Here is a 60,948-nt window from a genome sequence, read left to right on the forward strand (position 1 = left end):
CATTGGCTATCAGTCCATTATGCAACAGCGGTACTCAAATGTTTGTTCAATTGAATTATTGACCTGAGGCCCCACCTGTTTATTTGCTCCCAGTCTAGAAACATGGAGGTAATTATACCGAGTCTTTTATGTTTGTCATAGATTCACTGGACATTTTCAGGAAAGATTTTATTTGATTTTATTTGAGAGAGAGCACGAGAGGGGGTGAAGGGCAGAGCGAGAGGAGGAGGGAGAAGGAGACTCTATGCTGAGCAGAGAGCCCAGTGTGGGGCTAGATCCCAGAACCTTGAGATTATGACCTGAGCCAAAGTATGACACAACCCACCTCACCACCCAGGTGCCCCCATTCACTGGAAATTTTTATCAGCAAAGAGGACACTGTTGCTCTGCACCCTTGAAAATTCAATTCCTCTTCAAGGGAGATCTTTATGAACAGAGCAAAAAGGAGATGTCCTTTGCCCTGGGAACACGTTTATTTTAAAATAACTGGAAGACAAAGATGCTTCAAAAACAAAACCAGGGGCGCTGGTGGTTCAGTGGGTTAAAGCCTCTACCTTGGGCTCAGGTTATGATCCCAGGGTGCTGGAATCGAGCCCCACATCCAGCTCTCTGCTCAGCAGAGAGCCTGCTTCCCCTCCCGCCCCTCCCCGCCACCCCCTTCCCTCTGCCTACTTGTGATCTCTGTCAAATAAATAAAATCTTTAAAAAAAACAGAAACAAAACAAAACGGGAAAAAAAAAAACAAACAACCAAACCTGTGTAGAGAACGTCTGATTTCAGAACACTGTTAATATACTGAGCAGTGGAGCAAATTCCAGGAAAAGAACCCTTACAGGATGAAAATGTCATTGGAAATCAACTCCCCTGGCAGGTCTACTCTAGGAGCTGATGGGCATGTGAATCAGTTATTACCTTGGAGGAGGGCAATGCCGCAACAGGTACCAAAGCTTTACAAGTGCTCACCCCTGCTACCTCCATACTCCATTTTGGGGCGTGTAGTCTAAAGAAATCAAGCTGTAAAGATTCTGGGACAAAGATGTTCAGCCCAACATTGCTTCTCAAATAGGGACAACTCAACTGTCCAATAACACAAATATTGGTTAAGGGCCACAGGCATAATGGGAGTGAATAGTAAATGACCATTAAAAACGTTCTATGCGGGGTGCCTGGGTGGCTCAGTGGGTTAAGCCTCTGCCTTCCGCTGGGGTCACCATCTCAGGGTCCTGGGATCGAGCCCCACTTCAGGTTCTCTGCTCAGCGGGGAGCCTGCATCCCCCTCTCTGGGACTCTGCCTGCCTCTCTGCCTACTTGTGATCTCTCTCTCTCTGTTAAATAAAATCTTAAGGGGGGGGGAACGTTCTATGCATGTATTTCTTTTTTTTTTCTTAAATATGTCGTTACATACATATATAACCAAGAGGGGCATCTGGCTGGCTCCCACCCCAGAGCCTGTGACTCTTGATCTCAGGGTTGTGAGTTCAAGCCCCAGAGTGGGCATGGAGCCAACTTAAAAAAAAAAAAAAAAAACAGACAGGAAATATACCAAAATATTGGCACCTTAAAGATCTCCTAACAGAACATCATCTCCAGAACTTGGTACAAAGCGTAGAACTAGTAAATGTTCAACGCACTGGAAACAAAATGCATACATAGAAGAAATCTCAACACATTCTTGGCCTAACGAACAGACGTTATCTCTGAAACACGGTACAATGTGTGGTATTTCCTTCTTTCGAGTTTCAGGTTTCGAATATTCTGGAAGAATCTCATCTTCCTATCACAGAAGCAGGCTAATCTTCGGCCCTTCGCCAGGTGGCACAAAGATGGCGGCCGGCCCGCCCCCGCGCCCCGCCCCACGAGCCGAGCCCTCCCGAGCGCTCCCGAGCGCTCCCGAGCGACCCCGGAGCCAGCAGGGAGCCCGGGAGCCGCGCGGGCAGGAGCGGCCCCGCCCCGAAGCCTGGGAGCGGCGCGCCGGCGCGGGGGAGGGGAGACCGGATGTGAGTGGAGCGGCCATTTCCTGTTTCTCCGCAGTTTTCCCCCAGCTTTGGGTGGTGGCCGCTGCTGGGCTCCGGCTTCCCGTCGGCGGAGGGCGAGGCGGCGTGGACAGCGGCCCCGGCACCCCGCGCCCTGCCGCCCGCAGTCGCGCGTCTGCCCGTCCGCCGCGCCCCGAGTCCGCCGCTTCTCGCGTCAGCGTTCGGCCGCCGCGGCGGCCCAGCGAGCGGCCCAGATGCAGGCCATCAAGTGTGTGGTGGTGGGAGACGGGTGAGTGCGCGGCCCGGGGCTGGGGCCGGGGCTGGGGCCGGGGCTGGGGCCGGGGCTGGGGCCGGGGCTGGGACCGGGAATCCCGGGCGGGGGCCGGGCGGGCTCGCGCGGGCCGGGAGCTGGCCTCTCAGCGGCGCGGGGCGTGGGGCGCGGGCCGCCACTCACTCCCTGCGGGACCAGACGGCACGGGCCTGGTTCCGGCTTTCTTTTTTCTTTCTTTCCTTTTCAAATTTTTGCTGGGGGAGGGAGTTGCCGACCGGCGGCCGAAGGGAAAAGTGAACTCCACCCTCCCGCCTTCTCTCGGGCCCGCTGCACGCCGGGCGGGGACCCCACCAACCGCGCCGCCACCCTCGGTCGTCTGCCCCTACATCGGTGGGCTTGCAGTTGCCTTTCGTAAAAAAAAAAAAAAAAAAAAAAAAAAAAAAGGACCCTTTCTGGGCTTTTTACATCACCCTCTCGAGCCCGGTTAAGCATTTCCGTGTGTCCCGGCGGTCAGGTCGGTAGGACTTGACGATTATATGCCTGGGCTACTTTGGTGACCCTAAACCGATTGACCACGGGGTATCTTCCGCTGTATTTCGCCGCTTTAAAAATTTTTTTGGGGGGGGAGGTGATAATTTTTGCTCTTTCTGTGGAGAAACTTTTGAGATTCTAACTGCGAGGAGCTGGGTGTGATTAAGACTGTTCTTTTCTCTGAAAGTGGTGTGGTCATTAAAAAAAAAAAAAATTGGCTTTCGCTTCTTGCATTAGGTATGGGATGTAGCAGAACAGGCTCCCTGAGCGGAGCTGCCCTGTGACTCAAGGCATTTCTTTTCATTACTGTCTGTGGTGGTTACAGGCCCTAGAGGAAGACAAGACTTGGCTTATACAGTTTTTTTTTTCCCCTCTCACAGAAACAAAAATCTCAGTGTAATCCGAGCAAAATCGTGTGTCTCAGCAGGGCTCGAGTAGCGTTGAGTGGTAACAAGGAAGCTCCAAGAATTACTATCAGTTTCATCAAACTCAGGATGCAACTGGTACATTTCTCAGGTCTTGTAAAGTCGAAGGAAAAGTTTTGGCATGGCTCTTCCTTTTCATTAATATTCCCCAAACTTGTCATTAGGACTGATGTGGCTTTTTTGCCTCCCAAGTTGTGAATTAGCTTATTTAGATGGTCGTAAATTAGACGTTTGAAATTGTCTCTGCCGCTAATTCAGATTCAAGGACAGTTGGGCTGATTTTTAAAAGATGCCCATCTGTGTGATTTGTCAGAATCATCGTGTGAAACGTTAACACTTAATGATTCTGTGTATATAGCTAAAGATGACAACTTTTGCCTATTTAAGAATAGGTATGGTCCCTTTTTTTTGTCTTTTAAACTCTTCAAAAGAAAGCTTTACTTCCATTTGGGGCAAAAAATATTCAGCTGATTAGTTTAATAGGGAAATCAGTAAATTGGTTTAAATGAAGCTTGATTCTTTTGTGTAATGAATTAACGTCTATCACATTGTCTTAGGAACGCTGTCACTGAATTTCCTTTAAAAATTAAAAATGCAGAAGCAGTATGCTTAGAGTGTGAAATAATACTGTTTTTTTTTTAAAGTCAGCTTGCTGCCAATTTAGTACCAAACCATAGTATGTAATATTGTTAATTGAAAATTTCTGAAACTAAAACATAAGCGTAGCAGATATATTTAATGCTTATAGATTAGGGACTTCTACTATTCGTATTAGCTTCTTTATCTTAGTCACATACTTGTTGAATGCCTACTGTGGGATCTGGATCCCTCCTTCAAATCAGGAAACCCTGGGCATATCACTCATCCGCCAGGACAGGGGCCTCAAGTTGAAGTTGGGAGGATTAAACAAGATGCTGGATACTGCCTGCCTCTGAGGTGCTTGGCCCCAGCTATGTGAGTGCCCACAGCCAGCCTCATACTGTTGCTGTTTCTTTTCCTCTGAGGCACTGCTGGGCTCTCTGGGGAGTGCAAGGCATAAAACACAATTCTCTAAGTTTTCAGCTTTTTTTGTACTCTGTTTGACATCGATGTAGACTGGGGCTAAGCCCTGTTAGAAGTGGAATAAACAATTTAAGTTCTATTTATTTTTTTAAAGATTTACTCATTTGCTTAAGTATAATCTCTACATCCAGTGTGGGGGTCAAACTTGTGACCCTGAGATCACGAGTCTCATGCTCCACCACTGAGCTAGCCAGGTACCCCCTCTATGACTTTCTTTTTTTAATTTTAATTTTATTTTCTTAAATGGGCTTCATGCCTAGCGTGGGGCTTGAATTCATGACCCTGAGAAATCCAAGAGTCGGATGCTTAACGGACTGAGGCACCCGGCGCCCCCTCTATTTAAATAAGGGACTGCATATAGCAAACATGACTTCAGTCAGAAATTTAAATACCTAATATTCCGTACCAAAAATATTTTTCTGCTTTTACCCAAACAAAGCATGCTTGATGATATAGCTGGAATGTTCTTTTAATCAAAAATTGTGATAGCTGTAAATGTGGGTCTAAATTTTGTGGGGCACAGAACTCAGTGCTATGGAATTTGAGGCAATTAAGGGCAGTTTAAACAATAAAGGCAAATTGATTGAAGTTGCATAAATTGCAAGCTTCCTTATCTGAAATACATTCTTGGAAAGTACAGGTAAAAGCTATGTAATAACCGTGTTATAAATAGGATCAATTAGCTTATATTCTCTATAGACTTTTTCCTATGTAGCAGTTCAGTTGGCATTGAGTATAAAATATGAAATGAAATTTTGATACTTTTTAATTCTGCAGATCCTTCTGTTGGTCCTAATTCTGCTAGTCCTTCCTGAACACAGGGTCTGTCACTTTTATTTGGGGATCTCTACCCCCAAGATTTTCTCCCAGCTTTACTTAGTTAAGACAGCATCTCACATTCAGATATTTCTAAACCATTTTTAGTAGTGTTGTTTGACTTTCATTGACCAGAAGGCTGGGAGTGAGTGACTTGAAGCCCCCCTATGTTCACCCGAGATTGGGCTAGTGGTCTCTTCAGCCCAGTGTCTAATTTAGACATTGCTGTCCAGGAATTTTTTTAGTTGAGTGTGAAAAATACCTTCCACGATGATGTCATCTTTTTAGGAATGTACACCACTTACTCCCCACTCACTTCCATTGAATAATCAGTGAAGGTATGAACCATGAATTTAAGTGCTTCATGAATTGTCTTTGTATTTTTGTCTCAAGGGATAGGGTTCCATATTTTTGACCTGTTGTAAAGGTGTTTGAATTCTACACAGGCTTCTAAATTTGGTTTGTTATTTGACTCTGATCTTGGTGGTTAAAATTATACTTAATATCTCTTTTTTTTTTAAAGATTTTATTTACTTATTTGACAGAGATCACAAGTAAGCAGAGAGGCAGGCAGAGAGAGAGAGGGAAGCAGGCTCCCCACAGAGCAGAGAGCCCGATGTGGGGCTGGATCCCAGGATCCTGGGATCATGACCTGAGCCGAAGGCAGAGGCTCAACCCACTGAGCCACCCAGGCGCCGCCCCACCCCCGTTTTTTGTTTTTTGTTTTTTTTTTTTAACCTTAAAATGATAATCCCAGTAAAAGTTTGAGGTTGGGTTCAGTAGAGGAGTAACAGTAATTTTTAGAAATCTTAAAGCCACTTTTTATAATCTTTTGCATTAATCATGGAATGTATTAGTACTTAACTACTTTTTTACCTCAGCATCACCCACCAGGTAGTTCTTGTGATTTTAGTCTTACTAAAAAGGAGATGTTTTATCAGGAATCCTGCTACCAAGGCAGTTACCACATGTCATCAGAGGAAATATTTTTCTCCCACATCTTAATATGAGAAGTTTCACACATACAGAACAGTTGAAAGAATTGTGCACCACTTAGATTTTGTAATCAATATTTTGCTCTATTTCCTTATCCCATATCTTCCCCATTATCAGGGCTTTTTTTTTTTTTTTTTAAGATTTTATTCATTTAACAGAGAGAGGGAGAGAGCACATACAGGGGGGAGTGGCAGGGAGAGGGAGAAGCAGGCTCCCTGCCGAGGCAGAAGCCCAGTATGGAACTGGTTCCCAGGACCTGGGGATCATGACCTGAGCCAAAGGCAGACCCGTAACTGACTGAGCCACCTAGGTGGCTTATTTTAAGAGGATTTGATTTTGAAGGAGAAGGGGGGTGATACGTAGTTAGATAAAAATTTTTGTTTTTGAACTCTATCTTATGCAGATCCAAATAGCAAGTACTCCAGGATTAGGCTTGGTGCTTCTGGAAGGCAGGGGTCTGAAGACTAAAGGCTACTTCAGAATTGAACTTTTAGAGATAGCATCTTCAGTCTTGGGGGTTTTTGAAACTACATAGGTTTTTAATTTTTATTGAAGCCTGCGATGGTGATAATTGTTTTCTATAAGTTGGTTGTGGTGTCCCCTGTTAGTGACAGTATCAGAATTTCAGATTAGAGTTTGTGGTTTTGTAGCACAAAACTACTCTGTTCATGCATTTTCTGAATTTATTCTCTACATGATTATGCATTTATTGAAGGCCTACTGTTGGAGGGTTCCCAAACCCCATTTCACAGGGTAAATTGAGGACTTTGATTTAGGGTCTTTCATTTATGCAGTAAATATGAATATGTATTTAATACATAGAATTCACATTTCACTACATTCTGTTAATAGATCTTTAAGATCTAGGTACTTTTTGAAAAAGTTTTATTTATTTTAGGGTGAGAGGCAGAGAGTGAGAGCAAGGGCAGGAGTAGGAGGAGGGGAAGAGGGAGACAGAATCTCCAGCAGACCGCCCCTGAGCCCAGAGCCTGAGATCATGACCTGAGCTGAAACTGAGAGTTGGATGCTGAACCCATCTGAGCCACCCAGATGACCCAAGATCTAGGTACTTTAGATAGTAATATGGGCTTCTTATTTCCTGATTGGAGAAATCTGGTCTTTCAGTCTTGTTAATAAGATCAGTGTATCTTTTTAAATTTTATTTTATTTTTTAAAAAGATTTTACTTGGGGCGCCTGGGTAGCTCAGTTGGTTAAGCACTGCCTTCAGCTCAGGTCATGATTCCAGAGTCCTGGGATCGAGCCCCACATCTGGCTCTCTGCTCAGCAGAGAGCCTGCTTCTCTCTCTCCCTCTGCCTGCTGCTCTCCTTACTTGTGCTCTCTATCTCTGTCAAATAAATAAATCCTTATTTTTTATTTTATTTTATAAATAAATAAAATTTATAATAAATAAGTTATATTATAAATTTATTATAATAAATAAATAAGTTTTATTTATAAATAAATCCTTTTTTTTGTTTTATTTTATTTTATTTTATTTTAGGGAGAGAGCAAGCGTGAGGGAGAGGGTCTCAAGCAGATTCCTGCACTTAGTGCAGAGCCTGACGTGGGCTTCGATTTTATGACCCTGAGATGGACCTGAGCTGAAACCAGGAGTTAGGCCCTTAACTGATTGAGACACCCAGGCACCCCCCCCCCCGTGTATCTTTTTTAAATGAGGCAATGCAGAAAGTTCTTATTTTTGAACTTCCTATACTCTATTCCTTCCCTTTTTTGGGGGGTGGGTAAAGATTTTATTTTTAAGTAATCTACCTAGCTTAGGCTCAAACTGACACCCCTGAGATCAAGAGTCAGATTACCCAGGTGCCCCTCCCTTTTCTAATATGAGAAGATTAACCTTGTTTCCAGATTTATTGATTGTATGTGCTTCTTAAGATTTGGTTTATAGATTTTGGTAATACTGAGGTCTAACCCCAACTTTTAAAGTCTCCTTAGAGTTCTCCTGATGGAAAAACAAAGAACATAATAGGAACATAAGTTACTTGGTTTAATCTTGGTTATTTTTACAAGATAGAACAGGAGAGACATAGGCTAAAAAAATGTACTCATGTGAACTTTGTTCCAGTAGACTCATGTTCATTCCTTAACTTCGTGGCAGCTTTCAAAGATTAAAAAGAGGTTGAACTGAGCAGTTAAGTATATGTAAAATTGGAAACTCCAAAGCAGATCGTAACTTCCAGCGATCCTGTGGCAACATCAAGTTAGGGCTGTGACCAGATGTGGCTTCCATTCTCCGTGTGGGGAGCTCTCACTGCCGGAGCCTGTGTTGACTTTGGCCTCTAGAGTTTGTTTGTGGAGTGTGTTTAAAAGGAGCGAATAAGTAACACTAAGGGGAGGTAAATAAGTCTTCTTTTTCCTTTTATCTGTTTTTAAAAACTAAGTAAATAAATCAAAGGTTGGACATGTACTTAATTAAAAAGACAGAATTTGGGTGACTCAGTGAAGAGTCAGACTCTTGCTTGATCTCAGGTCTTGATCTTTGGGTCGTGAGTTCAAGCCCCATGTTGGGCTTCATATTGGGTGTGAAGCCTACTTTAAAAAAAAAGTCAATTTTATTATTTAATAAGTTTTTATAGAACTTAGATTTATAGCAAATACTGTAATGATTGGTAAAAAAAAAAATTTCAGTCAATGTCAGATTATGCCAGTACCTTGAATTCCTTTACAGTTAAATTTTTCAAAAGACGATGCCTCAGCTCAAGGTGAAGTTGCAGGAAAAAAAAATTTTAGAGTATTTAAAACAGAGTTGGTCATGTTTATAGTAATAAGGCTTTGTTCTTCATACATATGGGAAAGATTTAGGACAGGCTCTTAAAGGAAGTGCTACTGTGGCATATTAACCATTAAAACCTTTATAGCTGCTTATTTTTGACATTAAGAGGCAATATGTATTAACATTTTTATACAACACTTGTAATTTTGAGAAGAGGTTCACTGGTGACAGCCTTAGACTCGACTCTTCTCCCTCAGCTACCAAGTGCAGGCCGCGGCTGAGCCCTCTTCTTCTGCTTCATGGCTGGGAAGCTCTTGAAATGGCCCAGTTCTCTTCCCCCTGAAGCCCCCTTGTTGGTTCTCACCACTCCTGTTTTCCTGCCTCCAGTCCCAGCTTCCTTCCTCTGTCCTCTTTCCACACTGCAGTCAGAGGCTGCTTCTAAAAATGCAAATTTAATGGTTTCTTGGCAACTAAAAAATCTTCTGGGACTTCCCAAGTAGGATCAAGTCCCATGCCCTTAACAAGAAGAGATGACAATTTCCTCATATTTTCCTTTGCTGCTTCCCCCTTTGTTCTTTAGGTATACTGGGCTGCTTCTGGGCCTTGCCATAAATGCTGTTGCTTCTGCCTAGAATGTTCCTCCTGTAATGGCTCCACTCCTTCTCTAAGTTTCAGTGTACATTGCAGTTTCCTCTTCGGCCCTCCAAGACTAGGTTAGATCCCTTTACTGTACATTTCCAGAGCATCTTTTTTTTTTTTTTTTTTTAAGATTCTATTTATTTATTTATTTGAGAGAGAGGGAGAGAGCGAGCATGCGAGTACATGGGCACCAGGAGAAACAGCCTTTCAGTGGAGCAGAGAGCCCGAAACGGGGCTCCATCCCGGGGCTCCAGGATCATGACCTGAGCCAAATGCAGCCGCTTAACCAACCTGCGCCACACAGGCGCCCCTCCAGAGCATCTTTAGTAACACTTACCACATCTGTAATTTTATGCAATGACTGCTTTCTTCCTTTTTTACTTAACCTCACAGATTCCCTGAAGTCTTGGTCATTGCAGGATCTTCAGCTCCTACTGCTCTTCCTTGCATAGCGTACACTTCGTCGGTATAGATTGAAATAAAATTAATGCTTTCAGGAGTTTTGTGACGGAGTTGGTAGTCTTGCGTTCCTTTTATAGTTGAGAAAACTGAGGTGTGAGGAAGTTGAAACTTACTAACAATTCCAGCCAGTAACCGATAAAGAGCTGGCTCTGGGTTTCAAATCCAGAGTGAGCAGGTTTGACATTCTAAGCTTTTAACAAAATGTGTGGCCTGTGAGTCATTTTTGTTTAGAAAGCCTTTAAGAGTTGGAAGCTACTTCCTCATGAGGTAATGTTTGACTCCGTGAGGTCTTTGGGGGTGGGGGAGTTCCAACTTTTAAGCCCTATTTTAATAATAATATGAATAAAACAAGTATTGGCAAGACTGGATGGGCCTGTCATCTGTCCTAGCTGAGAGGTTTTTGCCTTCAGCTAAGAGTGGTACGAAACTAGAAAAGCACTTAACTTCTTTATGGTGAACCCTAATTCGTAGTAGTTGAGATTGAGCAACAAACTCTTACAGCCCAGAACTTCATTGTGTGACGGGCATGACCGTGGTAAGCCAACAGAAGACAGCAGGGAGGTGGGCTCCTTTAGGGAGAGCATTTAGTGAATCCTTAAGCCAGGGACACAGGCTCCCAGAAGCCCTTGAAGTCACCATAAGAGTGTCAGATTTGGAAACCATTTTTGGCTAAGGGTGCAATGATATTAATTTTTAGGGGATATTGTCATGAAAAAACATTTCGGGCAGTTGGGAAACTTTGAACCACCACTCTGACCTCTGCCTGATGATACGCTGTACCCACTACCAGTTGTGCAGGAGGCCCTTCTGTCTCTGGAGGATTCTACATGCTTCTTCTCTACTTTCTCCTCTTTGCAGCTGTTTGGAAGTTTATGCCAGCATCCTTGAGCCGTTAATTAATATGTCTGGAATATATTGTGTTAGTTGCTTTAAAAGCTTATGGTGAGGGGCGCCTGGGTGGCTCAGTGGGTTGGAGCCTCTGCCTTCGGCTCAGGTCATGATCCCAGGGTCCTGGGATCGAGCCCCGCATCGGGCTCTCTGCTCAGCAGGGAGCCTGCTTTCCCCCTCTCTCTCTGCCTGCCTCTCTGCCTACTTGTGATCTCTGTCAAATAAATAGACAAAATATTAAAAAAAAAAAAAAAGCTTATGGTGATATGTGAGGATGGGGGTTGGGGAGGTGGTAAATGAATACGGATGAATTAAAGTGAATTCTGTGTGGCTCTTTGTGGTTCACAGTTGTGTGTGTGGTGGTCAGTGACTAAGCACTCTGTTAAGAGAACAGTCATTACTGATGCCAGAGGGGAGGCTTTCAAAGGTGGTGGGTTTGAGCTACCACTCTGAGGCTGCAAGATATATTACTTAGCAACCAAGTGGAAGTTGTAGAGGAAGGCTGTGTTTGCCTATTAGTATTCATCACAATGATTTGAGGATAGAATTGAAGAATCTTGGATGGAAGACTGGTACAGATGTTCACAGGAGAGACTTTCAGTTTAAAAATCTTGTTCCTGTTCAACCTGGGCTTATTGAACAGCTGTTTCTGACCATGAATGTTCATGCCATACTCCTAAACAGAACACGAAGGCTCCTTTTTGAGAAATTCGAGTTTATTATAAATTTCAGGATAAAAATATGTAGTGTTAAGTAAAAGATTATGGAAACCATTTAATGCTAAGTACTTGGTGTATACTCCTTGATTTTTTTCTATAAGTTTAACAGTAATGAAAGGATTACATTCATGTTGACTAAGCAACTTACACCATTTTTTTCTCTCTCTAGAGCTGTTGGTAAAACTTGCCTACTGATCAGTTACACAACCAATGCATTTCCTGGAGAATACATCCCCACTGTGTAAGTATGGAGTTAAACTGGGAATTAACTTGTCTGTGATGGTTTTTTTTTTTTCCTTTGACCATTGTTTGGCTATAAAGGCATTCTTAATTTGCACATGAACAGATCTGATTAATTTTCTGTCCAAACATTCACCTAAGTCTAATTATAAGGTATGTATTTGGGCTTTTTAAAAATACGTAATGGGGGCGCCTGAGTGGCTCAGTGGGTTAAAGCCTCTGCTTTCAGCTCAGGTTGTGATCCCAGGGTCCTGGGATCGAGCCCCACATCGGGCTCTCCGCTCAGCGGGAGGCCTACTTCTCTGCCTGCCTCTCTACCTACTTGTGATCTCTGTCTGTCAAATAAATAAATAAAAAATCTAAAAATACGTAATGTAGGGACGCCTGAGTGGCTCAGTTGGTTAAGCTGCTGCCTTCGGCTCAGGTCATGATCCCAGAGTCCTGGGATCAAGTCCCACATCCGGCTCCTTGCTCAGCGGGGAGCCTGCTTCTCTCTCTGCCCCTGCCTGCTGCTCTGCCTGCTTGTGTTCTCTCTCTCTCTCTCTCTCTCTCTCTCTCTCTGACAAATAAATAAATAAATAAATAAAATTTAAAAAAATAAATGTAATGTAAAGTTTTTGCATTGTGACAAAACACCTTTTTTTTTTTCTTTAAGATTTTATTTATTTATTTGTTAGAGAGCGCGCGCGTGCGCGCACACAAGCAGGCAGAGGCGGAGAGAGAAGCAGGCTCCCCTCCGAGCAAGGAGCCCGATGCGGGACTTGATTCCGAGATCATGACCCGAACTGAAGGCAGCACCTTAACTGACTGAGCCATCCAGGCATCCCAACACATAGCTTTCTTAATTGGTTTTTAGACATTCAGGAAACAAAGTTAACTAACTGATGTATGAAGACTGGATAATGTAAGAGTTTTAAATAAATTTGGCTCTCTGGGGTCTATGTGTGAAGGATCAAGGATCTGGAACGTGGAATATGCTGTTCCACTGCAGTTGGCCTTTTCTGGCAAGGAATCAGATGGCTGCAGGTCCCTGTTGAGTTATCAAGCTGTGCAATTGAAACCTTGGGTGTGTGTTGGCGGTTACGGGAGGACAGAATTGGCTCCTGAGCTGCTTATTCCGTCTTGGCAACAGAATTGGGTGGGGATGGAAAAGTCCTTTTCTGATGATGGGGTTACTAGGGAGTCCCCATAGCCAAGCCTCATAACGCATCGCCCTTCGGCCATGGTGTCAGCTCTGTCTGGACGGCTGCCATCCTGGTGGAGAGGAAACAGCACGGGTCCCACCTGTGTTGACCTCCTTGAGCACAACACGTACTCTGCGGAGGTCTCCAAAATTTCCTAGAGGTGGGATGGTAACTGCGTGTTCTGGTTTTATGGCAGGGACTTTCCTAACGTTATCTGTTATCAGTGACTTTGAACTACAATACCTGGTAACACCACTGGTCCTATCACCACTGGTCGTTAGGTGTCTCTCTCTCTTTTTTTTTAATTTTTTTTATTTGCTGTTTTAAACATCATTGCACATGTCTTTGTGCACCTGTGATTGATTTTTAGAAGTGGAACTGTGCCGAGTCAAAAGGGAATGGTTTAAATTTTTGATAGATACTACGCAATTGCTGCCAAAAGGCTGTCACTTGGACCAGCTGTGACTAAAGTGGCCCCCTCAACTTGGATTGTGGGCAGCGGGTGTTGAAAAAGTTACCTTCTCATTTGCATTTCTGATCACCAGTGAGTTTAAGGTCCTGTGAATGTTCGCTGTCCATTTGCAGTCTTCTGTGAATGGTCTGCAGAAATCCTTTGCTTGTTTTTGTACCGAAATTTTTTCTTACTGATGGGACTTTTGTATATAAGATATATTAATCTCTCTGTCTCATTTGTCTTTGAACTTCATTATATGGGGCCTTTTGACATAAAGTAAGTTTGGCATTTTTATGTAAATAAAACTCCACCTTCATGGAGTTTTAGGTCTGTCTTAAGACCATTCCTGGGGCGCCTGGGTGGCTCAGTGGGTTAAGCCTCTGCCTTTGGTTCAGGTCATGGTCTCAGGGTCCTGGGATTGAGTCCCACATAGGGCTCTATGCTTGGCGGGGAGCCTGCTTCCCCCCTCTCTCTCTGCCTGCCTCTGTGCCTACATGTGATCTCTCTCTCAAATAAATAAAATCTTCAAGAAAAAAAAAAGACCCTTCCTACTTAAGTGATGCAAAAATATCCTCTAGTAGGTTTTCTAGATTTTTGTGGCTAGAGTTTTCATTTTGTGGCTAAAGTTTGAATTCTTTTAGAATTTTTTTTTTTATATATAGTGGGAGGCAGGCATCTATCTGATTCTGTTATTGTTTATTGAATAATTATTTATTATTTGTTTATTGAATACTGTTTATTAAATAATTTTTCCTTTTCTCATGGAAGCGCAGAATTGCAAGACGTGAGGCTTTTTCTTCATGAAATCTCGTTGTCATTCTGTTCTGTAAGCCACATTGGAGGCTTACTCAGACCTTGATTTTGCTGTTGCAGTGTAGCAAGAGCCTAGGTTTAGTGTTGAGAGTATGCAAAAATGAATTCTGAATTGAGAGGGAGAGCTGCAGTATGCGTGGCGGTTTGGTACGGAGGGAGAAGCAGATTCTCTGCTGAGCAGGGACCCCAACATGGGGCTCAGTCGTGGGACCCCCAGGATCATGACCTGAGCTGAAGACAGACGCTTAACCAACTGAGCGCCCAGGTGAGCGCCCCCTGCCCCCCTTTTTTAATGTCCACCTTATTTTCCGCCTGTCAGACAGGCTTTTCTGGGCTGTCTCTTATCATTAACTGCTTTTTGCATAGCAACTTCAAGTTAATTTAAGTATGTGTGTAATTTGGTGCACTCCCTCTGGAAACGTTACGCTAGAGCTTTTCAAATCACGTTTGTTTTGTGTTACCAGTTTTGTGTTACCACGGCACTTTGGTTGCAGGCCTGGATGACCAGGGCTTGACTGATTATCACCCTGCACTCAGTGTGGGTGTTCTGGAAGCCCTCTGGTGTGGCTCTGTGGTGTGCCCCCTTGTTGAAGATGAGTCTGATATGTACATGAAAAAGTCAACAAGTGGGGGGGGGCACCTGGGTGGCTCAGTGGGTTAAAGCCTCTGCCTTCGGCTCAGGTCATGATTCCAGGGTCCTGGGATCAAGCCCCACATAAGGCTCTCTGCTCAGCGGGGAGCCTGCTTCCCCCTCCCCCCCTCCGCCTGCCTACTTGTGATCTCTCTCTCTCTCTCTCTCTCTGTGTCAAATGAATAAATAAAATCTTTAAAAAAAAAAAAAAGTCAACAAGTGGGGTTTGAAAGAGGGCCTAATTTTATACTTTCTTTCTTCCTGGGGAGAAAAATGCTTTTTTCTTGCTTGCTTTCTTGCTTTTCTCTCTTTTTTTAAAATTAATTAATTACTTGTTTATTTTTTTCTTTAAAGATTTTTTTTTTTTTTAATTTGACAGACAGAGATCACAAGTAGGCAGAGAGGCAGGCAAGCAGGCTCCCTGCTGAGCAGAGAGCCTGATGCGGGGCTCGATCCCAGGACCCTGGGATCATGACCTGAGCCGAAGGCAGAGGCTTTAACCCACTGAGCCACCCAGGCGCCCCACTTGTTCATTTTTATTGGACAGAGAGAGCACAAGCAGGGGAAGGGGCAGAGGGAGAAGCACGCTCCCCACTGAGCAGGGAGCCCGATGGAGCAGGGCTCCATCCCAGGACCCAGAGAACATGACCTGAGCCAAAGGCAGACACTTAACCAGTTTGAATTTAAATAAGCCAAAGACTGAGCCACCCAGGCGCTGCAGGAGGAGAAGAATCTTAATGTTCTCTTTATTAAAAGCAAAGGTTTTCTATTGCTGACAGTAACTTGTTCTAGTTAAATGGAATAGCTTGTCCTTTGTTTCTCGGGCGTCTCTCCGGGTGCACGTTTTTCTCCTTACACCACGGCCCGTTTTCCCCCCACTTCTTAGCTCCTCAGGCTCCACGTGCGTGTGCGCTGGTACATCTGCTGGCCTGGCAGCCTCCAGGCCACTCCTGGCCTTGGCAAACCTCCGGGACCCTCCCCGCAACAGTAACTCAAGACCTCAGCCTGTGCCTAATGTTCTGGAGCTGTGGACTGACCGTGTTTTCTCCCCTCTGCAGCTTTGACAACTACTCTGCGAATGTTATGGTAGATGGGAAACCGGTGAACTTGGGCTTATGGGATACAGCTGGACAAGAAGATTATGACCGATTACGTCCCTTATCCTATCCGCAAACAGTAAGGATCACGACTGATTTTTAACGCGTCCTTCTGAATGTATAATTTTGACTGTAGTTGCAAATCACTTGTGGGTTTGCTGACACAGTCGGCACTTGAACACGCAGGTTTCATCTGCAGAGGTCCACTCAGACCAGCACTTTTTTCCATAAATACATTACAGTACTGTGAGTATATTTCCTCCTCAAGATTTTCTTAGTAACATTCTCTCCGGCTTACTTTAGTGTAGGAATGTGGTGGGTTTCACACATAACATACAGAACATGTATTAACGGACCGGTCGGTCACGTTATCAGTAAGACTTCAGTCAACAGCAGGTGTTTTATTAAAAAGCTTTCAGGGAGTCAGAGTGATAACCTGAGTTTTTGGCTGCATGGGGGTGCACGGCAGTGCGCCTACCCTCCTGCGTTGTTCAAGGGCCAGCCGTACTGCCATCTTTTGGGCGTATTAAGTAGTAGCACGGTTAAGTTCAGTAGTTGAATGTCCTAGATGCGGACCAAGGAATTGTCTGTTTCCTTGTTAGCATTAGTGGTTACTGAGTGTGGTGCCGTGAGTTTACCTGCTCTCATCACAGTTTCAGGACCACCGTATGAAATAGGTCCTGTGTTATTTTTGCAGACCAGTTTCAGTAGGAATTAGTTGCAAGGTCAGTTTGCTTTGTGACAGTTTGGTACCACGGAGCTTTTAAAAAAAATCAAGTTAATGACTTGTCTTTGGGTTTAATATTACTTTTCTATAAAACACATGCTCATCTTTCTATGGTTTTAGTACCTAAATCATCTTTTTTTTTTTTTTTTTTTAAGATTTTATGTATTGGGGCGCCTGGGTGGCTCAGTTGGTTAAACGGCTGCATTTGGCTCAGGTCATGATCGCAGTGTCCTGGGACCGAGCCCCACATCGGGCTCCCCGCTCATTGGGGATCCCGCTTCCCCCTCCCTCCCTGCCTCTCTGCCTACTTGTGATCTCTCTCTGTCAAATAAATAAATAAAATCTTAAAAAGAAATTATATTTTTTAAAAAAGATTTTATGTATTTATTTGAGAGAGAGAGACAGTGAGAGAGAGCACGAGAGGGGAGAATGTCAGAGGGAGAAGCAGACTCCCTGTAGAGCTGGGAGCCCGATGGGGAACTCAATCCCAGGACTCTGGGACCATGACCTGAGCCGAAGGCAGTCGCTTAACCAGCTGAGCTACCCAGGCACCCAGTGCCTAAATCTTCAGTTTTGTAAAAATATGTCCACTGTGTCCAGTCAGAAAAACTTCGAGATTAGCTTTGCTTCCATTCTAGACAACTAAATGATGTATATACCAAAGCGAGTCAGGTCCATAGCTGGTGAAAATACGCTTATAAGCCCGTTTCTTGAAATAAGCACTTGTCTTATTTGTACCATTTGCTTATCTTGTTACATGTTTGTTCATCATTTTAACAGTAAAGACTTTTAAAGAGATTCAGGTGACTCAGTGGCCGAAGGAGTACACACTAGAGGCAGTGGGGCGAATTCCGCGGGTTGAAATCCCGTGCTCTCGCCTCCTAACTCTGTGACCCTGGCAGGTTTCTTCACGGTCCTAGTCATGAGCTGTTTTCCTCATAGGATTAGATGAGCAGTCTGTAAAGCACCCAGAACAGTCCAGGCACATCACAGACACCGCAGTGCAGGTGCTGTGAAGAGCCGCAGATCTGGAGAGCTCTTCAGGTCAGCGTGGACGGGGCCCATGAGTGGAAGTTGCTGTACATGCTCTCAGCAAGCCGGGATGACCAGAGAGTCAGGGTCAAGGAGACATCCTGGGGAAAGCAGGTGTTGACCCTTGGGTGGATTTGACCATCACGGTCTTGGGGGGTGGGGAGGTGGGCGTGGGGGGCGTGTAGCATGGGTGAAAACAACCAATCATTTCTAGTCTACCCCCTTTTTTTTTCCTTAAACTTAACTTCCTATTTAGTAATGATAGTCTTAGACTTATTTTTATTTTTTAGGTTTATTCATTTGAGAGAGAAAGAGGGTGAGAGCCGGGGAAGGCAGAGGGAGCCAAAGAATCCCAAGCAGACTCTGCTCAGCACAGAGCCTGATGTAGGGCTCAATCTCAGGACCTTAGAGCACGAGCTGAGCCGAAACCAAAAGTCAGAGACAACCAAGCCACCCAGGTGCCCCTAAACTTAGTTTGCACCTGCACAAATGGGGGATGGGGCAGAGAATCTTCAAGCAGACGCCCCACTGAGTACAGAGCCCCTGTGTGGGGCTCAGTCTCTTGACCCTGAGATCACAACCTGAGCCAAGATCAAGAGTCGGGTGCTCAGGACCCTAAATGGACTGAGACACCCAGGTGCCCCTCCCCCCCTTCTTTAGTTTTAAGCTTTTGAATACAGCTTTTCTATATAGTAGTCATCGTCTTTGTATTTATTTCCTCCTGGAGGAATTGCCGGATACAATCTCTTTAAGCTGTGGATTTTTGCGATTGTCCTTTAGCTGAATTACAGTAGCAGTCCAGACAAAGACCAGAACTATAAAACGGGAGAGCTGAGTGAGTGGTATCTCAGTTAATCTCCAGCTAAAGATGACCTGCGAGGAAGCTTTATTTATTTATTTATTTATTGTGATGAAGTTTTGAAAAGCAGCTTGTAATCACCAAATGGCTTGGTCTTCAGTATGTTTCAGAAACTATTCTAACCCCAGTGGGTGCTTGATAATTCCGGATTTTCAGTGGATTTGCTAACCTGTTGACTGGTAGAGTAGGAGTCTCCAACCCACTGGATCCATTTGGAAGGGCGGGGTGTCTCTTCTGAGAAATGAGAACCACCTCCTGTGACTCAAGGGGTCCCGGCAGGGTGCGGCCTTTTTCTCTGAGGGAGTCACTCACAGAAAGTCAAAGGTGACTTGGCCAGATTCCCACTCTCTACGGAGAGAACAGTCCTATAACAGACCAAAGCAAGCCGCAGTACGGTATGAGGCCTGACAGCCAAGGGGGTGGGGTGGGGTCCTTCTGGGGCAGGACTTGTAAACTATTTATGTCCCATCTGTGTAACATGCTATTCTCCTGTCAGATACTTGGATGTGTAAAAGGGGGTAAGGCATGATTCTTGCTCAGGGGCCTCCCACACAGGGTATGACACACCACACACCAGCACAGGGGGTGTCGTGGTGCTTAGAGCAAAGAGGGGAGAGCAGCAATCTGGAGGTTAAAGACGTGCCTGCTGGACTCCTTTGGGGATGAGAAGGTTATCTTGGCTCCTGGGGGATAGGCCTGGTGGCTCCGGGCTGCCAGAGGGGACCCCCTCTGAACTTGGCATCAACTAAACTTGGTCTCCAGTTATTGACTCTGGTCTGCAGGCCCGTTTATGTGGCTCTTCCCCGACTGGACCCCGAAGGGCCCATGGGCTTACCCAGATCTCCCCTCTCCTTAGGGCTTTGTGACCCTGAAACTGACGTCCTGTTTCCGCGGTCATTTACCGCTGCTGTCCTTGTTTGTGGGCTGGCTCCAGGGAGCGAAGTGGGATCTGTGTAAGGCATCTGTTTCTGCTTCATTCTCTGAAAGATGGAGTAGAAGCTGCTTCACGGTTCTGTTTTTCTCAAGTAATCCTTTAGGCTCTTCTATCCTTGAATAAGTTACCTTTATACTCTCTTTTTGAAAATACCTTGAGTTCTGCGCCCGCACCTTCTGTGGCCTGCTCCCTCCCCATCGCAGTGTGGTCCGTGCAGTGCTCAGGCCCAGCGATGTGCATCGTGTCCAGCCCACGGTATTTGCCTTCTTGTTCCTGGATTTAGTGGTGCGAGTGGGAACCTGTGTGACTGGCCAGAGTCACAACCTGAGCTCTGTGCGGGTCTCAGAAGCTCACGTTGCCCCACCGGACCGCTGGCCGCTGGGCCTCTTGTCTTCTGGCTGAGCTCAGCCTGAGAGGGGCTAGACTGCTGCCCATCGGTCAGAAGGAAAACAGTAGCATTTAGCTTGGCTGCTTCGATTTTCAAATGGCTTTTCCACTTGTTAAGTCGGCTGTTACCAGATCTGTGTCCTCCAGCCAAAGGTCACTAGGAACGCACCTATGGCTAAACTAGATGGGGTTTGTCCCTCTGTCCCTAGCTAGACACACACCTTGGAGGCTCTGGGGTGCGTGATTCCTGTGAGGACTTGAGGAGGCAGGGCTTGCTCTGCACGGGGTGCTGGTGGGAAGTAGGGTAGTTTTAGGGCGCTCTGATCCATCTCCTCCAGAAGGTGGGGATGAAGTAGGGCCGGAGCTGTGACTGGTGCCAACATGGGCTTGTGGGCTGGGAGAGGGGGATGTTTGGTGTTGCTACAGTTTGCACAGTCACCTTTATCTGTGCTCAGACAAGATTGTGGTCTTCTCTTTATTTCTTCACTTTTGGTCTCATTTCAGCCTGGTCAGTAGGGACCTTGTCTGGCCTCAGCATCCTGGGAGATTGTCCCGTCCCACGGGAGCTTGCTGCAGCCGAGCTGCACGCCACGCTGCCTCCCAGGGGTCGGGCCGCCCCTCTCGGCAGTGCTTGTTTTCTTAACCGCTCCCCATGGATGCCACAGGCACCGTGTCTTTGCCTTGTGTGTATCCCGCTCCTTTTCCTGGTTCGTGGAATGCCTCTCGTGAAGAATGTTCCAAGCCTGGAAGTAAAACCAGGTTGGAAGGCCTTTGGAAGAAAGGAGAGGAGAGAGCAGTGCTGGCTGGTGCACTCGGAGCTGGGAGAGGCCTGCCGTCCCTGAGTCCGCCTGCTGCCGCTCTGCAGTGAGCTGACCCGGCTCTTGCCGGTGCCCTCCACACACGAGGGGGAGGCGGTGGTTCGGCCCAGCGAGGGGGGGAGGCCGTGGTAAAGTCTCTGCAGGCACGGTGGGAGCCCGTGTGGTTAGGAGTGTCCTGCCAGCACAGGGAAGGCGGCGTCCCAGCCGGAGGAAAGGTGAGCCTGTGACGCAGGACAGCTCAGGCGGAATGAAGAGGCTCCAGGACAGGCGTAAATAGCGAGCCGCACGGACTGCGGGGTGTTGGGTTAGAACGTAAGGTTGGAAGGAATTGCTGCTGGAAAAGATAAGTACCAGAAGCCCATTTTATTTACTTTTAATTTATTTTTATTTATTAGAAGTGCTAGGTTTATTTTTGTTTTTTTTTTGTTTGGTTTTAGAGGATGCGGAGGGGCAGAGGGAGAGAGAGAATCCTGAGTAGGCAGTGCGGAGCCTGATGCAGGGCTTGATCCCACGACCCTGAGATTATGACCGGAGTCAACACTGAAAGTCAGATGCTTAACTGACTGAGCCACCCCGGCGCCCCTAGAAGTATTTTTTTAAAGCCATATTTTGTGTGGGGGAAGGAGGAGAAAGGAACAGGCAGATGGTACAATGTTAAATGTAGGATGCAAAGCGTGTATTTTCATCAAAAAAGATGTTCTTAAAAATTGAAAGGGGCAGAACAGATGTGGTTGGAGGATATTTTGAACTGAAGCTGCATTTTCGTGGCCAGTGCCCATGAGTCTCTATGTCACAAAGATTTGGCATCATGTCAAGGCCTCGGGGGCACACATCTTCAAAAGCAGCTGTGGATTAAACCCGGATAGTTACAACAACTTTAATATTCTCAGAATTGTAGATCAGAGAAGCTTGAGTGAGATGAAATTAAAGTAATTCTCTTGTCCGTCTGTCTCTTAAAAGAACTGCAGGTTTCTATGTTGCTTGAAGAGCAAGTCTTTCAGTTCTTGTTGGAACAAAGGAGTGAATTGAAAGCACTGTGGTAAACACTAGAAATGCTGTCCCTTCTGGGTGGTTCCGTCCAAAGAGGTGGGGGGGGGGTGATGAAAGGTCCCAGTGTGGCAGTGCTGTTCACTCCAATAATGCAGGACCCCAAATTCAAACCCCCCAACCCCCACGCATTCGGGGGACGAGAGGACCAGCATTTCTGCACGGGAGACTTGAGGCCATCACAGCGCTCATACCTGGTGGTGCTTCTGGGGCACCTTTCCTCTCAAGCCTGTTTTTACAGACAGGTGCTTCTCCCGTTTGCGGTGGCTTCGGCTGGGCTTATGTCTCAGAGCTTGGACGGAGGTCTTTGCCAAGTGTTGCTAGGGAGTGCCCGCGGCGGCCCACGGACACGCCTTCGCTAACATTTCATGACTGGCTGTGACCCGTGTGCTTCCTCCGGTGTGTTGTAGCTTCTGCTGGACAGGGAGCCCTCTGTGTGCTGCCAGGGGTAGAGAAGAGTGGCTCCCCCCAGTCTCCCCGATATTTGCCTGACCTGGTGTCTCCACCATTGTTGACCTTCACAGGGTTTGGTGGAGTGTTTGGTATTTGGCATCGTAGGTGTTAGATAATCATCTGCTTTCAGATCTTTCGGGAGGGTTGAGACAGAATTCTGATGGGAAAATAATGGATTATATTAACTTTTATTTTCCTCACTTTTTACTAAACTGAAACAAAGTTCTCATGCATTACTAGGTTGCAGAAACGTATGGTAAGGATATAACGTCCAGGGGCAAAGACAAGCCGATTGCCGTATGTAAAACTTTCAGTCGACCTCAGTTTCAAGCTTTATCTGTTCTCTCGTTTCACTTAGTTTTCCCAGGATTTCCTCTTGAGCCTCCCGTTCCTTGAGTGTTCTGTATTTAACTCACTCAAGGTTGGGTTTTGCTTGACGAAATGTGCTTTCAGTAGAGCGAGACAGTTTACCTACTAGCTTGAAATAAAGCGGTTTGTGAACTGCTTGCTCCCCTCCCTCGAGGGAAGGCAGGAGCTCTTAGAAGGGGCCTCTCCGGGCGGGTTGGAGATGGAGGCGTGGAGGCTCCCCCTGACCCCGGAGCGCATGCTTGAGCCGGCGTGGGACTAACCGTGGCTGCCGGGGGCTCCCCCCGCTTTGGTGTCCCGGTGCAGCGGGCCTGTCTGGGGCATGGCTGTGGTGCTGGTGAGCTAACCCAACCTCGCTTGGAAATGATGTAATCAGGTGCCCAGATGCCATGGTGATTCTTGGACAAGCCGGTGCATGCGCTAGCGTTTTTAAAATGTCATTTATAAAAAGCTGTTGTGTGGGATGTTTCTCTCCCTTTCCAGGTACGAGATACCAGCGGGATGATTGCAAGTGTTAGCTTGGGAACCGGGTACATTTCACAAAGCAGCATAGTGGCCTTTTTCCAGGAAAATGTCTTAAAAACCTAGCATTTTAGAAACTCTTAGGCAATTTTAAATACATGTAAATATTTAAATTCGACTTTTTACACAGTACAGAATGACGAATGGCTCGCAGTCAGAAATTCTCCCAGGCACTTCCTCAGCACTGACCTTTCCTTTGAATCTCTGCTTCGGCCGTGATGGCCCCGCCTGCAAGTCCTCCAGAGACCCTGCGTGGGCTTGAGGGGCCGCCAAGCCGGGGCTAGAGTGTCCTCCTTCACGGTGGGGTGTGCTCGCAGAGCCATCAGCCGCGCCCCACTTTGTGCCAGGGACTCTGGGGGCATTTCTTAAGCGGTTTAATAGCAGCCCAGTGGTAACTAAACGTTATTGAACATGCACGTGGGGAGCTTACTGAAAAGCACGCCAGTGGTAAATGGTTTTAAAATAGACTGTTCTTGATAAACTGGGACCACATTTTACAGAAATATCGGAGTGGTATCTTGACACTTGTTTTTGTCCCGGTATATAAATAGGGCCATTAAGTTCCCAGTGGGAGTTGGGAATGATGTTAAAGAAGCCTCTCGGGGGTCTGGTTTGAGGCCTCCCTAGATTCAGTAAATTCTAGCACATTCCAGTAAATCTTCTCCCCTCCTCTCACAAGTAACTGGCTGCTTTGTGTGCTGGCTCCGCTTTGGGAGCCTTCTGACAGAATTGAAGGGGAAACCGGGGAGTGAGCTTTAGACACGAGCTGCTGGTACATAATACGCGTTTTGTCTCATGATTGATTCCCAACAGCATTTACAAAGCAAAGTGCATTTGTCATTGTAAGACCATTTCTAAACGCCTCCCTATTTCCTTTTTATAGGATGTATTCTTAATTTGCTTTTCTCTTGTGAGTCCTGCATCATTTGAAAATGTTCGAGCAAAGGTAAGTGGGGATGTTTTAGAGAAACATTTTGTACATAATATCATTCCATTCTCAGGGGGCAAAAATACTATTTAGTGATAGGAGTTTTAATTATTTAAGTTGATCTTGTAATTCCGACTTTATTATGTAGAGTCCTAAAGTTTCAGGGTCTGATTGAGAAATGCTGTGTGCCTTGTTAAAATGAGCACTTTGGAGTCCCGTCTGGTGGGGTCATCTAATAAGAATGGTGACCATGACTTTGCACTCCTGGATCTCACATACTCCCTAGTGAGACATGATGGGGCAGGATGTCCTTCGGTTGGGATCAGGGACGTGTTCGGGGGGTCAGGGTGGCAGAGCTTAGACCTCCACCCAGTTGACTCTCTTCCCTGAATAGGAAGGATTCTCGGAGATGATCTAAGAACTTGACTCATTTTACCAAACAGATCGTTGTTTTGGGAGGGGGCCCTTCCCTTCCCTTCTCCCACTGCTCTTGTTGGTGAGCAGAGCCTCTGCTGTAGGCTCGTGGGTCTTGGGCACCCAGCTTGCTAACTGAATGCCGATAGGTGGGCCCGTGGTTCTGGAAGGTATTGCAAGGGGGTGAGCGGGGCTGGAGGGCGGGGTGGCTGACATAGTTTGGTGCTCGTGGAAGTGGAATTTAGGTGGAGGATGCTCATTAGGGAGGGAGCGTGTCGTTACTTTTTTTCCTCTTCTCACTTTTAGTGGTACCCCGAAGTGCGACACCACTGTCCCAACACCCCCATCATCTTGGTGGGGACTAAACTTGATCTCAGGGACGACAAAGACACGATCGAGAAGCTGAAGGAAAAGAAGCTGACTCCCATCACCTACCCGCAGGGTCTGGCCATGGCTAAGGAGATCGGTAGGAAATCTGCGCTGTCACATCTGCTTTGTCCGTGCCTTTGTTTCTGTGGCGGAGACGGGAGTCCAGTCTGGGCAAGGAGAGCGCGAGTCTTTCCGACTCCAGCTCTGTTGTCTTCTGGGGAGCCAGCCAGGCATGGCCCTCGGGGTGAGCCTCCAGGAGCTGGGGCGCAGGTCAGGTGTTGCTCTGCTGCTCCTGGCGGGCTGGCAGGAGGCGGGGCCCGGGGAGCCGCTCCCTCCCCTCGCGGTGGCCGGAAGGGCGGGTGCGCGCGTGGCGGGCCGTGGCCCCGTGGCGGTGGGAGCGGTACGAGGCTGCGTCTCTCGGCAGGTGCTGTAAAATACCTGGAGTGCTCAGCGCTCACGCAGCGAGGCCTCAAGACAGTGTTTGACGAAGCGATCCGAGCGGTTCTCTGCCCCCCTCCCGTCAAGAAGAGGAAGAGAAAATGCCTGCTGTTGTAAATGTCCGCCCGCTCCCCCGCCCCCGCCCCGTCCCCCTCGGAACCTTTGTACGCTTTGCTCAAAAATGGTGGAGCCTTCGCACTCAATGCCAAGTTTTTGTTACAGATTAGTTTTTCCATAAAACCATTTTGAACCAATCAGTAATTTTTAGGTTTTGTTTGTTTAAAGTGTAAGACTTCAAACTTTCACATTATATTAAAATTTAGCCCTAAAATGGCAAGCTTTCTTAAAGCCTTATTTTTCAAAAGCCCCTATTCTTGCTCAGATTAAGAGTTGCCAAAATACCTTGTGAACTAAGTTGCGCTGTTGTGCTGAGAACACTAAGCACTAAACCGTTCAAGACCTGTGTCTTTCAGGAGAGCCGGCGTCCCTGGTTCGTACCCGCAGACGCGCGCTCGTTTGTGGTAGGAGAGCGGCCCAGCCTCGCCCCCCGGCTGCCGCCCCGCCCCGCTGCCCTCTGACCCCGCGCCACCCGCTAACACTGTACTGTAAGTCCTCATGCAGTGAGTGTAGTGACTCAACTCCCTCAACTCTTCGGGTCCCTCTCTTAGATTTTGTAGTGAGACTTTTTTTTTGAAAAAGTTAGTGTATTCGCTTTTGCTGAGATGTTGAACAGAGCTCTTCCTCCCATGTCCCTCGGGCCAAGTGTCCACTCCAGCTGCGGGTGCCCGGGCCGGGGGTGCGCAGCACGTGATGTGATCAAAGAACGAAGACAGTATTTTGACAAAATACGGAGGTTAATTTACACTACATTGTACGTGTCCTAATTAAACCGAGTAAAAGTGTCACGGGTAAAAACGTTAAAGGTTAATTTCTGTCCGGTGCAGTAAAAGATGAAGAAAGGTCGGTATTATCACTAAGTGTTTTAAACTTTTCCTTTTTTCTTAGACCTGCCATCCCTCCTGAAATTGGGCATTTAATTCATCTTTGAACTGGTCGTTCCCATAGTTGCTCACTTAGCGCTTCTCTTATAGAACCCCTTCTTAATGAGCAATATGCCTCCTTGTATTATAAAATCTTTCTGATAATGCATTAGAAATTTTTTTTTGTAGATTAGTAAAAGTGCATTCCTGTTTCCTTGTTACTTTATTCAGAGCTAATAAGCGCTTTCCTTAGTTTTCTAGTAACTAGGTGTAAAAATCATGTGTTGCAGCTTTATAGTTCTCGAAATATTTTAGATATTCCTAAACTATGAACTTTCTTAACATCACTGTCTTGCCAGATCACCAGTACTGTACCCTGACTAACGCTAGCCCTCCCTTCTGCCTCACCCCCCCGGACACACACCTCTCGCTCTGCCTGACCACGTCCCCTCGGGTCTGTGGGGTTCCGTGAGCCCGTGCTCGTGCTAATCAAGTTCTGTACAGCTTACCCGCTGGCAAGAATACAAGGTTGGACCTCTCAACCACTAGAACAACATTTTTTAAATTGACAGTTGCAGAATCGTGGAGTGTTTTTACATTGATCTTTTGCTAATGCAATTAGCAGTATGTTTTGCATGTATGACTTAATAAATCCTTGAATCATATGACTGTAATACTTGAATTCTTGAGAGCTCGAACAACTTCCTGGGGTATGTGTTCCTTGTCTCACCTAGAAATCTTGGGCCATGGGAAACCTTCATTCTTAGTGCTTGTTTTTCTTGCGGGGGGATGGGGAGGAGCTGGAGGAGTCTGCAAGCACTGGTGCTGGGGAGCACGCTGGGTTTTGCACCTGTCATGCTGGGGAGATGGTGACATCCACACTGGGGCGTGTGTGTGCACAGCTTAGGCCAGAGCTCTGGGCTGAAGAGGCACATGTTGGGAGATAGGGAGGAGGCTGATTTCTAATCTAATTAAGATCCTTTCTAGAGCCTGAAACTGTACTATGAACTTGTCATGTTAGAATCAATTTTCTAAATTATCCTCTTTATTAACCTGAAGATCGCTTTATTTTTGAGTATTTTTTTAAAGAAACAGTTTAAAGACCACGGAGTTCTAAAGGCTTGCTACAAAAACAGCAACCTGCTCCCTTAAGGCAACCAGTTTGAGTCCTTTTAACTAATCTTTGTTATCTCCATATGCCCAAGTGATTTTTTTTTTTTTAACCTACTACATCACCAGTTTGTTTTGAAAGGATAGAATGTGAACAGCCAGATGGAAGCGCTGCCTAGGGCCAGGTGTGGGGGAGGGGTACGGAGCCTCCACGCCCCCTCCCCAAATCTCCACCTGCTCACCCACCTGCAAGCTGCACCCCCCCACCCCGGTTTTGGGTTTTATCCCGCAGGCTTTGTTGCACAGTCCAGCTCACTAAATGGCAGTTTATCTGATTCAGTCTCCAGCCCCTTCCCTCCCTGGGGGTCAGGCTAAGTCACTTGATTGCTGGTTGCATTTTTCATTTTCAGCTGTTACAACAGATACTCTTGTGCATGGCAGACCAACCCCCCCCCCCCCCACCAAAACACACTATTTCCCATTCCCTCAAGAGAATGATTTGGGTTGGGGGGTCGCTATTTAGTGTCTGTGACCCTGTGAATATTCCTAGCTCAGTCCTGGAATAACAGAATTTGGCTACACAACTTCTTGCTTTTTGTCAGGGATCATCTGTACTTGATTTGCTTCATTTCTTGTGTGTTCATGATTCAAGTGAACCTCCATCTGCAGGCTAAATCTCTCAAGATGTCGACATGTATTATGTATTTCACTGATTCTCATTTTCCTAAAGTCTCAGAATCCTCGGGCCTTTAGTATAATCCCCATGGCCAGTGTGGGGCTCGAACTCACGACCCTGAGGTCAGGAGTCACACACTTGATCAACTGAGCCAGCCAGGAGCCCCGACTCCTTTTTAGTTTGCTTCATCTTGACCACCACCTCCAAGAGCTTCCCGAGACAGAAGTGTGTGGTAATCTGTTTCTCAGCCCTTGTGTCTTTGAAAATAACTTCGTTCTCTCCTGGTCTTTTCTGGCTGGTTGGAAATTCCAGGGTGGAGATCAGTTCCCCTCCGTTTGGAAGGCAGCTCTCTTGGCTCCTCCTTGGCCATTTCTGTTGTATGGGGTGAGTTTTTGTTGACAAGTTCTGTGGGACTGTCGCCCTGGCTTGCATGTCCTGGTCTGCTTTTCTCCTTTGTGCTTGGGTGGGCTCTGTGTGCTGCCATAGCTGTGCGTCACCCACATGCTCTGAACTTCCACCTGTCACGCTTCTAATTTCCAGGCATTCTTTATTCTCCACTTCTCAGTCTCGGCATCAGTTTTGTGGTTGCAACACTTTCTCTGTTCCCAAGCTCTACGTAGTCTCTCCTGGTCCCATGTTCCGAGTGTGCCCACCAGGCCTTGGCCAGGGCTTCAAAGTTCAGAGTCTGCAGAAGCAGACTGCAGGGGCGCCTGGGGGGTGCAGGTGCTTAAGGGTCTGACTCAGTTTCGGCTCAGGTCATGATCTCAGGATCCCAGGAGTGAGGGCCTGTGTCAGGTTCCATGCTCAGCGTGGTCTGCTTGGGATTCTCCCTCTCCCTCCACCTCTCCTCCTCATGCTTGCTCTAAAATAAGTACATCTTAAGAAAGGGGGAGGCAGGGTGCCTGGGTGGCTCAGTGGGTTAAAGCCTCTGCCTCCGGCTCGGGTCACGATCCCAGGGTCCTGGGATCTGGCCCCACATCGGGCTCTCTGCTTAGCGGGGAGCCTGCTTCCCCCTCTCTCTCTGCCTGCCTCTCTGCCTACTTGTGATCTGTGTGTGTCAAATAAATAAAATCTTTCAAAAAAGAAAGAAAAAAAGAAAGGGGGAGGCAGATTGGAAACTGGGCACCGCAAGTGGTGTCAAGGGATGTCCAAGATCTTTGAGCTTTCTGCCACTAGGAATGTACAGGAATTGTGTTTAGAAACGAAACTTGTGGCAGCTGAACACCGTCGCATTTCAATCACAGTTTTTTAAAATGGCCTTTGCAGGTACTCAGAGACTAAGGTGGTATTAGTGTGAGGGCTGAGAGGCCCTGAGGGAGGGGTCTCCAGAGGTCAGGTTGCCCTGGACAATCTTCAGGGGGGTTGTGGCATCTTCTCCAAGTGTGAGAAGCTGAGGAGCATCATCCCCTTGCCTCCCACTGCCCTGCTATCCAAGGCCCCCTCCCTCAGAGCAAACCCCGGGCCAGACTTCCCGATCCCCTGCTGTGCTTGGGGGGCGGCGGGGGGGCAGAGTTGTAAGCCGGGGTAGCTGGGCCTTTCCTCCAAGTGGGAGTCTCTTTACCCCTAGGCCACCCACGTTCCTTTTCTTCTTTCCCCATCCTCATGGATTTATGCTTTTTAAAGAGATCCATTTAGTGTCATTTTCTGGCACTTCGGTAGGGTTAAATCAGATGCCTGTGTGATCTTCAGCCTTTAGCCCAGAGCTCCAAGAAAGCTTAAGGCTTCATTTTTGTTGCTTACAGTAGACAAAACTTTTAAAACAGGATTGCTATACAACCAGCCAGTAAAACAGACCTTCTTGGAAACATCCAGTGGATGAGGACATCACTGTCCAGACACGAATGACACGTGTAAGTGCTTTATTAACTCCCTCTGAATCCACTGGCTGACCTCCAAAAGCCAGTATATCATGTGCAAATGAAGCAGTCAGCTTGATGTGGAGACTGGCGCGCTCAGGGGCAGGGGTCCTAATTCCCAGCCCGGCCTTGGGGCCACCCAGGAGAAAGCCCATTTGTGCCCTGACAATGGAGTATACAGGTGTGTGCAGCCAGGAAAATCCAGTCTGCAAAGTAAACTGCCCATCTGTATGTCTGGTTCAGACTCAACAGTGGTAAGACCCTGAAGACCCCGTCAGTGAAAAGGTGGCATCAGAGGTGGGAACGCATCTTAACCTGGCCTTGGATTCCCACCCTTTCCTGGGACAGTTCTCAGATCACTCAGGAATTGCCCTGGAGGTTCCCGAAGCTTCCCGTGTGAGTCCCATCCTCTCCGTGCTCTCCTGACAACTGGCTCTGCTAATACTGGGACCAGAACGACTTCCCACATTAGCCAGTGATGTAGAGGACCATCCAGTTCCTACCAGTGGACATCCGAGGTTCCGGCATCACGGGAGTCCCTCTGATTTCTTCGGTTAAGAACGGAAGCGGGAGTCTGTCGTCCTGCAGCAGCTTGCGTGAGCCCCGGTTACACCACATCCACGCTCGAGCCGCCTCCAGCGGGGCAGAAAGCGGAGCCGGCCCGGTCCGACACCACGCTGTCCAAGGCTTTCATCAGGATGTCCGGCATGTGGTCTGTCAACATCTTGGGGCCGATGAGTATTTTGCTGAACTGTGATTCGTGGGACCACCTCGCGCTGTACCGAGCCGCAGAACGGCAAAACCTGGGAAAGGCAGAAGGTGAACTAGCCGAGCGGCCCTTTAGGCTGAAACCCGTGCATTTCCGATGTGCTGCGTGGACCGAGCCCCGGCAGCTCCGTGCCCGCGCTGCCCACACTCACCTCCCTGCAGTGCCTTCTTCCTCCAGGTGGATGATTCTGCCGGGAGGGTAAAGAGGGGGGTACTTGGTGGGGGACTCCAAGGGGGAGTCGCTGGAGAAGCTGTAGGTCGGGGACCCGTGCGACAGGAGGCTCTGCTCCCCCAGAAGCGGCTGCGTCAGATCTCCATGGGTGCCCCCGTCCAGCTCCGTGGGAAAGTTATCCGGGCTTCCTCCGAACAGCTCGTACCAGCACCCGTGCAGCAGGATCTGGTACTGGCGGGACAGACCCGAGAAGGCAGCCTGCTGGTTACTCGGACCTGGGCCCCTGAAGCTCGTGCTGGGGGACAGTGACCCTCAGAGCTCAGACCGGCCGTCTCTCTAAATCCTGGATCTTAGGGGCGGGGAAGTTAGGGGCCTCAACTCCTGTGTCTCTTGGGCCGTGAAGCCACATCCAACAGGAAGCAGTACGGAGAGACCGAACCCTGCCGACTCTAAGGAAAATCACCCTTCATTCTTCTCAGACAGTTCTGCCAACCAGCTTTACTCTTTCCCTTAATGACATTTATTAATATTTTTTAGAACTCTGAGTGGGGAGCAGTTGGTAAGGAGAAGCTTATTTTAAATAAATTTTTTTGAGGAACAACAACAAAAAATCAGAAAACAGGTTAAAAAGTGAAAATCCCTTCTAAAAACTTTATATCCCCTGCCTTAGGGGATATATCCCTGCAGAATCATTTTTAAACCTGCCCTTAAAAAAACTTTTCGTGGGGCGCCTGGGTGGCTCAGTGGGTTAAGCCTCTGCCTTCGGCTCGGGTCATGATCCCGGAGTCCTGGGATCGAGCCCCGCATCGGGCTCTCTGCTCAGCGGAGAGCCTGTTTCCTCCCTTCCCCTCTCTCTGCCTACTTGTGATCTCTGTCTGTCAAATAAGTAAAATAAAATCTTTAAAACAAAAAACAAAAAAACAAAAAAAACTTTTCGCTACGCCATGGCTGTCTTTCTCTAGTGGTAAACATAACCTCCGGCCACCACTATTAAGGACTGCAACAGTCTCCAGTGTACTTGTACTCGGACTTCTTAAACACTGTCTGGCAGATGTGTTTTCTCAGCGTTGGGACCAAAAGCATCAAAATACTGTTGGTCACAAGACAAGCTAACAAAGTATGGCAGACAGCAAGTCCCCTCGCTAGGACAGGGAAGGTTCTACTGGAGGGTTCTCACTGTGGCGTCCCGTGACCGACCGACCGTGGGCCGCCTTCGGCATCGCCTGTGGGACGCCAGACCCAAGTCCGTGCGGAGGGCGAAGCGCTCCAGGCAACAGCATCCAAGGCCCTGGTCGAAGAGGCTCAGGAGCGGGAAGCGCCTCCCCGTGGCCCGCCCAGTCGCGGACCCCCCAGATGCTCTCACAGGCCCCCCACTTACCTTGGGCTTGTTGCAGTGAGCGATCACTCGCAAAATTCTCTTCTTCAGATCTTCCAGGTTAGTCACACTTAACCTGTTCGGCAAAAGACCAGATGGAGGCTCAGTACTCGGTGTCTCGGCCGCCCCGAGCCCAGACGAAGCATCCAGCGGACTCACCGGGGAATGACATCCTTGCCGAGGACGAGTGACACCATGAAGGTCTTAGAGTATTCGTAAAGGGATTTGCTGAAATTTCAGAAAAATACAAATTAGGGAGGTTTTAGGAGTATACTGCCCACAAAGAGCTCCAAAGAGAAATCAAGTAACTCTGCCAGGTCAGTGAGGAAAGTTTTCAGAGAATGAAACTGTCCTCTTCCCTTTAAAAGGGAAGTAAAATTTTACGAGAAGTAAAACAGACATACTCTGATCAGAGCAACTTATTTGCCAGATTCCAGGAAAGCCACAAACTCCACCAGTCAAGTCAAGACAGCAGATGACGCCCGTGCTCGTGTCCTGTGACCCAGCCGCGGGGACTCACAGGCGCGCCGGGCCGCTGGTCGAAAAGAGGCAAGAGGCTCTTCACCGCAGCTCTCGCTGCTCGTCACAGCAGAGGCTGGGAATGCGAAGGTCCGTTTGTGGAGAGCAGTTCAGGGCACAAACTATGGCCTGCGCGCAGAGCACCGAGTCCTTCACGGCTGCCCTGTGCCCTGGGGGGTGACCGCGCGATGTGTGGCCGAGTCAGGAGAGCCGGACGCACAGGGTGTCAGGCGGACGCTGCCTTTACCCGGGAGGCGGAGGGATGCAGAGATACATACTTGCTCTCACACAGAACTAAGTGAGGATAATGGAAAGCTAAGTCAAAACCTAACGGCTACTTGAGGGGAGAGGGACAGAGAAAGGGAGATTGCTTCTTGTTTTTTTAAAGATTTTACTTAGAGAGTATGGGCTGAGGGAGAGGCAGAAGCAGACTCCCCACTGAGCAGGGAGCCCGATGCGGGGCTCAAACCCAGGACACTGGGATTATGGCCTGAGCCGAAGGCAGCCGCTTAGACATCTGAGCCACCCAGGCACCCCGAGAAAGGGAGATTTCTGAATGTACCTTGTTTATAGAGTTGTCTGCGGAACCATGTCATTGTTTTATAGAACCATAAAAATGGAAACAAAAGCAATTCCTAAAATCAAAAGCCAAATGAAACAAACAAACCTAACAGTGCTACTACCAGAAGAATTACGTCAAGTGACGACAGCAACAGAAACGTGGCTGCACGTCCCTAGCGGGGCTATCACATAAGAACTAAAGAAGGTGGGGCGCCCGGGTGACTCAGTGGGTTAAAGCCTCTGCCTTCGGCTCAGGTCATGATCTCAGGGTCCTGTGATCGAGCTCCACATGAGGCTCTACTGCTCAGCAGGGAGCCTGCTTCCCTTCCTCTCTCTCTGCCTGCCTCTCTCCTTACTTGTGATCTCTGTCTGTCAAATAAATAAATTAAAAAAACAAAAAAACAAAACTAAAGAGGGTGCAAAAAGATCCCACACTGCCTCCAGCAGTCATCCTGAAATTGACCCCCCAGTCCGTGCACACGTGGGCACACGCGTGGCTGTGTGGGCAGATTAAATACCAAGTATATAATCCCGTACTTTCAGTAAAAACCCTGATCCTTAAGTTGAAAGTGTCAATGTGAACTAAAGACACATTTTCTCTTTGAAGTAACGACCATTTCCAACCTCAAGCCGCTGTTAAGGCCTAGAAACCGTGACCTGCCTGGTGGTGAAGAGACACCCGGTGTCTGGCTTATAGTCTCTAAATACCATTTCCTACTTGGAACAGCCAACACCGCGTGGAGAAATGGTGGCGTCCGCGTACCGGCACAGCGTTTAAAACCTGCACACGTTCGCTAGTGCCAGAGTACAAAACTGTCAGTCCCCCGGCGTTGTGTCAGAGAAGCCTAGTTGGAAGGGGTTCCTGCTGGCCAAAGACAAGACGGTGTGAACACGGAAGTGAACTGCAAGGGACTGAGATAGTTGAAAACAATTCCTGTCCGCCTCTGGAGGCTGCTGGAACACCACTACTCGGAACGCGGCTAAATAAAGGGAAAGACTCATGCATTCATGTGTCTCCTGCTTATGCGGTGAGAAGTAACACACCAGAGTAACCGACTACTTGGAAGAAAAGTTCTTTCTAATCTTCAGCTAATGAATGCAGAAGGAATGACAGACTGTCAGCGTTTTGCAGCCTCTACTAGAACACGTATCTATCAATTAGTATTGCTGACGTCATAGAGATCAGCAGACATGTGCCTCCCGCCGCGGCGCAGCAGGAACCGCACGCCATGGCCACCACGTACTATTGTCAAAAAACTGACCCTGAGTGGGGGGCGCCTGGGAGGCTCAGTGGGTTAAAGCCTCTGCCTTCAGCTCAGGTCATGATCTCAGGGTCCTGGGATCGAGCCCCGAATCGGGCTCTCTGCTCAGCAGGGAACCTGCTTCCCCCCTCTCTCTGCCTGCCTCTCTGCCTACTTGTGATCTCTGTCTGTCAAATAAATAAATAAAATCTTAAAAAAAAAAATTGACCCTGAGGGGTGCCTGGGTGGCTCAGTCGTTAAGCATCTGCCTTCGGCTCCAGTCATGATCCCAGGGTCCTGGGTTCAAGCCCCGCATCAGGCTCCCTGCTTTGTGGGAAGCCTGCTTCTCCCTCTCCCACTCCCCCTGCTTGTGTTCCCTCTCTGTCTCTCTGTCAGAGAAATAAAATCTTAAAAAAACAAACCAACCCTGAATCGATCAAATTCCTAGACATGATTACCATTTTCTAGGACATCCAGCCAACAGTACAGAGGAACATGTTAAATGACAGAGTGACTATCCAAGAGAAATCTGGAATGCGGATTCTCCAGAACTAACCTGGTTTCAGAAATAAAGAGGGAACTGAACTATCTATACATTAGAGGAGAATTACAGAACTTTCATATCTGTGGATCCCCTGTACACATGCCATTAAATTTGATTTAAAAACAAAAATACGGGGTGCCTGGGTGGCTCAGTGGGTTAAAGCCTCTGCCTTCGGCTCAGGTCATGATCCCAGGGTCCTGGGATCGAGCCCCGCATCAGGCTCTCTGCTCAGCAGGGAGCCTGCTTCCCTTCCTCTCTCTCTGCCTGCCTTTCTGCCTACTTGTGATCTCTGTCAAATAAATAAATAAAATCTTTAAAAAAAAATTAAAAAAATTAAAAAAAATAAAAACAAAAATACAATTCCAAGACAAATCCACTATATCCAATCCAAGAACCCTGTTTGGAATTTAAAGAAATCAACTGTAAAACATAAGATCTTTGGGAGAACATACTGGAATCAAATTTTAAGTGCTCTATGCTTTACACACATATTAGGATATACACAGATGAAATGACAGGTCTCATCTGCTTCAAAGCACTCCAGCCACAGGGATCTATGGGAGGTGTGGTGGGGTACAGTGGGTACATGAAGATTGGTCAGGTTAACAAAATGACTGAAGCTGATGAAATGGTGGCTTATTGAACTATTTTTGTATATGACATCATCATAAGCACTGAAGAATCGGTTAACTAGTTAACTAGTTAACTATCGGTTAATTATCCAAATTGTAGCACGAAAAGCAGAGATACAGAGCTATGAACGAGAGGCTGGAGATGCAAAATGAGAGCAAGGGGGCACGATGCTGACAGGAGGCTCTGAAAGTGGGAGACAGAGGCAGTCACGTGTGACGAGACCCTCACAGATCTGAGAATCTGAAACTTTCAAGCGAGACACACCAACACCGAAGATCATACACTTAAGAATAAAGCAAGCATCCTCGTAACCTGGATGCATCTTACTGAGTAAAAGAAAATGCAACGCAATCCTGCATATTGTAGGATTCCATGTATAGGACATTCTGAGAAAGGCAAAACTATAGTGACAAAAAAGGTCCCTGTGCACTTGGGGATGGGTGGAAGGGACCAATTGCAAAGGAACACAGGACATTTTTTAAAATTAATTAATTAATTAATTTGTCAGAGAGAGCGCGAGCACAAGCAGGCAGAGGCAGAAAGAGAAGGAGGCTCCCTGCTGAGCAAGGAGTACGATGCGGGACTCGATCCCAGGACCCTGGGATCATGACCCGAGCTGAATGCAGCAGCTTAACTGACTGAGCCACACAGGCATCCCTGGACACAGGACATCTTAATGGTGATCCTATCAGCTCCAAAAGGCCAAAAGACAAAGCTGTGAAATTAGTTCACACAGTAAAAAAAAAAAAAAAAAAAATCACTCTACGGATGAATTAAAATAAGCAAGTCTAACAAGGCTGTTGGATACAAGATCAAAACACAAATTTCTATGAGATTGATGTATGTCAGCAAAAGATGTGTTAAGACTGGAGAAAATCATAAAACTTACTTAAGTGAAAAGATACTAAAATTAAAGAGGCCCTGAATATCTGAAAACTGATTTCATGTTCAAAGGTGGGAAAACTCAGTATCTGTCAGTTACCTCCAAACTGAACTAGAAAATAAAGGCAGCTGAAATAATTCTAATCTGTTTATGGAACTTGCAAAATTGATTCTAAAATTGGCATGGAGGTGTCAAGGGCTAAGAGCCAACATGGTCTTTCAAAAGTAAAAGGCGCAGGGATGTGCACTACTAAATGCCAATACTTCACATTAGCAGTAGGGGAAAGGCTAAGATAATGCGCCGTGTTGGGGGGAGGGGATGAAACTGGATCCCTGCCTCACACCACACAGAAAAACACAATTAAACAGATTACAGACCTACATAAAGTTGAAAGGCCAGACTAAAAGCTGTTAGAATAAAGGAAACAAGCTCCATATCCTTAGAATATAGAAAGGTTTTTGTTTGTTTGTTTTAAAGATTTGTCAGCACAAGCAGGGGAAGCAGCAGGCTCCCCACTGAACGGGGAGCCTGGTGCAGGGCTCAATCCCAGGACCCTGGGATCAGACCTGAGCCGAAGGCCGACGCTCAACCAACTGAGCCTCCCAGGTGCCGCATAGAAAGATTTCTTAAATAAGAAACAAAAATCCAAAAATCATATAAGACTGACAAATTAGTGTTAAAATTAAGAAATGATGACCTGAAGACAGGACTCAAGGAAAATACAAAACGCATCAAGGACTGGGAGAGCATATTCGAGACACATACTTGGAGCCACAAAAGAACCGATTACAGAACACACGTGTTCAGAAACCAGTGACCCAACAGAAAAATGGCCAAAAAGAACAAAAGCGGAAATACAGCCAATAATACGTGGAAAGAGCCCCAACTTCATTAGCAATCATGGACATGCAAATTAGACCATGATGAAACATCACCACACACCAGTCGGACCAGCAAAAATCTCTTACATCTCATATTAACTGTTGGTGAGAATGTGGAGCGTGGTGAACTCATATACACTGTGGGCGAGCATACACACGCACAGCCGCTCTGTAGAAGGAGCACCGGCCTCACACATGAAAGGGGAGCATGTGCACACGCTGTGATCTACACCCGGAGAGGGTCCACACAACCACCATGCATCGCCAGTGACACAGACCATTTGTGATCGATACAGGACAGAATATAATCAGAATGGACAGAACCACATCCTACAGGCATCGAACATAATGTGGACTAAAAAAGGGAAGTCACAAAATACAATTAAGTACTATTCTAGCTCTATAAACTTCAAAAAAATAGAAATAAAATTTCAAAACCATACAAATCCAAACTATTCTGTGGAGACCTGCATATAGGTGGTACAACTACTTTTTAAAGCAAAGGAGGAATTTTCACACAGATCAGGACGGTGACAATCCGTGGACAGGAAAGGAGAGGATGCGTGGGGATTTTCGAAGGCACTGACTACTCTCTCTCTCCACTTGGGTACAGAGCCTTGTGTGTATTTTTAAACGAGCCTCACTGAGGTATACACAGCAAAACCTCCCACTGTAAGTGTACGATGGGTTCTGACAAAGGCACAGAACTCCCAGTACCACCCCCAAGATGAAGAGCATTTCCACCACCCCCAGGAAGCTCCCTGTGTCCCGTGTCAATCAATCCCACCCCAAGCCCAGACAACCACTGGTATGCTTTGTCATCATATGCTTCTGTCTTTTCTAGAAGGTCATATAAACGGAATCATACAATAGGTCTTTTGTGCAGGGCTTTTTTCAGACAGCAAAATGCATCCAAGCTGTATGGATGTTTGCTGCTTAGTCTCAAAAATATGTTTTATGTTAATTGTTCCACAATTTATAAATTCAGTTATTCTTAAGAGTTACTCATGTTTTCTCACATGTATAAGTATATATTTTAATATAAAAAGAACTTAGGGGTGCCTAGGTGGCTCAGTCTGTTAAGTGTCTGCCTTTAGCTTAGATCATGATCCTGGGGTACTAGGATTGAGCCCCACAAAGGACTCCCAGCTTAGTGGGGAGCCTGCTTCTCCTCCCCACGCCATACTCTCCCTTGAGCACATGCACTCTAACAAATCTTAAAAAAAAAAAAAAACTTCTAAAAATTTTAAAAGGTATACCAATATTTATATATAACTGACTTGTGATGAGAAAAATGAATGTAAATATCCATCAGTAGACTAAAAATGCCATAATCAGATGATAGAATACTAAGCAGCTCTATAAAAACACGTTCTCAAACAATATTTAAGGATATAACATATACAGAATATTATGTTAATTTATAAAACACACACCCCCGGGGGCGCCTGGGTGGCTCAGTCATTGAGCACCTGCCTTCAGCTCAGGTCATGATCCCAGGGTCCTGGGATCGAGCCCCGCATCGGGCTCTCTGCTCAGCAGGGAGCCTGCTTCCCTCTCTCTCTCTGCCTGCCTCTCTGCCTACCTGTGATCTTCTGTCAAATAAATAAACAAAATCGTAAAAAAAAAAAAAAAAAAAAAAGAAGAAAAGAAAAATAAGCAATCCCACTTACAACTGCCCTGAAAAAATATGACAGAATAAATCTAACCAAGGAGGTAAAGACCTGTACCCTGTGAACAGGAAACTATGATGAAAGAAACAGAAGACACCAATGAACAGGAAGATGTTCCGCACTCACGGACCGGCAGAACTGATACCGTCGCAATGTCCACAGCAGCCAGAGCCACCTGAAGTCCGTGCAAACCCTATCAAACTTCCAACGGCATTCTCTCAAGAAACAGACCAAATAATCCTAAAATTTCTGTGGAACCACAAAAAAGCCCTAACTAGCCAAAGTCATCTCTCTCTCTCTTTTTTTTTTTTTAGATTTTATTTATTTATTTGGCAGAGAGAGAATGAGCAGGGGAGGGAACAGAGGCAGAGGAGGAAGGAGACTCCCCACTTAGCAGGGAGCCTGATGTGGGACTCGCTCCTGGGACTCCGGGATCCCGACGGGAGCCGAAGGCAGACGCTTCACCAACTGAGCCATCCCGGCGCCCCACCAAAGCCATCTTTAGGGGCAGAACAAAGTGGGCAGCCTCGTGCTCCCTGACTTCGAACTATGTTACAAAGCCACAGTAATCACAGCCGTATGGTCCTGGCATAAAGACAGACACGGAGCCCAGAAACACACCCAACTCTCTGACAACAGAGGAGCCAAGAACACACGGTGGGGAAAGAACATTCTCTTCGACTGACGGTGATGGGAAAACAGAAGCCCCGTGCAGCAGCGTGAAGCCAGACCCCCCACCTCCCATCACACGCGCAGAAAGAACTAATTACGGGTTAGAGACCTGAAACCAGAAAACTCTAAGGAGAAAACAGGCAGTAAGCTCCTTAACACTGGTCCTGGTGATAATTTTTTGGATTTGACCCCAAAAGCAAAGGTGACAAAAACAAAAATAACCAAGAGGGGCTGCATCCAACTGAAAAGCTTCTGCACAGCAAAGGAAACCCCCAATGAAACGAACGGGAGGGAACGTGTGCCGACCCCGACACGGGGCTGATACCCAGAATACAGAGAGAACTCACACAAGGCAACACCAAAAACCAATAAGACTCAAAAATGGGCAGAGGACTGGACAGACATTTTCCGCACAAAGACCCGCACACGACCCACAGGCACAAAAAGGCGCGCGACATCCCTACTTGACAGGAAATGCAAATCAAAACCACAGTAAGATCTCCCCTCCCACCTGTCAGCACAGCTAGTATTAAACACAAGAACAAAAAAGCCCCCCAAATCAAGAAACGTCCAGTGTGGGTGAGGACCTGGAGAACAGGGAACCCTTGTGCACTGCTGGGGGGAGGTAAATGGGCGCAGCCACTGGGAAACAGTATGGACGTTCCTCAAAAAGCAGGACGTACAACTATCGTATCATCTGGTGATTCCACTTCCAGACACGGATCCAAAAGCAACAACTCTCCTGACCTGAACAGCCGTCTGCACCCCGCGTTCACCAAAGCACCATCTCCAGCAGCTGGGACCACAGCCCAAGTGTCGGCTGGCACTAAGTGTCGGTGTGCACGTATATACACAACGGCCATAAAACAACGAAAACAGGCTAAAGCAGAATAAAGCAAAGGAAATCCTGCCATCTGCAGCTACACGGATGGACCCGGAGAGCATTATGCTACGGGGAATAAGAAAGACTTATCTTTACAAATACTGGAGGACCGCACTTACATGTAAATCTAAAAAAAAAAAAAGAACCCCCCCCCCCCACCAAACCAAAAACCAAGCTCGCAGATCTAGAGAATCTGGGTTGGTGGTTGCAGAGGTGGGGCTTGTGGGACAGGAGAAGGGAGTCAAAGAGGACAAACTCCGGTTATTAGTAAGTCACGGACACCGGCAGGGACAGAACACACAGCGCGGCAGCCACAGTTCACCTGCTGGGCTGCGTGTCTCAAAGTTGCTAAGAGAATAAATCTTCAAGGTTCTTACCACCAGAAAAAAAAAAAACCTCTGTAACTAGATAAAGTGGCAGATGTTCTCTTCTCGATTTCTTGTAATCACTGCACAATCTGTACAAATACCAAATGACCGCCTTGTGCACCCGACACAAACACCGACCGCGTCTCCGTTTACAGAAAGATCTCAGGCCCGCACCGTCTAGGGAAGCAGAGCTCCGCTCGCGGACCTTCGAGGGCCTCTTCGGTCTGTCAGCCACCCAACAGCGCTGGAAACAAACAGGGGGCGCGGAGGAGAGCGCGCGATGGAAGCCCAGGGGCGAGCAGTGCGGAGCGGGGACTGGCACTCGCCCGCGGCCCCCCGACGGCACGCACCTCAGCAGCCCCCTGGGCGGGGAGAAGGCGTAGCAGCGGACCTGCGGGTAGGAGCTCCGGAGCATGAGGGCCAGCAGCGCCGCGGCGCCCGCCCCCAGGCTGTGGCCCACCACCACCAGCCGGTACTCCTGCGGAGAGAGAGGAGCGGCAGCGTTAGCGGACCAAGGCGAACCGCAGCTGGATGACACACAATCAATGAGAAGTCAGAATCTCACGGGAGCGATGCTGAACGCTTGGCTCAAAATCCCATCATTGACGAGGCGCTGGTAAACGTATCTGGCGGCTTGAGAAATCCCCTAAAAACACAGATAAGAGAAAGCGGCCATTGGTCGTCGAACAGGACAGGTCCCATCACACGACAGGGCTACAGCATGCGTGCTTCCGTGTGTCCCCAGAGCCGAGGTGAGCATCCGGGGATCAGTGGTGGCCACTGCTACTGCGCCCCGCCGTGTTCCTGGTCCCCGGCGTGGGGCCGGGCATGGAGCTGGCGCTCTGTGACTGGTTCTGGGGACGAAGGAAGGGGTGACATCCACAACACCTTTCCAGGCCAACGGATCTTTCTACGGCTTTTCTGTAGCTACACAAGTATCCTGCCATATGCGCTGACCACACTTCTGCCGAGTCCCGACGGCCGGTCTGATCTAGCTGATAAAGGACTGATCTTTCAACGAGAGATCAAAACAAAAAAGCTCTGAATTGGTAATAGCCGATTAAGCATCCAGTTCCCACAGACACAAAACTAAGACCATGGAAGCGGAGTTCTAGGAAGGTTAGGTTTTAATTTCCAAAAATACATAAAACAGGGGCACCTGGGTGGCTCAGTGGGTTAAGCCTCTGCCTTCGGCTCAGGTCATGATCCCAGGGTCCTGGGATCGAGCCCCGCATCGGGCTCTCTACTCGGCAGGGAGCCTGCTTACTCCTCTCTCTCTGTCTGCCTCTCTGCCTACTTGTGATCTCTCTCTCTGTGTCAAATAAATAAATAAAATCTTTTTCAAAAAATACATAAAACATAAAACCTAATAAACACAGCCATCCTAAGAGACAGGCTTCCTGAAAATGCAGCCGTCTCCACAGACGAGAGAGCCCTCCATGATGAGACAGGCCTGCCTTCTCTCCCGGCACCGACTGGGAGAGATCCTGCGCTGAGATGGGACACTGGGGACTGCCTTGAAAGCTCCTGCAAATTCCCGAGTCGGTCACTACCGAGTTCGGTGGGAGAAGGCCGAGCCTGGCCGCATACAAGAGAAGCTAAGAGGAGGTTCGACGGGTTTCCCGTCAGCATGGAGCACCTCCCGACCGACCAGCAGGCCTCCCCAGCCTCCCCTCCGGCCGGCAGTGCAGCCGCCTCCCACCCCGCACAGGGACCTACTGTGGGACAGGTGGAGCCAAAGGTGATCTGGACACAGCAGCGCCGGCGGGAGGCCCTGCCTCGTCACACACAGGGAAGGCCAAGACTGCCTTCGGTGGCACCACTTTGAACTCACGCCCTCAGGCCTGACCTGGGCTGGAGGTCAGGCCCAGAGCGCACTTTGTGGCCCACAAAGCCTTGACCTTCGGATGGATTCTAAGAAAAAGGCCGCAGCCCAGCCCATGGGATCCTGACGCGTGTGTGCGGCCGGCTGCTAACTGTGTCTCTGTGAGAAAGTAAGACATTTCTTTCTGTTTTTCTACACACATGCCCAGTAGTGACACTGGACTCTTCTGTGATGTGAGGCTCACAAAGACAGTTAAGGGTTGATGGGAAAGTTCACATTCCCGGGACCGTCCCGCTGCTAACTGGTGGCAGAAGGAACGTACCGAAACTGCCCAGCAGGACACGGGAGCTCCATCAGCGACAGTCTGGTTCTGACACATACTTTTATAAAGATTAGGCATTTTACTTAAAAAATCATCACCACACAAAACACACGCAGTGTATAAAGCAGCACCGGCCCCCCGCCCTCCACCCCGACGTCCCTCTCCCCAGAAGGAGCTGCTGTAACTTCCAGGACTGGTCCTTCCCTCGCATGTGCAAACACTCTGCTCTGCCCAGCCACCGTGGGACGCTGCCTTGCGCCCAGCAGGACGACCGGAAGCATCAAAAGCCAGCGAGAAAGCACGCGGAGAACAAGGTCGGGCTGCGCGAATACAGCCAGGGCCTCCATGACACGTCCCAGGCGCCGCCAGCACACACGGCGACTCCGCTCCCGGGCAGTGTCCCTGAAGCACTGGAGGCAGGGACCCGAACGGCTGTTCCCAGCCACAGCCCGGACGTGGCCCCCGCGTCCATCCGCGTGGTCTTGGCACACGGTGGGGCGTCCAGCAGCCGGCAGGGGAAGGAGACTGACACGTGCTACCGCCTGGCTCGACCTCGAGGACCCGGCCTGGTGAATGGACAAGTAACACCTGACTCCGGTTCTGCGAGGCCCGAACAGGCACACTGTGGGGCACTGGAACGGCGGTTCCCAGGGGCTGGGGGGCGGGCAGGGAGGAGCGATCGAGGAGGCTCTGACTACAGATGGTGGTCATGGGGACACAGCCTTTTGAATGTCTCTGCTGTCACAGAGTCGTATACTTAAAAAGGGTTATGATGATCAACATCATGTTATGTAATTAAATTCCTATTAAAAAACAACTCTGCCCCAGACCGGCCATTTCTGTCCCTGGAGGAGGAGACTTGAACCCCGCGGCAGGCACAGGAAGAGTGAAAGGAGAACTTGCGTGCTGTGACACAGGCAGGGGGAACCCGCCAGGCGACAAGGGAAGTGCTGGGGGCGCCTGCCACTCCAGGGGCGGGAGGGTCCGCGGGGGGGCTCCCAGGCCGGGGGGGGGGGGTCCCATGCTGAGCCGCAGCTTCTCTTCTCCACAACCACACACGACTCCCATCAAGGGGAGAAGAAGAGCGTTCAACCCCGGTTCAAGTGCCAAAGGACACATTCCAATTAATTGTGGCCTCTGGCAAGTCCCCTGATGGCTCTGAACCTGCTCCTTCCTCTTAAGAAACCAGAGCAACCTCGTGAGGCTGCCGTAAGGATTTCTACGGAGAGAAGGAAAAGCCTTACTGCGCACAGCACCTGGCAGCTGGCTGCTACCTGCCGTGTGGTTAGCGCTCCTGGGAGACGGTCAGACTTGGAAAAATCCTGACCCCTTAGAGGTTCTCCTTAATGGAACATTCCCAAACACACACTCCAGGGCTTGTACCTTGTGTGCCGAACAGTCTTGCACCCCACACTCTAAGTTGAGGGTCTCACTCTCCGCTGACAGGTCCGTGAGGATGTCCTACAAAGAGCGCATTGAAGAGGCCGTTGGGACGAGCTGCGCGCAGAGGCTGGCGCGGCAGGTCCCTCTGAGGGACCACTGAGGACTGAACCAGACACCCGACCTCAGGAAGGAAACCCAGGCAGCCAGGATGGTCCTGAGGGACCCACGGCAAGCAGCGGGTGTGCAATGCGGCTAAGGCACACCTTCTGCCTTCCCTCACTGCACACCTCTAAGTACTCAAGAAGCACAGAGCCCTGTACCTGGGTTTTGAACAAAGTATGGTTCCTGTCCTCAAAAGGGGCTATCAACAGTTCACTGAAACCTAAGGGAGGGTAAGAGATTCATGGGCGTGGGGGGGGGGGTGCACTGCAGAGCTGGGGTGGGGGTGGACTTCCTGGAGGAGGTGGCATCTGAGCAAAAGATTTAAAGAAAATCTTGCTTTCAGGGAACAAGGACAGCAATCCCACCCAAGGGGCCAGGAAGACCCAAGGCAGAGAGCATCTGAGCACAGGAAGCAGATAGAGGGGCAGGCACATGGGTGCTCAGAGGGGCCACTGGCAGAGCCCAAGAGGTGGGTGTCCCCCCAGGACCCAAGGCAGCTAACCCACTGGGGAGTGGACTCCATAACTATACCCTGCAAAGCTTGGGGGGACTCTGGCACACTGGAGAACCACTGGCAGGGTGAGCTTGGGGTAGAAACCAGAAAGGCAGGCTGGGCTGAGGTCTCTAAGCACTAACACAGCTGTGATAAGACACATGAATTTTCTATTATAAAGTAATGGGGGTGGGCGCCTGGGTGGCTCAGTTGCTTAAGCATCCGCCTCTCGATTTTGGCTCAGGTCATATCTCAGGGTTGTGAGAGTGAGCCCAGTGTCGGGCTCTGCGCTACGTGTGTAGCCTGCTTAAGATTCTCTCTCTCCTTCTGCCCCTCCCTCCCCCACTCACAAGCTTTCTTTCTCAAAATTAAATAAATAAATAAAAAATCTTGGGGCGCCTGGGTGGCTCAGTTGTTAAGCGTCTGCCTTCGGCTCAGGTCATGATTCCAGGGTCCTGGGATCGAGTCCTGCATCAGGCTCTCTCCTCGGCAGGGAGCCTGCTTCTCCCTCTCCCACTCCCCCTGCTTTGTGTTCCCTCTCTCACTGTCTCTCCTCTCTGTCAAATAAATAAAATCTTTAAAAAAAATTAAAAAAAAAAAAGTAACGGGGTGGGGAGCACCCAAGAGTGGTTTTTGAGAAGCAGTGGTAACATCTGACCCATGGTCTAGACAGAAAGACCCGTCTGTGAACGGAATAAGGACTGACTAGGAAGATAAGAGACCAGAAATAGGAACCAAGGTAGTAAACTGCTTCCCAGGCGTGTGGGGGTGGGGGAAGTGGCGCCGAGGGCATGGCCACAACGAGGGCCACGGGGCTGCGAACGGGGAGACAGCCAGAGAGACCCGGGCAGGAAGCCAGGAGAAAAAGCAAGAACAAGTCCATGCTTCCTTCCGGGGCCAGCTGCGGGATGCTGCAGAATCACTACAAGTGGGGGCCGGGGGAGGTGAGGCGTCTGCTTTCCTCGGTGCCTCCGGCAGAGCCTCGGGCAGGTGCGGAGTCCTGGCCAACCCCCAGAGTGGCAGGCCCTGGCCGCAGGAGGCCGAGAGCTCCTACTGTGGCGTCTCACTACGCTTTCTGGGTCAGCGGGGAAGTGAGGGTCAGGAAACGAGACTGAGGAATGGCCAAGAACACACCAAAGAGCATGACACAGGAAGAGCGCGGCGGCCGCCCACTCATCTGCACAGGGCGGGGAAGGCGGGGGCGGGCAGGCGGGACAGGGCTCGCTGGCGGGGCAACAGGGCTGCACAGCAGGCCCCACGGCCCCCGCGAGTCGGGGGCGCCTCTGGAGGAAGTCCTCCACTGGGGAACCCAGGCCTGCCGCTGTTTCTGACGCTTCTCAGCGAAAAGAACCGAATCCAACCATTTCTCCAAAGGCAGCACGTCACAGCCCAGGGGCAGCTTCTCCACTTTCTATCCTGGTGGTTTTGGCTACGCCTGCTGCTCTAACTCTTGGGGACTCTATCCCCTGTTCCAGCAAAGGCGGGTCTCCTGGCACCTGCGCTTGCTGCTTGCCCCACCCCTCATCCCGGGGCCTCGAGCACGGGGCTCCTTACCTGCAGAGACATGGTTCCTCTCACCGCTACCACGACAGATTCCTTCCTGTGGTCCAGAGCCACTAAGAAGGGAAGCTCGTAGACCTGAGGGTGAGGGAAAGAAGCATGAGTTCTCGAGAGTGAGAGCGCGCAGCTACGGGGCCGAGTTCGCCCAGCCCAGCGTCTCTAACAGCTGGGCAGTGGTGCTGTTCTCCCGCAGAAGGTGGGCTGCCTAGAACCCAGGGCGGTATCTCTACAAAGACTTCGGCTCCATCTCGCGTTAAGTCCATGAGTGTGTGCGTGCGCATGCGTGCATGTTTTCTGGGGGAGATAATTTATAACTTCCGCCACGCTCTGGAAGGACCCCAGGACCCCAGAGCAGTGACGGGGCGCTGTTGTACCGACCTTGTCGTGAAAGCTTATGTGAATGAAATCCCTGTACTGCAGGCCCGTCGTGTGCAGGATGGAGCCAAAGTGGCAGTGCAGCTGGTCGCCGCCAACCAGGTCATAGTCCGTCGTCCTGCTTCTACAACTAAACACACGGCAAACGTGTCAGTTATGGTACTGAGCAGGGAGCATCACCCCCACTGTCCCGTCCCCCCAGCACACACAAGAACCAGAGTTCACTACGCTCAGCACTTACTCTGGCTCCTTTACGATTTTTGGGCACACCTGTTACTAGAGGTCTGACTTCTGGAGTTGTGTCCGTGTTTTACATAATCAAAAAATAAATTATATTAAGAACAGGAGAGACTCTCAAATCTCCAGGAATAGGGCAAACTGGCATCTTGTTTGCTGATATGACGGAGCAAGAAGTGCACAACGCTGCTTCTGGGGAATTCCTGCCAAAGATGTGTAACTTGACTCTAATCCGGAAGAAACCATCAAATACAAATTGAGGGCCATTCACAAAATACCTAGGCTACCACGCAATGCAAGGTCAGTCTCACGCAAGATGTAAAACACCGAGGAACTGTGCCAGACAGACACCAAGTGCGATGCGTAAGCCTCACGTGGAGGAAACCTTGCTCTGGAGGGCACTCCTGGGACAAGCATGAAACCGTGACTCCGGAACCTAAGTGAGCTCTTGCTTAACGCTAGCTATGCTGGCGCAGAAGCGTCCTGAGCACGTGCAGAAGGTCCTCATTCTCGGGAAACGGGGCCAGAGCAGCAGGGGGTAAGGGGTGCGCTCTCTGCCGCTGGAGTTCTAGCAGGAAGCGACGGTGACAGCACATGCGACCACACTGAGTCACAACTGGTGGCTCCAGATAAAGGATTGATGGGCGTTCTTGGTACCCCGCTTGCGGTTTTGAAATATTTCAAAACAGAACATTTTTGGAAAGGGGCAACGGGATTATTTTTAGAAAGTACAACGAGGGCTCCGAGGAGCACTGAGCAGCACGCCGGCAGGGCCGGGCGCGCCCACCCACCAGTCCCCACCAATCTTGCAGAGCCCGGTGAAGGGGTTCCGGTAGATGTAGAGGGGCCACCCGTAGGCCGCTGCTGCAAACTGCATGTAATGGTGACAGTTGGCTAACTCGGTGTCCAAATCAGCTTCCTGGAAGAGAAGAACAACAGAGCCCATCACGGATGGGACCAACTCACGGAGATCATAACCTGAACTCCAACTCCTAATGACGTCCCTTTCTTTCCTCGTTAAACAGACCTCAGGGGACTTCCACAGGGAAAACTTGTCCTGGAACATGGAACGAAGACAGACCCGGGTTTTATAGGACTGCAGCCAGGACAGTGGACGTGATCAGCAAGAACCCCTACTGACTCCTGCAGCCCCTGCTGGAACAAGCCAGTGACGGAGCGCGAGGTGCGTGAGGACAGCAGAGCGCCAGGCCCCTGCATGAGGTGTAGAGAAGGACACCCACCCACGTGCAACCTCCTTCGGAAGCATCAACACCTGCGGCAGGAAAACTCCTCCAGCAAAACCCAACCGTTTCTGCTCCCTCGGCCCAGAGAAGAGAGCAAATGCACCCGGGGGAATCAGGCCCATCCCACAAAGGACTTTTGCTGTACAGATTTCAACAGTCCATTTCCTAAAAGAAAATGCTTTAAAAATACAATGGACGGTGAAGCGGCCAGGAAGGGGCTCCCTCTTCCTGAGGGACTGCAACCAGCACAAGCCACACATCACATTCCAAGCCAACGGTCCTGAATTCGCTGCTGGCCAGTTTGTTTTGTTTTTTGAAGATGTACGAATAGGAGTAAATGTCCAAACCTGACAACCCAACAGGAAGGGACTTACCTGGGGGGTTCCTGGGGAGTGGCTGATCACCTCCTCTGGCTCCTGGCTGTTCTTGATACTGTCCTGTTGCTGATGGAGAAGGGTGAGGCCCGCCGCAATGTCGCTGGGCACCAGATCTGTGTCCTGGATAAAAACAGTGGCTTGTCGCACAACTCAGCAGCGATGGCCTCTGAGTTCCTTAAAAGTCAGTTTATTTTTTACAGTTCACACACACGCACGCACAGTTACACGTAAAGATGTTCCTTGAGTATTTTCCTTTCAAGACTCCATCTGTATGTGAGCTTGATTTTTACAATCCTGCCCTCAGACAAATCCACGGGAGAACAGAGAAATGCTGCCGAGCTCTTACTTTCAAATTTCATTTCAAGTTAACGTAACTACTTAACTGACTTTACGGCTTTTGTACAGTTGGGAGCAAATGGATAAGGAAGTTCACCGTCTTTGTACTAAATGGCCAATTTTCGCCCAAATTTAGACTCTTGCTCACGATGCCGTGGTTTTGTTCCAAGAGTCCCTGGCAGAGATTTAAGAGACTGAACTTAGACTCTGTGGCTACAGCAAGCCTCCAAAAGAACCTCAGACGAGGAAAGCAGCAGGGGGAGGTCTCCTGTGCCCGCTGTCCCCTTGTCCTTCAGGCGGGATCTGGAGCAGCAGGAATCCTTGGCTGCCTCCAGCCACTTCCAGTCTGCAAGGAAGCACCAGGCACTGGCCACCCTGCCTAAGGCATCAGTTCTTCCAACTGTCTTAGGCCCAGACCAGAGCACTCCCTGAAGGTTAGTTTAGGGAGATACACTTCTTTGGTCCCTGCACGGAGGCGGCCACCTGGGGCCAACCTACAGGCCGGCCCTGGGCTCCGCAGAAGCAGACACCACAGAGAGGCAAGGAGGGACCGGCAGTCACGCAGGACGTCATGAGAACTCCTCTCCCTTCCCTGGTCTCAACACTGAACACAACAGTTTCCCAGAGAACAGTACTGGAAAACGCTGGATGTGATAGAAAACGAGTGCTCCCGAATCACTGAAGAAACCGCTCTAGAATGAAGACGCCTGCCCGCATGGTAGTAACATACTCAAACTCTCCTTCAGGAGTAGAGTCATCTGTCACGTCTATCACGCTATGAAGTAGCAGACGGGGTCTGACAGCTCCCTGGACACACGGCACCGCCCGCATCTGGCGCCTGCAGAGGGGACCAGCTGGCAAATCCACCCCACAACATGCAGGTTCCATCACGGAGCTCCTTAAAAATGAACTACGAATCCCGACAGCGTGACAAACAGGTGGCCACACCAGGACGCACCGGCCAGGGAGTCTGCGAGCGCAGGGCCCTGCGCTAACAACCCCCGACCCCGCCACGCCACAGAGCACACCTGTACAAGAGCTCTTTGGAGTGAACAGAGTATTCACGTTAACATGAGAGACATTTACTGAGGAGAAAGAGACGAAAGCAGACCCCTTCAGCTTACTGAAAAGTAGGTTGAGAAAAGCTCTGCCGTACTCGAAAAAGCTACTCGAGTATGGTCGTCCTTCCCGATGCAACAGCATAGCAGCTTGATTCTCGTTTCCCACACGCTCGTAGCAGCTGTCTTGAGGCCATTAAGTAGCTGGCTGGACTCACGACTATCCAGGTGGTTGGGGCCAGCGGAGGGATATGGAGCCATTTTACCCCCGAGGGGGTCAAAGACGATGATGATGGTGACCACGGTGGAGACGATGATAACCCAGCTGCAAAACAGAGAGAGAAGGTGTGAGGACCCTGGGTCCCACGTCCAGATGCGGCTCTCCCAGAACCAGGTGGAGGTGAGCGATTTGTTTCTTCTAGAAAGTTCTTTATGGGCCCGTGGCTGACCCCAGTCCCACAGAAGTCAGAGCCTTAGAAGTGAAGACCACAAAAGAGAAAAGGAGGTGCCTGGTAGGCAGAGCTGCAGCCTGGACACGGAAGTAGCTGGAACCTGTTCTCCATGGTCCACTGGCCATGACCCAGGCCATGCTTGGTAAAACCCAAATAACTCTGCCACATCGTGAGATACTCTGATGGGTTTTTCATTCATACATTCAGGGCACAATGTGCCAGACACCGTGGTTCACGAACACGTGCACCACAGGAAACTGTACCTCTGTGAAGGGACTCTGCTGCCCCTGCGTGTGCGGCATGGGAAGGGCAGCGTCAGCATGAGTCTCCAGCAGCGGAAGTAACTAGATCCTTCCTAAGACTGCGAGCCTGGAGACTGGGAAAACCCAGTGCCACCCATTAGTCCCTCACAATTCCTGACACTGGTGTTTCTTCTCATCCTGCCTTTAGTTTTTGCCCTTGATTTGGTCTTTGGGTTTTCTCCCTTCTAATAACAGAAAGAATGGAATACAGAAGAACGAGAACCAGCAAGAAAAAAAATGTTATCAATAAATGTATTAACGGGAGATGAATTATTTCTTATATATAAATGCATGTCTCTCAATTTTTATGATTTACTCAAAAAGGTCCAATTTCAGGGTACCTGGGTGGCTTAGTTGTTAAGCATCTGCCTTCGGCTCAGGTCATGATCCCAGGGTTCTGGGACTGAGCCCCACATCGGGCTCCCTACTCAGTAGAGGGCCTGCTTCTCCCTCTCCCTCTGCTTAGAGGTCTGCTGCTCTAACTACTTGTGCTCTCTCTGTCAAATAAATAAAATCTTAAGAAAAAAAAAAGTCCAATTTCTAACAATTTGAGGAAGTCCACATGATGTTGGGCTATCTGCATTGACTCGGAAAGGTCTGTTTCCTTACATCTCAAATGCATCTGAGACAAGAAACTGAAAGAGAAGACGGAAGACCTCACCTGATGACAACAGTGGCAATGATGCCATTCACCACTGTCTTGTCACACTGAACGTCGTCTGCTATCCAGGCAGCCCCCAGAGAAGCCCAGACCATCTCTGGCAGAAAGAGTGCTAGGCGGAGGTAAAGCAGCTTGGACATAGATTTCCGTGGTCCAGGATTACAGATGGTTCCTAAAACACAGAAGATACTCAAACTGGGCACCTGGCTTCCTCGGAGACTTCCTTTCCACAGAAACAGAGGGCGGAGAGCATCTGTTACTAATATAGATGGTTTCTACTCTTAATTGGAAACCAATGCCCAAGGCTGAGAGCAAGTGACCAAGTGAGGGGTAGAAATTGGACAAAAAGCCTCAGATTCATTTCCTAGACTTATGAGGGTTTCAAGAGACTTCAGGGTTCTAACTGGGATGGCCATACAATCATTGCCCAAACTGGGACACTTCTGAGAGAGGAAGGAGGTGCTATGAATAATTATGCTGGGACATCGGGCACAAAACAGAACCGTCCCAGGCCAGCAGAGATACATGGTCACCCGACTCTAGAAAATAACTCCACCACCTGCTCGAGACGTATGGCGTTCAGGCACCACGTGAAACACTTAACACCCATTATCGTGTAATCCTCACAGCTCTGAAGACAGTTACTGCCCCATTTTACAAATGAGGAAACTGAGGCTAAGAGAGCTTAGTAACTACTTTCTAAAACATAACCCAGGAGGTGCCTGGGTGATAGGGTTGATTAAGCCTCTGATTCTTGATTTCCGCTCAGGTCATGATCTCAAGGTCGTGAGATTGAGCCCTACATCTGGCTCTGTGCTCAGTGGGGAGTCTCCCTGAGATTCTCTCTCTCCCTCTCTCTGCCCCTTCCCCCACTCTGTCAAATAAATAAATAAAATCTTAACAACAATGACAAAACCCCCACAATCCAGGTCTGCATGGTCCCGGCTCTCCAGTTCACCAGTGTCCGCACTCTTGGAAAGTGAACAATTCTGACGCACGCGAACACTTGAAGAAACCCAACACACAGACGCAACCTTTTCACCATGTCTCCCGCAAACCCAAGTGGCCCAGAGGTCCGTGTGCTTTAATTCTCCATGTAAAACCTCAGCTCTCTCCCTCTGGGAAAAGGTGTGATAAGTATTAACTGAAGCGACACAAAAATGCCAAATGATTAAAACAAAAACAGTGAAAAAAAAAAACAAAAACAAAAACAAAAACCCAAAACCATGAGTGAAGACAATCTTAAGATGTAAAGAATGATCTGGTGAGGAAACAGCTTTCTTTTTTTTTTTTATTTTATTTATCTGACAGACAGAGATCACAAGCAGGCAGAGAGGCAGGCAGAGAGAGAGAGGGGGAAGCAGGCTCCCTGCTGAGCAGAGATCCCAATGCGGGGCTCGATCCCAGGACCCCGAGATCATGACCTGAGCCGAAGGCAGAGGCTTTAACCCACTGAGCCACCCAGGCGCCCCGAGGAAACATCTTTTATGTTCCAAGAATCACCCTCCATTAGACTGGGTAACTAATTAGACTCATGTTCTAAAGTTTCTGTTTGGCACAAATACAAAATACAAGGTAACCAAAACAACTTCTCTCCCTGAGGGACTAAGAGGGCAGGGCTAACCCCCTCCCCACCCCGCGCCCCGCCTGGAGCCTGCTGTGAACAGCTGACCACCCGCAGCAGGAAACCCCAGCTGGGCCGGCCCCCAGCAGCACCCACAGCGCCAGGCCCGGCACTGCGACACTCTGCACATGAAACACAGTCGTAAACAAGGAAGCGGGAAACAGAGTTCTAAGATTCCAAAAAGAAATCAAGATACTGAAAAAACCTCCTTTATCCAGTCAAACCCACCGATGAAAACATGGTTATTTACTTAGATAAGAGATCTTCCTCTCGGGGTGCCTGGGTGGCTCAGCAGGTTAAGCCTCTGCCTTCAGCTCAGGTCATGATCTCAGGGTCCTGGGATCGAGCCCCGCATCGGGCTCTCTGCTCAGCAGGGAGCCTGCTTCCCCCTCTCTCTCTGCCTGCCTCTCTACCTACTTGTGATCTCTCTCTGTCAAATTAAAAAAAAAAAAAATCTTAAAAAAAAAAAAAGAGATCTTCCTCTCAAGGCAAGGAGGGCCCGGAGAGGACCTGCTGCTCCCAGGGCGCGGGGAGGCGGAGACCCCACCGACCCCGAAGCAGAACCTCCTCCCGGAAAGGACTGCAGTGCCGCCCGGGGCTTCACCGGTGCCGCAGAGCCACTCGTGCAAGACCACAGAAGGCAGGCCCGTGTCACAGCATCTGGGCTTTAACGGCTCTACACACTGCCCCAACCTTCCCCAGCGGGAGACGAGCACGGAGGTGACGCAAGGAAACGGCCCAGAACCCACATCGAACACAGCAAACGGCACACCCTGGAGGCTGAGGGTGCTCCGCTGTGAAAACGGGGTTGTCGTGAGGCTGGACCTTCCTTAACTAAGCCTCCCCCATGGTAGGAACAGAAGGATTTTACCAGGGCGGTTCTCAGGTCAACACCAGAAACCGCAGCATCGAGCTTCTCCCCAGCTATGCCACACCGATGACCGGGGGAGAGAGAGGAGCGCACGTGCCTCGGTATCTTGGATCAAGATGACCGAACCCCGCTGGTCCCACATGTGCCCCCTGCAGCTTGGGGTGTCTCTCCGAGAGAGTAAGACCAGCCGAAAGCTATGTAAACATGGCCTTCCAGCACGAGCGACAGGTTAATTACTGAGACGCCTCCCGGAACAAAAGGGGCAACAGAAGTTACCCACGTATCAAGAATAAAATTAACAAGGATGCCTGGGTGGCTCAGGGAGTTAAGCACTGCCTCTTGGTTTCAGCTCAGATCATGATCTCAGGGCTGGCACTTAAACTAACGTGATTTATAAAATATTGCTTTTAGTTCAGTTGTGGCACCTCTTGCCACAAGTAACAAAAGTTGAAAAACAGGAAGAACCCGGGACCTGCCCTGACTTGGGGACTGAAGCGGAGGCGCTGGGACAGGCGTCCCGGCTCTCTGGCTTCTCACGACTCTGCCCTCCTCTGTCAGCTCGTCCCGGCTGTGAGTGGAGATACACCAAGAATTCAGCAGCTCCTCCCTCCACAGAATCACCCAGGCTGAAAACACTGTATTACTTCTGCATCTTTCCTCGAGGATCAAGACTTCCCAGAACCTTCCAGAAAATTCCTGAGTTTCACGGGCTCCAACTGGGTCACATGTCCATTCCAGAACCAGTCACTGACATGTGAGGATCATTCCTGAGCTGGGTGGAGAGCTGGCTTCTTTGACACACTTACTTCATATGTGAGGGATGGGGGACGTCCCAAATAAAACTGGGTTGTTTGGAAGAGGCTGCTGGACAGGCAACCCACCCATAACACAAACTACTGGCATGTAAGGCCTAACACGTACACCATCAGATGTCTTCTGAGCTCTAACCGTGAGTGTGAGACCGTGCAGGCCTTACACAAGTGCTTAAGGGGAGAAGCCTAAGTGAACACGGCCATCTACCACGGTGTACATGCCCCGACACCACCAAAAATGTCTGAAGAAATAATACTCAAGGAAAAAAAAGCTCACATTCCTGCTTCAGATCTGAACACTGAGTCTCCTAACCAGAACAGGACATGAACAGAAAGGGCCAAGAAATGAGATGATGCCACAGATGAAGTGACACCAACCCAAATGCTTCACCTTGCAGAAACTCAGACTTCACGAAAGGCTCCACAGCACTGGGGCACCTGGCTGGCTCAGCTGGTTAAGCGACCGACTCTGGGTTTCAGCTCAGATCATAATCAGCTCAGATCAGGGTCGTGAGATCAACCCCTGCACCGGGCTCCGCACTCAGTGCAGAGTTTGCTTGAGGTTCTCTCTTTCCCTCTGCAAACCCCCACCCACACACTCTAAGAAACAACAAAAACACAACATTGAAACCACAACTCCACGGTGCTAAAGCCACAGAACGGGGACCTTCTTTGCTCTAGACACTCATGCACGCATTCATGTTTTCATGGGCATGCTCAAATACACAGCGCTCTCTTTTCCATACACGTCTCTTTAAGTGGGCACATGCCACACCTCTCGGACATCTAAAACCCTGTGGTCTTTCTCATGAAATACTCGGCCACTAACATTTCTCCATCACTCCCCACGAGCTACCCCCATCTTTTCAGTTTCAGTTGGTCATTCACCGCCGAGATCACGACTCTGCTGCCCAGTGTTATCAACTTCTTCCTCCCAGTGCTTTCACCATCATCTGGAATGTGTGAGCCTGCCTTCCCCAGCCCCACTCAAGCAATGATGAAACGTGCTGGAGGGCGGCGTGCCACTTAGCCCTGCCTCTGACTGCCAAGTTTTCAGTTTCTAATGCTCGGCTCCTCCTATGAACCTGAGCACTCATACAGGGAAGGCTCCCAACATTTTCAGCAAAGTGACTGCAGAAAACTGTAATATGGAGAAAAAATTATTATTAAGAATAGATGGAGGGCACCTGGGTGGTTCAGTCGTTAAGCCTCTGCCTTCAGCTCAGGTCATGATCTCAGGGTCCTGGGATCGAGCCCCGCATCGGGCTCTCTGCTCAGCAGGGAGCCTGCTTCCTCTTCTCTCTCTGCCTGCCTCTCTGCCTACTTGTGATCTCTGTCAAATAAATAAAATCTTTAAAACAAACAAACATACAAAAAACGGGGAAAGGATCTGAGTAGACACATCCCCAAAGATGATACACGAATGGCCAGTAAGCTACGAGAGGATGCTCACCAAGGAACTGCAAATCACCACCCCAGAGAGATCCACCAGGACGGCTAGGATCGGAAAGTCAGACAAAGGTAAGCGCTACTGATGATGGGGAGAAACCGAAACTCTTTATAAACTGAAAAAGAAATGGTGTAGCTGCTTGGACTCCAGTCTGGCAGCTCCCCAGAAGGTTAAACCTGGGGCTACCACATGATCTGCCCACTCCATGCCTAGGCACACATCCAAGAGAAATTAAAACCTCTGTCCGTACAAAAACACCTATGTGAACGTTCACAGCAGCTTTATTTGGAATAGCCCAAAAGTGTTAATAATCCAAATGTCCACCGACTGACAAATGGATAAGTAAAATGTGGCAAGCCAGTCGACGTAATTTTTAAAAAAATTTTTATTTATTTGAGAGAGAGAGAGAGAGGGCATGAGCGCCCAGGATCAGGGGTGGGCAGGGGGCAGAGGGAGAGGGAGAAGGAGGCTCCCCACTAGGCAGGGAGCCCGATGTGGGGCTGGATCCCAGGACCCTGGGATCATGACCTGAGCTGAAGGCGGATGCTTAGCCGACTGAGCCAATATTATTCAGTCATAAGAAGAATAAAGAGTTGACACACACTAAAAGATGAATGAACCCAGAAAACATGATAAGTTTAAGGGGCCAGACCCAATGGCCACATAGTGGATGACTCCAACTGTATGACCCAGAACAGGCAGATCTACAGACAAAGTAGGTCAGCAGATGGCTAGAGCTGAGGAAATTGGGGGAAAATGAGGAGTGATTGCTAACAGGCATAGGATTTCTTTTTGGGGTGATGAGAACGTACTAAAATTGTGGTGAAGGCTGCACAACTCTGGGAATATACTAAAAATCACGGTCTTGGATGCTTCCAATGGGTGAATTGTACAGTACATGAATTATATCTCAATAAAGCAATTAAAAAAGAACAGGTATCAAAGAGAAAAGGCTACCCTTTACCTTTCATGCTGACACACGTGATGGCGGCCACCGTACATATAATAATTGCTAGGAGAACAAGAAGAACGATCAAGTAACTGCTGAGCAGGGCGCCGCCTGTACAGTCCAGCTTCCCTCGGTGCACAAGGTACAAAGTCAAAATGCCAATCCACCTGCCGAGAGATAGGGAGGGTCAGAAATGGAAACCAAGGGACTACATTATAAAACATTACAGAGGGCGCCTGGGTGGTTCAGTCATTGCAGGGGTCTGCCTTCGGCTCAGGTCGTGATCTCTGGGATCGAGCCTTGAGTTGGGCTCCCTGTTCAGCAGGAGGCCTGCTTTTCCCTCTCCCACTCCCCTGCTTGTGTTCCCTCTCTCGCCGTGTCTCTGTCAAACAGATAAATAAAACCTTCTAAAAATTTTTTTAAAAAATTACAGAAAAAAATAAAAGGAGTTTTTTTTTTAATTTTAATTAAATTTTTTAAAAAAGAGTTAATTTCCCAAGGCAAGGTGAAGTTTGCTTTGGAATACAATTTTCTCCAATAAAAGATCTACTAAGAAAAACAATAAAAGATCTACTAAGTCAATTAAAGAGTGTGACTTTTTTTAAGCCAATTTTTATTTATTTTTTTAAAGATTTTATTTATTTGACAGAGAGAGAGATCACAAGCAGACAGAGGCAGCCAGAGAGAGAGAGGGGAAAGCAGGCTACCCGCCAAGCAGAGAACCCGACATGGCGCTCGATCCCAGGACCCCGAGATCATGACCTGAGCTGAAGGCAAAGGCTTAACCCACTGAGCCACCCAGGTGCCCCTAAAGCCAATTTTTAAAAAAATGAGTTTTATACTTCCTGTGCTTACATGATCGTTCCTAATTCTATGCCTGCTCTCATACCAAAGAGGCACTTAATGCCGTAAGCAGGCAACTATAATGCGGGCTGATGAAAAACAGCTGCCCTATCATGACTCAAATACACAAGTGTAAACCAACAAAATGCAGGCTTGCTAAAATATTAACAAGATATGTTTATTTCTGGAGATTAACAAGGAACTGACAAACACGCACTGTCATCAGCTGTGTGTAATGCAAAAAAACCGGGAGGTGGTAATCAAGATATGCCAAGATGTTTCACAGGGAACACTGATAATCTTGCGAGGCCTCGTACTGCAGACTTAGTATCTTTTGTAATTCAGTGCAGAACAAGGAAAGACAGCACCAAAGGGCTGTATTTCAGGAAATGGCTGAGCAGCGCTGGCAAGAACACTGTATGAAGGATTCAAACCCAGGTGTGGAATTGGGACTAGAGAACATTTTATGCTTTTGCCAGTTTTGTGGTATTAGGACTTTGGGTCTGGAAATAACAATGGGAAATAACCTCAAAGAGACTCGGCTATGAAAACGATGGAACTACTGAGAAGCCGCTTTCAGGATTTCACGTTTTTATATTCCTTTCCCCTCAAGAATGCACTCTTCGAGGGGCGCCTGGGTGGCTCAGTGGGTTAAGCCTCTGCCTTCGGCTCAGGTCCTGATCCCAGCGTCCTGGGATCAAGCCCTGCATCGGGCTCTCTGCTCAGCAGGGAGCCTGCTTCCTCCTCTCTCTCTGCCTGCCTCTCTGCCTACTTGTGATCTCTCTGTCAAATAAAAAAATAAAATCTTAAAAAAAAAAAAAAAAGAATGCACTCTTCGATTACAGTGGTGCTGTATTTATTCCCTGCTCAGCCCCTCTGGGAGCAGACTGGAGAAGCCCAATTCCACTTCCCATCGGTTGCAGACTTTGTGCCAAGCTTGGCTGCTCCTCAGGGAATTCAGTTCTGGAACGAGAAGCAGGCTACTATTTCCCATCCTTTCCTCTGGTTGACCCTGGTTGCCCTGCGTTTCCATGCCGAGCGCTGTAATAATGCCAAGTGGCTGCTTCTGGCTCCCGGAAGCAGATCCCGAAGGGCACGGCCTTTGGTCCGTAACCACGTCCCGGAGGCTCCCGGAGCCAGGCCTCCGCGCCGCACGCGACAGGGACCGACCTGGGGGTCCCCAGACCCGGCCTCAGTGTGCCCTCCGAGAAGTGGGCAGAGCGGCTGCACGCACGTCCTCGGAGGCCTCGCGCGGTGGGGAGACCCAGACGAGGGAACGTGGGCTCCGCGTCCGCGCGCACAAACCCAGCGACACTGCCGCTCCTCGCGGGCGGCTGGAACCCGCTCCCTCCGAGCCCCGGCCGCCCGCCCGGCCGCCCAGCCCGCCGCTCTTACCACACCACTCGCAGGGACAGCTCGAAGAACCCCGGGAAGACCAGGTCGTCGCTGGCAATGGCCCAGCGCCGACCGAAAAGCACCATCCCGGGCATGGCGGAGACCCTGCTGCCCGGCCTCGGGCCGGCCCGCCGCGCGCCGGTGACCACTCGGCGCCCCGCGCCTTCCCGGATCCAACGCCAAACTGACTGCGACTCGGCGCAGGCGCGTGCGAGGGTCAGGCCCGACGCACGCGCACTGAGCCCCGCGCCGCCGCGGACCCTCCGCGCCTGCGCAGAGACGCTGACCCGGATGGCGCTGATCAGTGCCCTCGGTGTTTTGCGTGTGTGCGAGGTCCTTTCTGATAATATTCCAATTCTGTAGGTAAGGACTCTTCGGGGCCCGGAGGAATGAACACCCCCAGAGATCCACGGGTGTTGATGGCCGATCTGGGGCTCCTTCCAGGTCAGGAGTGCCGCGTTAGGACGCCTCTCGAGTTCAGGGTCTGAAACCACCCAGTAGCTGGGCTGGGGCGTGGGGAAGAGCCTTATCCTCTGAGCGTAAGGCACTGAGCACTTAGCACCTGCACTCTACCCCAGCCCGGTCCGAGACCCCTTCGTGCCTGCGCGGGTCTCCCCACTGCTCTCCGTCATTCTACCCTGCCTCCGTCCAGCCACCCCCCACTTCCCCCCACACACAGTGCATTTCCCCTGCGGCAGCCGGAACAACCTGGTTGAACCGTCAGAGCAGCCCCATCCTCCGCTTAGGATCTTGCAAGGCTGCACTTTTGTGCATGAGATTGACTGGCTTACCGTTCTGTCTCTCCACCCCTACTGCCTGCCGCCACCCCCCACCCCCCAAATACATCAAGCTCATTCTCACCCCAGGACTTTTACATTCTGTTTCCTCGGCCAGGGATGTTCCTCTCCAGTTATTTCCATGTCTCTGTCTCAGGTCATTCAGGGCTTAGCTCAAGTTGCAAAGAGGCTTTCCTTGGCCACCTTGTCTGAACAGCACACCCACCTGTTCCCATTCCCTCCCCCGGCTTCAGTTCTCCTCCTGATAATCACTCCCTGACGTTGTAGCATGTTTATTACCTCTTTCCTTCCACCTTAGAGTGTAAATTGCATGAGCAATTTACCTTGTCCGTCGTGTTCACTGCTATACACATAATAAAGCAGATTACAGGCACATATTAAATACTTGACGAATGAA

At 48.9% G+C, this 60,948-nt stretch overlaps 2 protein-coding genes across 3 annotated transcripts; one reads left to right on the top strand and one right to left on the bottom strand.

The window, feature by feature from the left end:
- Positions 1–2,018: 2,018 nt before the first annotated feature.
- RAC1 (Rac family small GTPase 1) lies at positions 2,019–26,880 on the top strand. The gene is made up of 6 exons (XM_080830756.1): positions 2,019–2,262; positions 11,685–11,756; positions 15,896–16,013; positions 23,963–24,025; positions 24,728–24,887; positions 25,215–26,880. Exons 1-6 carry the CDS (start codon positions 2,228–2,230, stop codon positions 25,343–25,345), a joined length of 579 nt encoding a protein of 192 aa, XP_080686882.1. The 5' UTR covers positions 2,019–2,227; the 3' UTR covers positions 25,346–26,880.
- Positions 26,881–27,246: 366 nt separating this feature from the next.
- Positions 27,247–59,987, bottom strand: DAGLB (diacylglycerol lipase beta). Of its 2 annotated transcripts, XM_080830754.1 has the most exons (15): positions 59,755–59,987; positions 57,532–57,683; positions 51,811–51,982; positions 50,462–50,720; positions 48,999–49,121; positions 48,172–48,299; positions 47,147–47,273; positions 46,763–46,846; positions 44,554–44,631; positions 41,589–41,669; positions 41,374–41,501; positions 32,325–32,393; positions 32,169–32,241; positions 30,771–31,021; positions 27,247–30,653 (listed from the first exon to the last, which is right to left on the bottom strand). In XM_080830754.1, the coding sequence occupies exons 1-15, from the start codon at positions 59,847–59,849 to the stop codon at positions 30,458–30,460; spliced, it is 2,016 nt and encodes a 671-aa protein (XP_080686880.1). In that variant the 5' UTR covers positions 59,850–59,987; the 3' UTR covers positions 27,247–30,457. The 2 variants fall into 2 exon arrangements, with proteins under 2 accessions (XP_080686880.1, XP_080686881.1); XM_080830755.1 differs by lacking the exons at positions 27,247–30,653; positions 30,771–31,021; positions 32,169–32,241; ... (1 more) ...; positions 41,374–41,501; positions 41,589–41,669 and adding an exon at positions 43,171–43,736 and having other exon boundaries at positions 59,755–59,921.
- Between the last annotated feature and the right edge of the window lie 961 nt (positions 59,988–60,948).

The sequence above is a fragment of the Martes martes genome, assembly GCF_963455335.1.
Source record: "Martes martes genome assembly, chromosome: 18".
Lineage (NCBI taxonomy): Eukaryota > Metazoa > Chordata > Mammalia > Carnivora > Mustelidae > Martes > Martes martes.

What these genes read in the sequence shown, in the direction of transcription:
- DAGLB (XM_080830754.1), bottom strand. Translation starts at nt 59,849, where the DNA reads ATGCCCGGGATGGTGCTTTTCGGTCGGCGCTGGGCCATTGCCAGCGAC. An exon ending in ACTCCCCAGGAACCCCCCAG is followed by an intron (nt 48,300 to 48,998) that starts GTAAGTCCCTTC and finishes CTTCTCTTCCAG; the next exon opens with GAAGCTGATTTGGACACCGA. An exon ending in GAGGAACCATGTCTCTGCAG is followed by an intron (nt 44,632 to 46,762) that starts GTAAGGAGCCCC and finishes CGCTCTTTGTAG; the next exon opens with GACATCCTCACGGACCTGTC.
- RAC1 (XM_080830756.1), top strand. Translation starts at nt 2,228, where the DNA reads ATGCAGGCCATCAAGTGTGTGGTGGTGGGAGACGG. An exon ending in GGAGAATACATCCCCACTGT is followed by an intron (nt 11,757 to 15,895) that starts GTAAGTATGGAG and finishes TCCCCTCTGCAG; the next exon opens with CTTTGACAACTACTCTGCGA. An exon ending in CCTTATCCTATCCGCAAACA is followed by an intron (nt 16,014 to 23,962) that starts GTAAGGATCACG and finishes TCCTTTTTATAG; the next exon opens with GATGTATTCTTAATTTGCTT.